Source organism: Symsagittifera roscoffensis, chromosome 6, assembly GCF_963678635.1.
Source record: "Symsagittifera roscoffensis chromosome 6, txSymRosc1.1, whole genome shotgun sequence".
Classification (NCBI taxonomy): domain Eukaryota; kingdom Metazoa; phylum Xenacoelomorpha; order Acoela; family Convolutidae; genus Symsagittifera; species Symsagittifera roscoffensis.
Genome location: NC_087067.1, coordinates 2,924,618 through 2,987,742, shown reverse-complemented (window position 1 = coordinate 2,987,742; position 63,125 = coordinate 2,924,618). Strand labels below are relative to the sequence as shown.

General features: G+C 34.6%; 3 protein-coding genes across 3 annotated transcripts in view; 2 read left to right on the top strand and 1 right to left on the bottom strand.

Moving 5' to 3' along the window:
• Positions 1–2,404: 2,404 nt before the first annotated feature.
• On the top strand, positions 2,405–31,627 carry LOC134848129 (uncharacterized). The gene is made up of 7 exons (XM_063865484.1): positions 2,405–3,275; positions 3,639–3,738; positions 7,005–7,168; positions 8,022–8,261; positions 29,669–29,879; positions 30,389–30,515; positions 31,610–31,627. Exons 1-7 carry the CDS (start codon positions 2,516–2,518, stop codon positions 31,625–31,627), a joined length of 1,620 nt encoding a protein of 539 aa, XP_063721554.1. The 5' UTR covers positions 2,405–2,515.
• Positions 31,628–46,806: 15,179 nt separating this feature from the next.
• On the top strand, positions 46,807–56,682 carry LOC134848208 (uncharacterized). The gene is made up of 5 exons (XM_063865581.1): positions 46,807–47,014; positions 47,524–47,650; positions 51,255–51,395; positions 53,264–53,498; positions 56,130–56,682. Exons 1-5 carry the CDS (start codon positions 46,812–46,814, stop codon positions 56,621–56,623), a joined length of 1,200 nt encoding a protein of 399 aa, XP_063721651.1. The 5' UTR covers positions 46,807–46,811; the 3' UTR covers positions 56,624–56,682.
• A 2,075-nt stretch (positions 56,683–58,757) lies between these two features.
• The window catches only part of LOC134848127 (copine-5-like), a 546,303-nt gene continuing 541,935 nt past the window's right edge, over positions 58,758–63,125 (bottom strand). The window contains exons 16-19 of the mRNA XM_063865482.1: positions 62,148–62,250; positions 60,822–60,953; positions 60,060–60,167; positions 58,758–59,276 (exon numbers count right to left, since the gene is read on the bottom strand). Coding sequence (XP_063721552.1) covers positions 59,175–59,276; positions 60,060–60,167; positions 60,822–60,953; positions 62,148–62,250 — 445 coding nt within the window. The 3' untranslated portion in view covers positions 58,758–59,174. The remainder of the gene's footprint in view (positions 59,277–60,059; positions 60,168–60,821; positions 60,954–62,147; positions 62,251–63,125) is intronic.

Sequence of the window (63,125 nt, the reverse complement as noted above, 5' to 3'; positions counted from 1 at the left end):
AACCATGCTGGTTTACCAAGTCTAACATGCGCTCTGCTGTTGGGGTGATTTTTGCCTAGTCATAACTATAGCCCGGGTTTGACCAAAAACTCTAGTCGTACAATTTTCATATATGGAAAAATGCTAATCATACACTTTTCATGCAATTCCATAATTACAGAAATTTGCATGAAAGGTCTATGATTAGTAATTATTTTCATATATGGAAATTGTATGATTAGCATTTTTTTGACAAAAAGTTCTTTTTTTATTTAGTACGATACACCGAACTTTATGCCAAAACAAGCGAAAAGTTGTTCGCAAGTTCAATGGACACCATTTTAGCAAAATGTATGAAATTTGTATGATTAGTATTTTTTCATAGACTTAGTTTATGGAATTGTATGATTATCATTTTTATCTATGGAGGTCAACCCGGGAGTCTTGATTGTAATTTATTTGATTTCGTGGCTAATATCTGAAGACTTGAAAACAGTATGATGAAAACTTGAAGCCAAGATTTCTTATTGGATGCCTTTTAATTCATTTAAACAATCGTGTGCGTCAAATTGTAGCATGCGTCCAATTTTTTTTGGTAAGACGATTCGTGATCTAATAATTTTTTGTTTTCTTTGGATTTTTTGGGTAAATTTAACTTTTCCTTGTGAGCTGAGATCTGCAATTTTTCAAACCATCAGTCGGTTGAGCGAATTTTTGATAGAAAACTTGATACTGCATCTGGAATTTTCTGGAATTTTTTTGGCATTTGATTCAAATTCACAATGATTTACTGTATTGCATAATTGTGTTGCATAATTGTACAATGATTTACTGTATTGCATAATTGTATTGCATAATTGTGTTGTGTTTTAGTATGTATCTTCATCACAGTCAGATTGAGTGACAAAAAAATGATGGGCCAGTTTATCGAGTGCTTCGATTTACCTTATTAGAGTTGCAGGTATGTATCATAATTGCCGGATCGCCCGAAAATTTGATTGGTTTAATATTTGATGGGAAAATGATAGTAGTTTGACAATCACCGCATCAGTGAAAAGATTGGATGACTAAACTTTGATGGGCCTCGATACACTCTGTGGGGGTGGGGGGGTTTCTGTTTTGTCTAATAAAAGCTGGCCCCGGGGAAGTCGCGATGGAATCTGATTGATTGATGGAAATTGTTGTGGCAAGAGAAAAAATTGAGAAGGATCAAAAACTCTGAAGAGTCCCGAATTGTCGATTTTTTTGTAGGCTAAAAATTTAATTGTTTCTGGAACGAATTGTGTGATTGTCGGCTTTAGCAATTACTACGTTGTGTTGGGCATTTGAAAGGAGGTTGCAAGAAAAGGGGAGTGTTGTTGTTTTAAGAGGGTGTTGTTGTTTTAAAAAATACTATTAAAATTCGAGTTTCTAATTATTGCTTGCAATTTTATCTCAGTCTCATCATAGTTTTTGGGTCAATTTTTTGTTGATCTTATAATCTCTAAATTGACTTTATAATCTCTATATTTTGCGTAGAGAAGTATTTTATGAACTAAATTGAAATTAAAAAAGAGAAAAAATATTCTCGAAAAGTTTTTCTTTTCAATCTTTCATTATTCTTGAAATAAAACAGACCGCAAATCGAGTATATTTAGAAAATCACCTGAGCATCTTACAGGACACAATCGTTAGAAATATGCTGTATAGCTGGTACACATCCTACATTTCAAGCTATTGCTTCGTTTTTGCAATAATTGAAGTGCTCTTTATTATCACTTGCTCACTAATGACCATTTTTTTATTTAAAAAATTTCTCCGGTGATTCTAATTATTTTGATATATCTCCGTAGAGCAAAAACTTGCTGGATAGAAAAAATCGATTAAAAAAGTTCATTCATTAAACGTTTGCTTTGTTTCATTGCCGAATTTTCGCCGCTATATTTCACTGCAAACTATTCAATTTTTCCTGTTGATTATATAAAACCGTTGGATTACAAAATTTATTGTTTTCTTTTATGGAAAAATGCTAAATCAACAATTCCATTTTATGATAAAAAAAATGTTATAGAAAAATATTATGTTTTATTACGGAGTTTAACATTCTCTTATATGCTAGAAAACTAGTCATACAGTTTTCTCGCAACTTTTGTATGGCTTTTGTATGGTACTTTCTATATATGGGCCATAGCGAGAAAATTGTATGCTTTTTTTGTTAACTCTGGATGATAATTGAACTAAAATTCAAAATTTTCAAATTAAATTCCAAATAATCTTCAGTAGATGGTCGGTGACATGAGGGTTGACTTTGAAACTCAAATCAACTACCCCGTTTTTTGATTTCCTTTAAAATTGACCGACCTTTATTTTGCTAAAAAGCAATGCGTGATCACGTTTTCCTACTTTTCCATTTTCGTTGTTTCTGAACGTTCTGTAATCAGCCGCACGTGCTTCTTTTGTAGCAGCGAGTCAAAATTCCATAACTGTTATGTTGTTGTGAGGAAAAAAAAAACGATTTTGTTTTGATATTAAATTTAGAATAGACCTTCACATAGGCATGGATCCAGAAACACTGGATCCAACTGCACTTGAAACTACTGAAGAACAATCATACTGTCAAGGAAACACAAAACATTCAGAAGATAATCCAAATAATCCTGAAACAACTCCAAATAACTCCGATTTCATTGCTGCAGAAACTGATGCAGCAAAAAATGATTCTGGTAATCTGCAAATCCATACTTCAAATGAAGAATTGCCAAATGAAACTACCGAAGAAAATATCACTTTTGAGGACAATGCCGAGAAAGCCACTTGCAGTCAAACGAAAAATCAGACCAACGAAAATAGTTTTGAAAACGACGAAAACCGAAGTAATGATGATTTGAAAATTACCAAAGAATACAGTTTTGCCGTGAGCGAAGACATGAAAATGAATCAAACAAACTGTAGCAATGACGAAAATGAAGTAAAAGCCTCTGATAGCATTATACAAGAAAACTTGGCCATAGCATCGTCAAACGCCGTTGAAAACAACACCACGACAAACCAAATTAATAAACGTTTGAACAAAGTTGATTTTTCACACCATAAATCAGCAAATTTTGGAGAAAAAGCTACGGACGGAGGCGAAAGTTTCAGTTTGTTTCACAAGAACGACGCAGCTGAAATGAGTTCGATTACATCATCGGAAAATTCCATTTCGTTCGAGCTTAGATTCACCGAATTGGATTTCCCGGGAGTGGAGAGAATTCAGATTGTGGATGAGATTAGAAACATTTACTCACAGAATAGAAAAACACTTCCTCACTTCAAAGGTAGGTGGGGGTGAATTTTGGGGTGAAAAACGATCTTTATAGTGATTTGAGAGAGCTCAGAAAATTAATCATCGGTCCAAAAAATTTTGAAAATCCGCTCCTACCGCCCCCACCCCTCGGGAAAATTCTAGATGCGCCCCTTGTTGGATCCTTGAAAACTTTTACGAAAAATTCACCATTTTTGAGAACTTTAAAACGCAACTAAACCAAGATGTTTTTTTTCAGAAGCGTATTTCGATATATAGTCATATTCGGCTAATTTTCCTTCTCTCCGAAGTTAAAGTTTCATTTACAAAGTAACCAAGTTGTTGGGAAACTGTTTTTTTTTTAAATTTCTAATAACTTAGCTTTCTGTTTTTGTAGAAGCGTATTGTGATCATGAGAACGTGGTATTTCGGGACTTCGTGGAAGAGTATATTTTCATACTCCGAAACACATTCACCATTCCAGAAGACTCTGAGAGGTATTCTATTTTAGCTTCAAATCCGATCCGCAAAAATGCCAATAAATGGAAAGCGCCAGCCATAAAGTGCAACTTTGGTAAACTGTTCATATAATCGGCGTAAATGTTACAGTTTTGGCACATTTTATTTATATTTGCGCTAACTTTTGAAGAAAATAAGATTTTTTTGTTAAACTTTATTTCAGAAAACTAATTTTTTCGATTGAAAAAACGTGGACAAACTTTTTAAATTTTTTTTTTAAATTAAGCTTGCCCTTGCGAAAATGGTGACAGGACAAAGTATCCCATACGAAAGTATCCCATTGCAAAACATCCCATAACAATGTATCCCAATGGATACAATAGCCCATACCAAAATAGCCCACGTCAATTGAAATATCCCATAGAGGATTAAAAATTAATTTATGATATAGATTACCAAAGATTGGTGCATTTATCTATATCGCAATTAAAAAGAGATTTAATTCAACCGCCTCAACTATTTCAAGACGCCATATAGAGATAGTGAGAATGGTAAAAGACTCTTTTCTAGGGATTAAATATTATTTTTCAAACTGTTAATGGAGTCACAATTGAGAAAAATTTGATAATAAAACACAACGCAAAGACATATCATTAAACACATAGCACCAATACAATGAACACCAATATGACAGAATTTATCTACGGTAAAACTCAACAAGGCAAAACGTTGCTTATCTTGGACGGACACGAGTTCACTAAAAAGCGAGACACTAAATCTACCACTCACTGGCGTTGTGCAAAATGGCGTTCACATAAATGCCCAATGACTCTAATAACTTGCGACAATTTCATTATTTCGTTTAATAACGAGCACAGCCATGAGTATAACCCCGGTCGCGTAGAAGCAAGGCAGCTGGTTAGTCAGCTGAAAAAAAAACAGCAAAATTGCTAATCAATCCTGTAAACAACCAGTTGATAGAAGCTAGCCTCAAGACTGTGAACAATAATCCGGCAATTCAGCTTTCACTTCTTTCACGTGCAGCTCTGACAAGAACCCTCAATAGAAACAAAATGCAAGGACCACTCGAAGTGATTTCATCCACCGACCGTCACTTAGACATTAACGACAAATATTTACCTTTTTGTCTACATGATAGCGGAAAAGAAGACAGTGAGCGATTCCTTATTCTCGGTGACATGCAAAATTTAAATGCTCTTCGCATTCATAGCAAAGTTTGGCTTTGTGATGGAACCTTCAAGATATGTCCGGCTTAGTTTTATCAATTTTACCCAGTACATATCCAGATTGGCGGCTTCTATCCCCCTGCGTTTACGCTTTGCTTAGCAACAAGAAGGATTCCACTCATAAAAGGTTTCTTGAAGCCCTGATTAGCCTTATTGGAGACATCGTACCCAAAAAAATTCACTTTGACTTCGAACAAGCTGCCTTAAACGCATGTTCGTCCCTATATAAAACTGAAATCAAAGGTTGCTACTTTCATTTATGCCAAAGCTTTTATCGCAAGCTTTCAGAGTTAGGTCTGAAAAAACCTATGAAAACAACGCTAAGCTAGCCTTAATCTTAAAAATGATCCCAGCTTTAAGTTTTGTTCTTTTCTCAGATGTCGAATCTGCGTTTACTCTTATCACAGACTAAATTTGCCAATTTGGCAATCAGGTTGACATTCCAACTGATATCCTCGAGAAAATTGACGAGCTCGCATCATATTTCCAGAAGACTTATGTTAAATGAGAAACAATTGGTCGACAGCAGCGTGACCCTTAGTTCCCCCCAGCTCTATGGAATCATTACGACAACCAATGCAGTTGAAGGCTGACATAACGGCGTTACGTCGCTTTTCCAGGGCAGCCACCCCTCAATTCATACGTTTTTAGAAAAAATTCAGCTTGATTCTTACAACGAGAAGTTCAATGTTCTGAAAGCAACCAGCGGTACCACCAATCAAACCCGTAAAAAGTACCGAGAACTCAATGAAAAAGTCCGAATGATAGCTAACTCTTATAAAAACTCGGATATTACAAGTTATATTCAAGGTCTGGCTCATTTAACACTCTCCTAGATTTCATTTTATCAAATTGTCGGCATAATTTTCTCAAATTGTCGGCATTTTGTTGCATTTTTAATTGATTTTCCAAAAATCAGAAAGATTTTTGCTTTATAGCCATCGTAGAGGTACCATTTTTTGGGAGGTGATAGAGGCCAAAATGAAAATAATTTTGCCTTTTCCCTCACCCAGGCCCCATGTATCGGTTACCCAGTACAGGGGGGATTTAGGGGTTTTGGGGACAATTTTTATGGATTTCGAACTAAAACTTTTAATCCACCGTGAATCGATCGTTTGATCTTTTGACCAAGAGTCATATTCCTTTATATTGCCAAGTGAGCTTAGAAAGTCATATCTTTATGCTTTGACAGTCAAAAGATTGGTAGAATTAAAACGTGCATTGAAATTTTCACGCTTTGAACAGAATTTGATTTCACGCGCTTTTTCAAAAGTTAGCATTGCTTTGATCGGTTTGTTCAATTTCGGCGTCGTGGTTTCAATTCCTTTGATTATTTTTTTGCGATATTTAAATTGTTTCGATTCCTCAGATGCGATATTTTAATTAGCGTGGGCTACATGGTCCTGGGTTATTTTTACTTCTGAGATATTTTTGACTGGGATAACTTCGCCTGCGATAAAAAGGCAAGGGATAAATTGTCATGAAACCTGCGAAAATATTAGATGCGTGGGTACAAGTTAGCATCCTCTCAAAGCATTTGGGGGGGGGGGGGGGGGCTGGAGGATTCACTTTGAGATCGTCAGATCGTTTAACCGATACCCTACCATGGCAATGATAGCGTGTGAGGACGAGCTCTCACTTGACCTCTAGCTTCAGGTCTACCACAGCCTGACCAGTTACGACTGCAATAGTGGTACCACGGGAAAGCTCTAGAGGCAAAAAAACGGCCTTGAGTCGCAAAAAAAAGCTTCGCTCAACAAATAACTCAGTCTGGAGTGTGGGGAAATAAGAGAAACGGACAATGCTTAGACAGGCTAGATGGCCTTTCTTAGATCATCTGCGAATCGCAGAAACCACCAATTCCTGCATCTAGTATTTTTGCGAGAAAAAGCTAAGTCTGAAAAGTTGAAATAAAAATTGCATTTACCGACGTCTTTTAAATCGAACAAATTAATTTTCTGATGCTAAGTTTTAACACGAAAATTTTTTTTTTCTTTTGCTCAAAAGCTAAGACAACTTTTGATTGTTCAGATTTGGTCAACTTTCTGTCTGTTCAGGTTTTCGCTGTTGATCAACGAAGTGCTGTCGGGTCCAGTGTTGTATCACGAGTATAAGAAGTTGCTGCTTGAGGAGGTGAGTCACCCTCGCTTCTTCTGGGGGGTTAGCAGCTATGCGGAAATAGACACCAACGGGGATGGAAAGATCACAGAGGACGAGATTGGTAAGACAAAATTAAACACAGAAGAGTTCACAGCGACAACATTAAACACAGCGATACAACAAAAACAAAAAAAACTGAAAGCGAAAAAAAGTGAAAAAAAAAGAAAAAAAATAGATCCACGAAAGTTTGAATTTCAAACCATGGGTGAATGACAAGCTAAAAGTGGGAAGGGGCTTGGAAGTTGCTATGGATCGATAAAAAAGCAACATCAATTTCTTACAAATGTGAAGAAAAGTTGTTTCTACGGAAAAAAGTCTAGTTCCTGATAACAAGACACTTGCTTTCGAAATGTAAAAGTACGAAATGCAAAATTCTTAACTGCGAGTAGCCATACTGATTTTGAAGTTTTAAGCGAGAAATGATACTACATGGTTGTTAATATTTTTTGTCTTTTTACACCCGGAAGAATATTTAGAACCATAGCAGTAGCGGATTAAGGGGATAGAAGGGGGAGCTTTTTTTCTGAAGGCAAATTTTCGCCAATGTTACTAAATGTGAGGCTAAGAAGATTTTTTTGGTTAAAGCCGTGCAAAAACTGCCAAAAAAAACATTTTCTTTAGAAAATTTGATCGGAAAATCAGTCTGATCGACCTGATAAAATAGGAAGGAAAACCTAAATCTGCTCTTAAACCATGACATGTTTTGTATTCATGACGCTTCATTGGTTGTCCGTAACAAGTTGAACATCTCTTTTTTTATATAGTGAATAAAACCTCACAAAAAAAGTTTATGAAATTTTTATTGGAGCATATTAGACGAATGCTTGGTTCTTAAATTTGAAGGACACTTTCAAAATGGACATCTAAAAACCAGCATTTCTCGACAATTAGAGTGAGGTCTGAGTTCTTTTTAGCGTCCAAATTCGGAAAAAGCAAGAAAAAGATGACGAAACTGAAGGCGAAAGAGCGGACCAAAGACGACCACATCAGTCTGACGGAGTTTCTGGACTGTTGGGACCATGCGGGCAAACAGAGCAGAGCCAAGTCCAAACAGGGCACAAAAGGGGAGGGGCAGACTGATGATCAAACGAAGGGGCAAAGAAAAAATAAAGCATTCAAACATGACAAGACTTATAACAGTAATGACTTCCCAGGTTAGAAACCAAATTTTGAAATCAGATTCAACTCTTTTTGTTTCAAATGATTAGATGTTCGAAATTGCGAATAAAATATTTTGAGATGGTGCTGAAATTTGATTGGCTAATTCTAGCCAATCAGTTTGAAACAAATTAGTTTCTGTTTAAGATCATGATGTTGAAATTTTATTTTTCGGGCGGAATTAATATGCACACTGAAGAACTTTTTCAGTTTTTTTCTTTTAATTAGTTGCGCCATTTAACAAAAAAGCATTTGAACGGAAAACTTTTTAAAATCTACCTTTTTTGAGTTTTTATAATGGATATGATATTCTTGAGTGTAAATGCTTGACCATGTACAGCTCATCAGACAACACTGTACAAGCTTAAATATCAAGTAAATGAAACTTAAATCATGTTGGAACCTGATCTAAACTACATTTTATGATTGGATAAATTAGATATTTTACCACTGTAAAGTATTTAATATTAACCAATCATGATCCATCTAACTAACAACCCACTTATTTGTAAGGGCTGAAATTACTTGTAATTTCAGCACCAGAGAGATTTGAATTTAACTTAGAAATTAGTTGCCTCTCCAAGAGAACTTCAGCAGCCGCAATAAACCAGTATACCCTAGATCTATTAAGCCTAGCAGAGACTAGTTAAACAACCTGAGACTAGATAGTATACGAGTAAGATTAGGATCGGTATTAGACTAAGAAGTTGCACGAATCTATCCGGCCGAAAATAAGATAGCGTGACGAGCAGACGGTGTACCCTATCCGAAATTACTCTATGAGTTATACACTTCGGTTATAACTCATCTGGTGCGACCATAGGTCTCGAACAAGACCTTAATAGCTTAGAATTAACCAAAAATAGATTAGAATTTAGACAAAACATTTTTAAAATGTTACACGACGATAATTTAATCGAAATGTCTCTACGACTCAATAGATCAAAGCCAATATTCCGAACGATAAGAGAACTACCCGGAATTGCAAGAAGACCTCGAACCAGAGACGACATACGACAAAGTAGAAACTTACCATATAGTTATATGATAGTTCGGCAAAAGCCAACACAAACTTTTGTATTTAGAATACTACTAGCAATGAATTTAGATTTTCATTTGCAAACATAAAATATTGAAGTCAATCTTCAAAATCATTTCAGGCGCTAAACAAAATTATTAATATACAATAACGATTGATAAAAAGATCTCAGATCGTTCTCCTAAATTCTGCAGTAATATACAAAACATGTTTGAAAAATATTTATTGAAAAATCAAAATAAAAATTAGTAGCATGACAATAAATGGTTAGTAATCATAAATCATCCTGTTGTTCCAGCTTCATCACCTAAACATAACAGCATTCATAAGCTCACTAATATTACAAAAACACTAAATGTTTTTTCTGCACAAATTTAAATCATTTTAAACTTAATTTCACTTAAATTTAAAATCAGATCATCAAGGCTCATCCTTGGATCTTAAATCATTTTCTATTTAATTAAATTTAAAACTTGATCATCAAGGCCTATCCTTGGATCAAAAAGAACAATTTTGTTCTCCCCCACCCACTTAGCTAGTGTCTAACGACCTCAAACGTCGATTCACTATCCAACCCTTTCTAAAAACCCAGGACTAACAGAAATTTTTGAATAAAACTAATCATTCAAATTAGGATAAACAGCGAAGAACTTCGGTTATTCATCCTTCACTTGATCCCCCCTCTTACCAGACCCAGGATAAATCTTAGACTTAGTAAGTTTAAAATAGTATCTAACGAACTACTCGCGTTCTAATTATACCTGAACCTTGTGGATCGATTTACTATTCTCCAACCCTGAACACAATCACTACCCTTAAGTAAGATTAAGTAAGTTAACACCTTAGCTTATACTAGCCACGAGAAAGTAAAAAATCATTCTTCGGAATCGATATACTTTTCTCCCCAACCCTGAATAAATAGACCCAGGTTAGGCTAACCAAAAAATTGTAAGGACTAACAGTCTAAGAAAATAGAAATCATTTAACAACCTTTTGCATCCGTCATCCTAAACCTTATGTCATTTAAAAACCTAGGAAATAAACAAACAATCGTTTTACACAATTGTGAAATAGATAACAAAAAATACGATCTTGTAATCACACCTCATACACAAACAGTTGGATATATCAGAACAAAACGACAAACATTAAAAAGAAAAATAATAACCAAACAAAGACAAATAACACGAAAAAGATTTTCCAAAAACCGAAACGCATTTTCAGAATCAGAAACCAGCAGTTTAGACGAACTTTATAAATTAAAAGAATCTATAGATAAAAATTGCCCCATTCACGATCAATTATATTTTTCCGACTCAGAAACAACTTCAAATTCATCAAAAAGAGGAAAAAGAAGAATAAAAAAACAATATAAACACAAACCAGTACATTTATACAATTGGAATTAACCAATTAGACACATCGATAGTTACATATTAACAGTCATCAAACGAAAAAATGAGCTCAACACACACCCCAGGTGAAGAAAGTCCAGATGATGATGATATCTTCCCCTTTATCGTAGAAGCAACCACAGATAGAGGACAGCACATATTTTGCAAAAATTTACTCTTAAATTTGTTTGAACCCGGAATCAGTCCATGTAAAACAGAGTTCCCAGATGTAAAAATCAAAAGACAAATTATCGATCACTATTTGAAAGATATATGCAACTTAACACAACAATACGGAATCTACTCCATACAATTCAGCTCACCAAACCAGCATCACAGCAAATATATAATTCAAACAGACGACCTTGATTTAGAATTCTCAAAAGTATTCTCAGAATATATAAAAAGCATACAATATCATAACTCACAAAGAGCAAACTCCATATTCACCAATGAAGTTTTTGCAATAATATAAAGTTATATCTCGATATTAGAAACCGAAATCCCAATCTCAAATGTCTCACCGACAGAAACATCTAAACATATAAGAGTACGACATGAAATCACACTACTCTCTAGTTTTCTAAATATAATTAAAGAAAATTTCACTAAAGATGATGTTTCACAAAATACAAAACATGACTTACAAAAAATCTTGGCATGGTTTATAATAGATTATTTCAAACATAATCTAGATTTAATTTCACAAGCAAGAAAAAATTTTAGACCTCAAAACTCAAACGATGATACTGCCATCACAGAACAGTCAGACTATGTTTGGGACCCCTAATGGTCTCATCCCGCATTCATAAACTTCCCACAATCAATCTCAAGTCAAGCAATAAGTACGATATCTTATGTAAGAGATTATGTAAAAGTAATACCATTAACCATTGATGCAACACCATTAAACTATAATACATTTTTACCCGATATGCAAAATAATAGTTTAAACTCCACAATCATACAAAATGAAAACCTCAATGGAACTAGAAATCTCACCCAGCAAGATATCCAGACACCATCACACTTCATAAATGAAGAAATCGTACACACAACAACTACACAACAAAGCATTTCACCGATACGTCCAAATTTAACAACACCAAGAAACACAAACCCTTCACAAACACAGGTAACCTTACAATCAACCGTTAAACCTTCGGTTGCCCCAAAATATTCAAACATGAATTATCAGACATACAGACCCATGACAATACCGCCAAAAACACGTAAAACGTTCACTAGAAACAATTTTGCAGAACATAATTATAATTACACACATCCATCAAAAACAAATTATCCCCCACGAAAAAATTTTAATAATTACACAAGATCTCGTAACTGGGATAACCCAATAGCACAAACTAATTCAGTAAATTTTCAAACAAATTTACATCCTTCACAGGATCGTAGTGAAAACTATCCATTTTTTCAACAAAATAAAAATAAAAAACAAACATCTTATCAAATGGATTACTTATTCTCAGATGATGATTTTTTACAACCAGATATATTTGCACCATATAATCAAGAATATCGTGGACAAGGAGTACAGAAACCACATACAAATCATAGAATTTTTTCCCCACAACCGATAGATACACAAAATCAACAACCAATTCAGCAACAAAACCCAATTAATACACAATATTTTCAACCAATTCAGCAACAAAACCCAATGATCACACACTCGTATCAACCGACGCAAATGCAAAATGAAATACCACTCCCATATTATCTTCAACAACACGAATTAACAAGAAATCAACTTTCAAATTTTTCTCAAATGCCAAATGCAGCAGAATCATTACAAATGACAATGAATCCATACCTTATGGGTGGATAATCAATAACATCAAATAAACCTTTAATGGTATTCACAGGAACAGACCCTGAATATTCTGTAGAAGACTATTTAAATGCAGTAACAGCAAATTTGATTTTAAATATAGGACCTGAACCAATTAATACGCCACTACATCAAAACTGGATACATCGACGCACAGCGTTGATACAAACAACTTTAGACGGCGCAGCCCAAAAATGGTTTTCAGTATTGCCTCTAGAAATAAAATCAAATTGGAAGAGATTTACACAAGAATTTTCAAAAATGTTTGACTCCGAAAGAAACAAACGACAACAAAGAGTTTTATGTAATGAAATTCGCAGATTACCAAATGAAACCATCAAACAATTAGCAGTACGCATCGAAACACTAGTTCGAAAAGCATATTCATTAAATACACACGACTATAAAAACACAAAAATGACAGAAATCTTAATGATGACCTTAACACCTCAATTAAGGAAAATAGCAATAAAAAAGAGAGCATCCCATCCCTCCTCAAGTCGAGAGCCCGATTTAGATTTCCGAAAATTAGTAGACAAACTAGAACAAGCAGAAATCACAATGAAACTCGAAGAAACAGAAAATCTGAAATTACAATACGTTAACCGAATCGAAACAAATACCACAAGTATCAACAATATACAGGAATCAGATACAGACCTCGTTGAAAAAATCACTGAAATACTCAATATTTACGAAAAACACCCAAACTTTAAAGGCAAACCATCTTTCAAAAAATGGTGTAATTATTGCCGACGATACGGACATAGTATTTCTGAATGTAGACAAAAACAGCAAGACAATCAAAATAAACCTCAAAAATATAAAGAACCAAATAAATCATTCTATCAATACATGAAGAAAGATCAAAACCTACCAAACAAAAATGTATACAGCAACAACAGTTCAGGAAAACCACTACCGATCAATACCAACTACACTAGAAATCAATCACCACATAACTCAAGTTATAGAGGAAGATCGCCAGAACGAAGAAATACACAAAATTCGTCACAAAATCACTACAATAGACAAAATAGTAGAAATAACTACTCCAGATCAAATTCAAATACAACACGATTTGTTTCTAGATCTAATTCCCAATCAAGAAATAATTACTATCCAAACAACCAATCACGAAATTCATCATACAATAGAAATAGAAACTACTCCAATAATCGGAATAGAAGTTATTCAAACAACCGAAACCAGAATTACCCGAACAATCGATCAAGGAATAACTCATATAATAGATCAAACTATAACAGACCAAACAATAATTACCAAAACAGATCAAGAAATAATTCACAAAATCGACATTCAAGTTATAATAATCGTTATAGAAATTATTCCCAATCACCACACAGGAATAATAACCATTATAATAATTCTAATAATCGCCACAGAAGTAGTACACCTAAACATCAAAGAAATATTAATCAAGTACAATCAAACCCAGAAACAACATCAGACCCTCCAGGTATTGATGACACAGGAAATAACGAACTACAACTGAATCAAATAAACTGTGAATCATCAGAATCAGAAAGTGATACAGAAAACACTATCTCCATAAATATGATAGCAGTTGAAAATGATTACGAACCTATTATATATGAACAACCTTTTTCATCACATATATATGAAAATCAATTAGAACTCCTTCACAATTATTATATTGAACCCATCCATTCTACACAAACAACACAAGAAACAAACGAAATTAACACTACAAATAAATCCAATGAAAATGAAAAGACAAAATGCTTCAATACAAATCACATCTATCAAAACATACAAAAAGAACAACCCAAAGAAAAAATTTGGACAATACCATTTATTTTAGAAAGTCCAAGAAGCAAAGAATTTCAACCACCAGATCTTGAAATTGATTTTTTAATTGATTCAGGAGCAGAATCAAATATAATAAACATTCCCACATGGAATGAAATAAAAACCTTACACCCAAAGCTAACACCTCTTGAAAACTCCAGTAAACTAGCAACAGCACAAGGATCAACATTGGTAAACTATGGAAAAATTCAATTATTTCTTCTCCCCACAAGAACAATGGAGCAAAATAAAATTTTAACTAAACCATTTAAACAAATATTCCATATCACTGATATTAAACACAATATCATTGGAATACCATTTATCTCTAAATATATACCAACAATCAACATATTAAACAGTAAAATACTAATCAAAGATAAATACACAAAAACAAAAGACACATCCCTAACATTTTTCCAAAGATTAAACAAACAACCACCATTCTTTTCAAAATTTTATCCAATATATAACCAACAAAGAAAACACCTGAAACCACTATCAGGAAACATATATAATTTTTCAATAAAACAAGTTCACCAATATGATAAAAAACAAAACAAACAACACCTCTATATGTCAGACTTTGAATTCAAACCTATCCATAAGTTTTTCAAAATCACAATCTCATCCATAAAATATTTGAAAAACTCGAATTCAGATATTATTTCTCTACATGTATACAACAATACACCCTATCAAGTAACATTACCTTTAGGACTTTTAGGCTATTGCGAAACCAACGCTACGATATCGCGTAAATAATATACTCCAATTATTAGATATTTGTCATTCCACAATTCTTAATGAAGAAATATCCATAAATAATATAATAAGTAACGAAAAAAGAAATACGGATTATTTCACAAAAACCCCATATTTCAAACCTACATTCAACATAAGTAACTACGCAGAAAATCAACAGAAATTTTTAACAATGTTTAATTTCCAACATTCACAAATAACACAAGACGAATTTGATAAATTAGCCAAACAGCTAATCAAATATTCATCAGTCTATGCAACATCCAAATTTGATGTTGGCAAAATCAGCTCATCACTACATCTCCCATTAAAACCAGATGCAGTTTTCAAAAAACAAAGAGCAAGTAAAGTACCAATTCACTTACACGATAAAGTGAACAGATTACTCGACATTTTAGAACAATACAACATTATATCACCAGTAAATAAAGAAGAACAACCAAAAGGTAACACATTTATCAACCCTGTTATAATTCTAGCCAAAGGAGAATCATTAAAAATCGTTCTCGACGCTAGATACCTCAACTCACTCATAGATGAATCAAAGTGTAATTGGCCTATTGAACCAATACAAGTTATTTTAACAAAAATAAACGGAAAATACTTTACAACCGCAGATATGAATAGTGCATACAATCAAATGCCATTAGATGAACAATCGCGACGTTTAACACAATTTGTTATTGGAAACCAACAGTATGAATTCAACCGCTTATTCTATGGAATATCCATAGGACCATCAGCATTTTCAGCTTTTATGAGCAAAATTTTTCGACCACTAATACTAAAAAAAAACGCAATCACCTATTTAGACGATGTTTTTATGCAATCACAGACTAAAGAAGAAATGTTCAATGTTTTAGAACAATATCACCAAATACTTCAGAACAAAAATCTGAAGGCCGCCCCCGATAAATCACACTTCTTTTTAACACGAGTAAAATTCTTAGGACATAATATAGAAAGAAGAACAATCACCCCATTAAAATCACGCATTGACGCTTTTCAGAAACTCCAACCACCGACAAATAAAAAGAAAATCCAAGAATTCCTTGGAATGCTAAACTTTTTAAGCAAATATGTTTATAAAATGCAATTATATCTAAGACCATTCTATAATATACTTAGACAGCAAAACAATTTTGAATGGAATACAGAACATCAAGCACGATTTGAAGAAATTAAAAAACTTCTAACTGAACAAATTTCGAATACAATTCCAGATCCAAATCAACCATTCTACGCAATGTGCGATGCTTCGAACTTTGGCATCGGCGCAGCGTTGTTACAATCACATAATGGTACAAACAAAATGAACCTTATATCAGCAAATTCTCGATTATTCACTCAAGCAGAGCTAAGACTCTCAACCCTAATGAGAGAATGTACAGCCATAATCTATACACTTACAGAATATGAATTTCTGATACTTGGATCAAAACATCCAACAGTTCTATTAACAGATCACAAACCAATCATTTTTCTCTTCACACAAAAATCCAACCCAAATCACCGAGTTTACAGATTTCAATTAATTCTAATGAAATTTCCAATTTTACATATAGTTTGGACAGCAGGAAAAAATCTTGCATTACCAGACACATTAAGTCGAAATACACCACCTGAATTACTTACACGTAAAACTACAGTTGAAATACCTAAAAATATAAAATTCTATCTTGCAAAAAACGAAACATCACCCCGACTAGAATGCAAAAATGCAGTAAAAACTGACGTTGAACAATCACAGATAAATAATCTACAACACTAGATTGTCAAAATAACGACTACGAAGTTGATCTACTTGGAACATCAACTTTTAAACCAATTCCATACTCACAATGGATAAAAAATAACACCCAACAAAAAAGAGTAAAACAACACTCGCATAAAAAAGACCTTTTTCCACTAATTGAAAAAGAAAACCTAACTGATAAAATAAATTTATTAGGACCACAAACAAACGATTCAAAATACACAATAAATCAAGTTTTTGACCTCCATAACCCACTTGATACAATACCCTTATCTAAATCAGAAATAGAAAACATTTTTCTCCCCCCAACAGAAACAATTACAATTTCAACATTGAAACAATACCAAAATCTTGACCCAGTAATTAGACAACTAAAATCATGGCACAAATATAAAACTAAACCCGTCAAGGCAGATACAACTATTTTAGGAAATAAAACACTCCTCCGATATTTTCGAAAATTTAATAGTACAACAATTAATTAAAACACAGACCTTCTAGAATACAAATTAAATGAATCTACAGTTCCTTGTCTCCCTTTAAGAATGATTCTCATAGCTTTTAATATTTCACATACACAAAATATTAAAGGACACTCTGGATCAGAGAAAACATATTCAAATTTTATACAAAACTCTTATTTCCCAAATGCACCAATTTGGATAAAAGTACTATGCAATGACTGTATAGTATGCCAACTAAATAAACCTTACCCAAATCAAAAACAAATAGGACAAAAACAAGATTTTAAAGGACAAAGTTTGTACTTTAACCACCGTATCTCCTTTGATACAAAAGGACCAATTTCACCCTCATCCGAAGGAAACTCCTACATTATGGTAATTGTTGACGCATTTACACATTATGTAGCACTTAACCCAGTACCACATTGTAACGCTTATTACGCTTACACAACGCTTTATGAACACTGGATAGCCAAATTTGGACTACCAGAAATTCTAGTTACAGATAACGGTACAGAATTCATAAATAATGAAATTATCACGCTATGTCATCTATATAACATCAAACACAAACCACGTACATCTCACGCACCTTGGACAAACGGCTTAGTCGAAGGTATGAACCGTTCACTACAAGAATATCTTAGATGTATCATCAATGGAAATGATACAAGATATACTGAATGGTCAGCAGATGTAAAATTATTTCCCCTAGCATATAATTCACAAATCACGACAACTCTAGGAATGTCACCATATGAAATGGTTTTTAACCAAAAGCCACGCAAACCAATAATGTTTACCGCAAACTCTCATAAAAACGCACAAGGTTATTGTCAACCAAATAAAGACTCAATTTGTTATAACCTACCTTTACATACACACGATGAAGATCATTTTCATCACCCACAAATTCTTAAATTAGCCTCCGGTACATACACCGAATGGATTTTAAACAGAGATAAAAAACACAATGAAATTTACCAAAAAGTAACAAAAAAGTTGTTACAAAGGCAAAACATTAATGAACAAATAAATTCACGATTTACACCAGCCTCCGATTTAAAAATTGGAACATTTGTATTAATACCCAATTTTAATACTCAAAAAAGAATTTCTAAAAAATTACAACCCCTTGGTAAAGGACCATACCAAATAATTGCAAAACCCACTGATGTCACATATAAAATCACCGACTCAGACAAAAAAGAAATCGTTCAACACCGAAATAACCTACTACCTTATTATCCAAAAGAATACGCACTCCGCGAACTAACTCAATTATATTCTTTTACAGGTTTAAAAGTTATTCAAAATAACCCACATACGGAAAATACAACAAAGGAACAAAAAGATTTTCACCTCAAAAACCAAATAACAAAATCAACCACCACAAAAAACAATACAAAAAATCTAGATCAAAATACATCTCAAAAAGAAAGAAAAAATAGAAAAATGACAGAACAAATAATACCCCAAGAACAAATCGACAAATCAGAAAATAGAGAGTCTTCACGACTTAGAAATCAACCACGTAAAAATTATAACTTATTCATCCCACAATCTAAAATATTAAAGAAAGTCGAATTTCAAAAACAACTTTAATCTTGTATTTCACAATCTTAGACCTTTGAAACATTTTGAATTTTCATTTTTCAAAATAACATGCTGACAAACACGCAGCGATTCTAGTTCATAATTAGCCAATAGGATTCATCCAATCCGTCACCTTCTCTAACTCTAACACAAACCAACTAGACGAACGATATTAAACTCCAGGCATATCTATAACTATAACTTTACGACCACCAGGTCAAAAATAAGCAAACCACTCCAACTTGACAACTAAAATAAATATCACCATAATATCATAACCCTCCCTTATCTAATAAACCAAAGATCAACAATATTTCCCCAACTCAGCCCTCAAATACCCCCCAAACAAATATGTTAATTTAGCCTAAAGTAAAAGAACGACCATTTTAATTAGCCTAAAGTATAAAAATCTCAAAAATACCCCAGATCATTTGACAAATGAAAATAAAGACAACGAAGACCTCCCGATCACCATAAAAATTGCCCCCAACAATTTTTCTCAAAACTCAACCCACTTGTCAAAAAACCAATAAATAATCCGACCACACTTGAAAATTGCCCCAAACAACAAAAAATATTCGATCAAGAAGTCATTTCGTAAATGCTCTTCTCTCAATCAGTCACTATAATTATCACAAACCTCAAACAATTTTTTACGATACTTAAAACTTTTGTAACATTTCTTTTTGATATCTTTGAATCTTTTGTAATAATCTTAATCATTTTTTGCAATTTTTTTTAAATTTTCTATTCCCTATTTGAACTATACCTCCAACTTTCAAAAGCTATTGACTATATCCACAGGTACGATTCACAAAACTTATCTAAATGATCCGAACCATTTTTAGTAGAACCGATATTTTTTTACTATTTGTAATTTTTATAACATTTCTATCATCCCTCATCTTGACAATATGCAAATGTATAAAAAAAGCAATCATCACATTCGCCCTAGCAACAATTCTCCTAATTCTTTTTTTAGAAGAATACCATAATAAACATAAACCTTTTCACTAAAAGAATAGACCAAAAAAGCTATCAAAAATTGCTACCCAACAATCACATAGTCAGTCTTCACCGACATCATCCCAAGAAAACCCGACACCACTTTCAACTACCCAAAACCCCCAAACATCTACACGAATTTCTTTTCAAGATAACCCATATACCTTTGAAGAACGACACGCTCGCTTATCAGAACCACTAGAACCAGTTCAACGACAAGCACCTCTAAGCGAACCAACATATAACTTATACCCAACACTACCACAAGAATTAAGTAGAATGAGAAATCCTAGTCAAAACCAAAATACAGTCGAAATAAATAGACAAATTATACATCCTCGACGAAACATAAATTTTCAAACTCCCCGAGTTCATTTTGATATACCTCAATCCCCATCACAAAACACTCCAGAAAACCCCATTGGTATATTACCAGAAACCCCTACGCTTCTTTCACAACGTAGCACCTCAAGCCTACCATCAGATTACTTAGGTTCAACACCAACATCTGAACAAATACGTGAAAATCCTTTTAACCCCCGAAACCAAGCATCACGACTACCATATTGGACAACACATTCATTCACACAAGGTGAACTAAATTTAGTAAATAATCCAATAGATATTTCTACGGATACAACAACATCCTCATCACTACCAGAAACATTATCACTACCATCAACACCATCAATAAGCCAGATTTCACCACCACCTTTTAACTTAAATTTCCCAGATAACCTCGACGCTAGATATCGGGAACAATCATCAACAAATATTCCTTTAAGACTAGACTGGAATACATTCACAGCACCTCCACCATTATTTGGACAACACCTAGAAAGTAACCGACTCCACAATTGGGCACTAAACAGACTACAGTATAGACAAGACATTCACGAAGACATTCATGCTCATAACATCCAAATACTCCAACAAAATAGTCTACAATTAAAATTTGAAATCACGGTTAAATTAAACAACATTACTCAACATCCCTATCCATTAAATCCACCAAATATAACAGCTCAATCCCTACCACCACCATTTATAACAACTGAAGTAATATACAAATACGACAGATATACCAAAAAGACAATTGGTTACATCACATTTTATAACCCATACTCAGGATTGTCATACACATGTATATTCTAACAATTTTAATTTTTCTCCAACTCCTTTTTCTAATAACCTCAAATGAAAACATAAACCCTTCCCCCCGCACAGGACCCCAAGATTTATTAGTAACACATTACGATTGTGAAGAAAACGAACAAAAAACACTACACAAATATGCAATAAATCAAGTATCACAATGCGAAACAGAACCACAAGCCATAGAAACTACAAATGTAATCACAACACTTTACTCAAAAGCCCGAGCAACAATAGTTATAGGATATAAATTCACAGCAACATTTTCTGAAAAGAAAGTACATTGTTCACAAGTCTCAAACGGAAATAAAAACCGACTTGACCATGAATCATTCTACCAGAGTAATATAGAACGACTTTTACATCTCAATCCCGAAGATTGTAAAAACGAGTTACTCAGACTAAATATCACAAGAAATAAAAACCCAGATAGAAAACTAGTATATTTCCAAGTTTTTGCAGATTCTGTACATCAAGCAGAACTTGAAAGATATCAAGGACATGTAAAATTAGATGAAAAATACCCATACAACGGCGCACACGGAAGATTAACTTATGATATACACGATAAACACTGGATACCACACATTGGTATAAATGACCCATCAAACTGCAAAGCAGACACAAAAAATAAAGGATATCAAGAAATCATGTTTTTTGATTGGAAAATACAACTCGAAAAAATACAACTCACACGAGATTTATCAGACAACACAATGATCTATCAAGGAATTCGATTACCTTGTAAAAACGATCAAGGCTATTGTGTTCCTACAACACGAATACAAGCAACAATTGTTTGGTTCCCCGAAGACACATGTACAACATTTCAAGTAGCAAAAATACACGCTCGTATGATAAAATTTCACGAAAAATATTTTATACAATCAATTCCATATGAACAAGTCCATCCATCACGAAAACTAAGTTCTAATTTTAGAAATATAGACAATATAGAAAATAAATTGACACGTTTTCAAATATATCAAGAAACAGAACTTGCATGTAAATACAGAAATCCACTTCACAAAACACAATACTCCGAGATATTAGTTGAATACGAAAAAGGATTCGACATGACCACTGGAAAAGTAAAAAATCGACCCATATGCAACAGGTCATCCTCTAAACGAAGGAACATCATACATACCAGTTCATTTTCAAAAAAATACAGGTCAACCTGGTGGACATTTAAAGCCCCAAGACGATCGAAGTACACGTTTACAAGAACTATCACTAATGAATAGTACATATTTCGGTAATATCCACTATGATATTCACTTAGATATGAAACTAGACTACACAATTAGCCGAATTTTTCAAGAAATGTCACTCTCCGAATTAGAAACACTACACCAACTATGCGAATTAGAAAGAACACAAATATTACAATCACTTGCACTAGCAGTATTAAAAATACCCTACGCAGCATATTTACTTTCAGGAAATAGATCAAATTTTTTAAACTACGAAGGAAACATTTTATGGTTTTATACTTGTACCAAAAAAGTATCACCACTATACGTTTTTGAAGACAAACGATGCTATAAAAGAATCCCTACCTTTTATAAGAATAAAGTACATTTCGTTGACACACTTTCAAGAAGAACCTATTTCTGGGATACCGCAGTCCCATGTGGATCAGAAAATAGCCACAATGTAGTACAACTAAACCCTGATGAAGATAAATATTACCTTCTCACCCCATATCCCACATTAATGCAATCACTCAAAAAATTTTCACCAGAAAGCATTCGCGCTATCGCTCGAAACCCAAATATAGACTTACAATCAATAGGAATATACTCAAAATCAGATATTCAACATCACATTAGAACACAACAATTCCAAGAATTATTAACACAAATGGACACAATACAAAGACAATCAATTGACCAAAACTTACGCAAACTTGCCGAAACCGCAGGATTTGCAGACATCTATACGCAAGACTATAGCGGATATTTTAAAGACATTAAAGATTATATATATCTAAACGGTGAAAAATACCGTCCCCAAGATATATCGCCTATCAATATTTTTAGCTTTGTTACACTCAAGAATGAAATTCTTGATTTTCTAGGATGGCCCTACTACATCTTAGAAAAATTGACTATTTTATACGCAATGTTTAACTTTATTGGATTTCTTTTTTCACTCTTAAAAGGAATCTATAACACATGTGCTATACACACACAAGTCAATAGACAAGCAAGTGTAGCACGCATACTATTTGCAGGATTTTTTGGAATTTTTTCTACATCAATAAACAAAATTCTTTTAGACGCACAAATAAAAGAATACAACACAAAAATAGCAACAAGACAGAACACATACGACGAAGAACATAACAATGTAGACACAACGCCAACAGCACCACAATTACCACCCCTACCACATAACCATCCATTATCCGTAGTCCCACGTAATTTTCGAAACTTAGCAATAACACATAATCCAAATTTTAGACCAACCATATCACAAAGTCCCATCCAACATATAATGACACACCACTCACAAGATGAAAATACCTATGAACAAATTATAGAACAACCCCATACCACCGCTTTTCAGTCTCAAAATAATAATTTTTTTAGCCCACGATGAGCCGACAACTTGGATCCCTACACCGTTCAAATTCTCATCCAACCAACCTCACTACTCCAATTACAATAATACCACTTTTTGCTTTCCCACCACCCGATTTCCCAACCAGTAATGTAACATCAGGCATGAATTCCGATACTAATTCACACATCTCAGTTTTATACTCCACATCACAACTCAATAACCCGAATATTGAAACCCCCGATGAATTTGCCGACTCTGAACCATCTCCATCCAATAATTTTCACACCAATCCCTTAAATTTTTCCCAACCCCCTTTTCAACCAATGATACCAAATAACCCTGTCCCCACCAATTCTACACCCTCTTATGCTTCCCAAGTCACTCCAACCTATTCTTCATATCATTCAGACCGATCATCCAATTCTCCAGATACCCCCAAATCTCCCCAGAACTAAATAATTTTATTACATTACAACAACAACCCTACCACCTTGACACCCCCACCATAAACCAAATTTCATCAACAATAGATTCATCCAACCCTCCTACCCCTACACCCTCTTCAAATTATACCGAATCATTAGCACCATCATCCACATCTACTGAATCTTCAATCAGCACTAATAGAGCTTACCGCACTTTTAAAAGAAAGTTCCCCAATCATCCTTTCCCAGCAAAACCAGGAACAGCCCGTGAATATATAAATCACCCAAATCACACTAATACAAAAGAATTTTTAGCTATCACCTTACCCTCATTTCCACAATACACCTTAAACACCCCTCACAACACTAACGAAACACGTAACTTTGACGAACACGTTTTAATGCCTACCCTTCCTTGGACCTCATATTATCATTTTACTAATCCCCTTTGCTTACCTTTATCTAACACTCACATCGATATAGAACGAAATAAGGACATGCTACATCGACTCACTACACCACTAACACCTAGACAATTTACTTACATAGGATATAAAAAATCATTAAAAACATACACTGCACCCCGAGCTAACGAATATACGCTAGAATATTACGATCATAACATCATCAGAACTAACCAAGATCAATTCTTAGACGACGACCGCTTCGCTAACCCACAAATCACAGAAAAATTTTTCATTAAAACACCATATGTATTTACACTCAATATATTTGATCGCAAATTTGACCACATCATCTCAGAAGCACTAACAGACACGCAAGCCTACGAAAGTTTTAAAGAACGCTTCCAAATATTTTCACTAACCTTTCATTTCCTTGCACCACATGAAAGAGATCTGCACTGCTCACACGATATTATTTTGCGCACTAAACAAACTCACACATATACATATTATCGTTTTATCCAAAATCACTTCGACCTACACACTCCCTCCAGACAACCACACCACCGTTTTCAATTCATCAATTCCAAATACACCTCACCATTCTTTCTTAACTTCACATATTGCATTAAAGATACTAACCTTCATGGTATTCTTCGAAATTATGATCCCATAACCCAAATGTCTATTTTTTGTCCCATCACCAAGACCTTCAACGCAGAAGAATCCCGACCCTTCCTTCTCCCACACGAATTTGTTCAACCCATAGAAATCCCCATTTTATAATTCATCCACAACACTAAATTCAATCACAAATTATATAATCTAATCCAAAACACACCTTATGAGTTTGCAGTTGGCACTGAAGAACTAACCACCATTAAAGCACTTCAATTGCTTTGGCCACTGCTTCAAACTAAAAATATCATCCGCATCTTAGCTAAATTACTAACAACTTCAGATCTCATCCACGACATCTTCCCCCACGGTTTCTTCCCCGACAACTAACAGGTAAACATGAATTATACATATTATTAACTAATTAAATTAAAATTAGAAACTAACCATTCATAATTCATGTCTTCTTTAGAATTTTAGCCTTCATCCAACGATCATCTGAAAAATTCACAAAAGAAAATAAAAATTGAAAACTTCTTCAAACTATTTAAAACTCTATTAATTTTTTGCACCAAACAAATCACTAAAAATAATACCAATGCAGTAATTTAATTAAAAATTTTTTTTCCAAATGCAGTAAAATCTAATAATGATGAAAATTTGTAACTTAATTTTCCCCAACAACTAGCAGTAAATTTGCATTTCTATGTAATAAATTGATAAAACGAAAATGCAGTACTAACCTTTTGATATTTCCTTTCATTCGCACAAAGATTCTATCCACACTCGCACAGCTCGCCCACGAAGAATTGTTTAAAATAATGAATTTCAGTTTCAAGCTTTCACACTCAACAACTCTAACACATGATAACAAGTTTCAAACTTTCCTTTAACCCGGTTGGAAAGGAATTATATACTAAACAACACTAACCAACGCAGCTTACTAAACACCACAAATCATAGAATAACAGCATGACTAAGAAAAGGAAACCAACGGTACCCAAACCGGATTAACCCAGTTTAAAACTGGATAATTTATTGTTTTGAAGACTATTATAAAGTCTAAGAAAGAAATAATAAAACACAAAAAAGTCGAAAAACAAACCCATACCAAAAACAATTTGATTTTTGAAAAAAGGACACAACCAACAAAACATAAGAAAAACCACAACAAACCCAACACAAAACGTTGTCACATAACAGGACCTCTCACAAAAACCGCATGCAATCATACTCCCACTCCTGGCCTAACCCACCAGAAGAGGACGTCCTGAGCATGCTCTATAGCCGGCCTAACCCACCGTGCTACATCCACGCTTTGTGACCACACTCCTATTTTTAATAAGAGCTACTCAAGGGTGAGTAACTCTTCAAAATAACTGAACTAAAACAAAAAGCTTTTGTGAAAACAACTAACCAAAATCATAACTAAAACATTAAACTAATAAAAATTTTATAAAATGTAAATTATATCTTGCAGTATATAGATCAGCATACAACACCAAAGACGAACATCCAAAGACAAAATGACCCCACTACACTCGAAAAAGAATGGCCAACCACAATCAATATGCCGCCCACAATCACAACTCAAAGGATTTAGAGTACGACTTGACTTCGCAGAAAAGGACTTCATTGAACTAGAACAATGACCACCTCGATGTTCAAGTATACGTACAGATCCGAGTAACCAGGCATCCCCTCCACACACAATCTCCACGCCATTCCCAGACAAGGTCAAACACAAAAGAAGTTCTCTACATGAAACGGAAAAACCTGTCATAGCCAACCATTCTGAAATCAGATTTGAGTTTGTTGCGAAAACCCAGTCATTGTCTTGAGAAGACACAACGATTGAATCTGGGACTTCTCTAATAAGAAAACCCAGAAGAAATAAGATGTTCGCCAAATACCAACGTCCATCATCCATCCTTTGAATTGCAGAAAGACTATTCTAAAAAACTCTGTAAAACCCGGATGGGTGGAACCTGATCTAAACTACATTTTATGATTGGATAAATTAGATATTTTACCACTGTAAAGTATTTAATATTAACCAATCATGATCCATCTAACTAACAACCCACTTATTTGTTAGTGCTGAAATTACTTGTAATTTCAGCACCAGAGAGATTTGAATTTAACTTAGAAATTAGTTGACTCTCCAAGAAGACTTCAGCAGCCGCAATAAACCAGTATACCCTAGATCTATTGAGCCTAGCAGAGACTAGTTAAACAACCTGAGACTAGATAGTATAAGAGTAAGATTAGGATCGGTATTAGACTAAGAAGTTGCACGAATCTATCCGGCCGAAAATAAGATAGCGTGACGAGCAGACGGTGTACCCTATCCGAAATTACTCTATGAGTTATACACTTCGGTTATAACTCAATGTGTGCCTTTTTTGAAGATTTTAAGGCCATTATTTTGTTTTCGTTGTAATTTTCCTCCTCAAATATAGCTGTTAGAGGCGGCAAAGGTATTATAATGCTTTGATTCAGGGGCAGATCTAGGATTTTCTCGAGAGGGGGGGGGGGGGGGGGGGGAGGAGGAGTCCTTTTTTAGGCCGACCAAATTTTCCGGGCACTCCAGAACAGTCCATAAAAACTTCTTTGGACATCTTTTAAGCGACGTAGGCAATATTTTGAAGAAAAAAAACAGGCAAAAATGAAGTTTATGGCAACTTGGTGGAAGGTTTTCACCAAACAATTGCGTTCAGTCCCATTCAAAAATAGTATAAAATAGCACCGAAGTCAACTCTAGAAAAACTTCAGAGTCGGTATGCCGAAAACTGATGTGGAAAAATATTTTGATTGGTGAGAGGGTCGAATTCCTGAAAGGAGGCGTCCGTCCTCCCCAACCCCCAAATCCACCCCTGCTTTGATTTTTGATTTTCGGCTGAAAGAAACTTAGGTTAATAATTTCACAGGCGACAAAGGGGTTGGACTTCTGAAAGAAACGTGGAACCAGATCAAAACAAGTATTTATTTTATCCTATTATATTCTTGATGAACTGTCTGTGTAAAATACTTAGAACTAATTAATCATGATCCATAACTAACACTTACAAAAATTTGTACGGCTGAAACTATTTATAGTTTCAGCCAGAACAGAATCAACTTAACTTAGCAAACAGTTGTTCTTCTCCAGAACAGTTCTTGATATCTAGCCGCGCATATACCAATATACACTAGATCTGCTGAGACTAGAGATATGAAAGAAAGACTACCCGCACTAAGTAAAAAGAGAAATTAATAGATTATAAGGATTTTTATTGTCAGTCTTCATAAATTTCAAGAAGAATTGATTCTGATTGATTAAAAATGGATTAGAATGCTACTATCTTTAGAAACAAAAAAAAACATTATAATTGATTACAATCGATTATAATCAATTATTTAAAGAAAAAAAATCTTAAATTTTATTGAATTTTATCCATTTTAATGGATTATAATCCATTTTAAATAAATATAATGCATTATTTTTCAACAAACGTCATCGTTTCATTTTGTTTTGAATTGATGTTGGCTATGAAATTTTAGTTGGTATCATTGTTTTTCTTTTTTTTTAAATTCGATTTATTAAAACAATTTTTCGAAAATAAAAACTTAAAATAGTACAACCTTAAAAAAACGCTTTTAAATGCAGAAACATGATAATAAACGTCTTGCCGTTATTGTTAACTAGGTTGAGTCAACGTCTGTCCAGGGTAGCGGCCATTTAGCCGATGGAATTTAGGCCGAAAATAAATATAATAAGTCAGGCCGATAATCATAATAATCAGTGGCCCCCACATATTATTATGATTATTATTTTTTATTCCTGGCGAGTCGATTATTCCTCCCAAGTCGATTAGAGTTCTTGGTCAATTACTTTTACTCTGGGATACCTTGGTCTCTTTCTTGGGCCTTTTACTGGGCCTTCTAGCTGCTCGGGAATTTTATTTCAGTTTCAATGGTCCGCAGTGGCAGTTTCAATGGTAAATGGTGTTCACGAAAAGAGAAGACTTTTTAAAATCACTGTATTTGAGTTTAACTTTCCTTGGGGGGATTGAACTATGCATTCTATAAAAATTTTAAAAAGTCTTTTTTGTTTATTGAAACCATATATTATTTTTTGCGGCCACTCCCGACCATAGTGTTTTTTGATCTATACAATAGTTTCAGCCAGAGAAGAATAAATTTAACTTAACAGTTGCTCTTCCTCGCTTCTAACCTCACAAGATTACCAGTATAGACTAGATCTATTGAGACTAGGAAATATAAGAGTAAGATTAGGATCTTTATTAGACCAAAAAGTTGCACGAATCTATCGGGCGAAAATAAGATAGCGTGACGAGCAGACGGTGTACCTTATCTGAAATTACTCAATGAGTGAGCCGACCCGGACCTAAACTCAAAAGGACTGAACTACAAACTGTTCAGCTCTTCATAGAAGAGCGCGGTTACAGAAAATCCCATAAATAGTTCTTTTTTTGATTAGCTAAGATTCCTGCGTGAAATGATTTCTCCTTTGTTGATGACAGGTGTGACCATGGATCAGATAGCGGATGAGTTGCGCCAAGCTTACAAGGCCAACAAAGAGATCCTGGATCACTTCAAAGAGGATTATGCTAAGAAGGAGAACCCTCTCTTCCAGGACTTCGTGGAGGAGCTGCTATTTGTGAAAAGAAATGTTGCCGGGGTCATTCCAGCAGACCAGGAGCAGTTCAATAGACTTCTGGATAGATTGTTTCAGTTAGTTAGAGATTCCTCAAATAATGAATTTGCTTTACAGGCAGCAGTTTGAAGATTCTTCAAAAGCCTCTACCCAGTTTTTTTCACATTTCAAAGCAAGTCCACGTTATTCATGATATACATTTTCTTAGCAAAAAAGACTTCAACCTAAAATTTTTTCAATTAGAAACTTGACCTTTTTATACAAATTTAACATTTAGAATGAAATCTACAAGATAGTAGTATAATATAGAGCCAGAATCCGTGTCTTTATTTTTGTGGAAATTATTTTAGACATTTTTTTTCGTCTTTTTAGAGTCTGAAAGATTTCAACTTAAAACTATTTCAACTAAAAATTTCACCTGCTTCTATACATATACAAAAAATTGCAGAATCAATTGTACAAATTGGTAGCATTGGTAGTTTCTAAATTGTCAATGATAATACTAGTTTCCGAGACAAAAAACCTTCAACTCTATTGGACTTCAACCAATCAAATCACTTTGATCAACTCAACTCTCACTTATTAGGTACCCTGTGACTTACTCCGAATACTGCTCTGTTCTCTCTCACCTACCCGTGAACAAGTTCGGATGGGGTCTCGACTCTTTCGCCAAACTCGACCTGGACAGCAACGGCAGCATATCGCCCAAAGAGGTCAGAAGCTCAACAGAACCCAATAAAAGATCACAGAAACCAACCAAAATTATGCTTTGCTTTTTTTGCAAAGTAATTCGACTTTTTCAGATTTAAACAGGGGTGCATCTAGGGTTTTCTCGAGGGGGGATTTTCGAGAGCTCTCCCAAATTCCATTTTGACCAAATGTTCTGCCCTGTAGGCAAACCTTGAAAAAGAACAGGCCAGAAAAAGGCGTATTTAGGCACTTTTTGGAAAAATTCGACCAAAAAATTGTGTTTTTTCGGCGCGCGCTCCCCCCTCAAAATTAGTATAGATTGGCGCCAAAAGCGCCCTTAGAAAAAATTTAGGGTCAGTCAGCCGAAAATGGGTATCTCAAAATAGTACGAATGGGGACCCTTTGGGTCGGCAGGGGGTCGAATCCCTGAGATTGTTTAAATCCGCTGGTGAATTTAAACACATTTCATTATTCGTGCAAAAAAAGCACAAGCAGCCTTTCAAATATCTTGTTTCCTTGAATATTACTCATCTGGTTCTTCAGACAAATCTCGTGAAAAATGGGAATACACCTGAAAGAAGGCTCGTGTGGCGTTTAGTGTAATATCGAAAAGTGTGATTTCATCAAAAATTGTGAACGAAATTGTGAAGGAAAAAGTGTGATTTCAAAAATTGGACTTTGCCTAAAACCTTAGTTGTTTCTCTACTAAAAAAAAGTAAGAAATTTTCAACTAACCAATTTTCCCAAAGAGATAAATTTCTCTCAAAAAGAACTAAAGAATCGCCGCTTCTGCGGAAACAATTATCGCGACCCCTTCTTTTAACGGAATTTTCATCTCAGATTTGATAGCGTTAATTATATGAAAACTCAAAAAGTTTCCAAAAAACGGTCGAAAGTCCTAAGAAACGTTCAAAAGACTTTTTAAAATCCATAGCAATTTTCTGAAAACAGCAGGTTACGGCCGCTAAAGCAGACAAGATTTCCAAAGCCGGGTTTTTAGATTGTGCACAACCTGAAAATTTGACCAGTGACTTTCGCGTAAAGTCAAAAAGCTTCCAATAAACTGTCAAATTTTCAAAACTTTGACTTGTTTGAAGGCCATAACTATTTTTTTCAGCAAAGTGGACATAGCTAATTAGAAATACCGGCTTTTAACAACCTGTTCATTTTATTCAACCCATAAAATCAGATTTGGCAGGATAGTTAGCGGAAAAAATCCAGAAAACGGTCAAAAATCAAAAATTTGACCATTCTTAGAATCGGAATTTTTTGTGTGAAGAAACTATGCAGTAACGGTATGCAGAAGGAATTCACGCAACCTGTAATTTTGATTCAACCAGAAATCTCAGTTTCGGGAGGGTAGTTTTCGAGAAAAGACAAAAACTATCAAAAAAACGGTCACAAAATCAAAATTTTTACTTTTCCGAGGGCCAACACATTTAGATAAACAATGGGCGTATTCGAATGAGCTTCCGGAAACCCTTTCTGAGAATTGAACCCAAAATCTCGGATATGGCGGGGTAGTTTTCGAGAATATTCAAAAAGATGAAAAAAAACGGTCAAAGAACCAAAATTTTGAAATTTCAGAGGGCGATAACTTCTTGAGTCAATTTTTTTGTTAGTGTCCGCTTATGCAGAAAAACTTCCCACTTCACATTATTTCGTTGAACCCAAATAATCCGATTTGAGAGTTTAGTTTTTGAGAACAGGCGAAAGCATTCACAAAACGGTCAAAAATCAAAGTTTGACTATTCCGAAGGCCATAACTTTATGTGCAAAAAAAATTGATATTTGGTCGCAGCCACTTATGCAGAGGTTTTTTCAAAACAATTCGATTCATTGAAACCTGAAACTCATATTTGAGTGGGTAATTTTTGAGAAAACAAAAAAAAAATCAAAAATGTGGGTAGTATAATCAGTCACACTTTTTCGAAGGCTGTAGACAAAAGGGTTAAGTAAAAAAAAACTATAAGGGAGGACGCATGCACACAGAGGAGTAAGTCTTATTTCAATTAAAACCACTTTTCTGTAATCAAATATTCATCAGTCTATGCAACATCCAAATTTGATGTTGGCAAAATCAGCTCATCACTACATCTCCCATTAAAACCAGATGCAGTTTTCAAAAAACAAAGAGCAAGTAAAGTACCAATTCACTTACACGATAAAGTGAACAGATTACTCGACATTTTAGAACAATACAACATTATATCACCAGTAAATAAAGAAGAACAACCAAAAGGTAACACATTTATCAACCCTGTTATAATTCTAGCCAAAGGAGAATCATTAAAAATCGTTCTCGACGCTAGATACCTCAACTCACTCATAGATGAATCAAAGTGTAATTGGCCTATTGAACCAATACAAGTTATTTTAACAAAAATAAACGGAAAATACTTTACAACCGCAGATATGAATAGTGCATACAATCAAATGCCATTAGATGAACAATCGCGACGTTTAACACAATTTGTTATTGGAAACCAACAGTATGAATTCAACCGCTTATTCTATGGAATATCCATAGGACCATCAGCATTTTCAGCTTTTATGAGCAAAATTTTTCGACCACTAATACTCAAAAAAAACGCAATCACCTATTTAGACGATGTTTTTATGCAATCACAGACTAAAGAAGAAATGTTCAATGTTTTAGAACAATATCACCAAATACTTCAGAACAAAAATCTGAAGGCCGCCCCCGATAAATCACACTTCTTTTTAACACGAGTAAAATTCTTAGGACATAATATAGAAAGAAGAACAATCACCCCATTAAAATCACGCATTGACGCTTTTCAGAAACTCCAACCACCGACAAATAAAAAGAAAATCCAAGAATTCCTTGGAATGCTAAACTTTTTAAGCAAATATGTTTATAAAATGCAATTATATCTAAGACCATTCTATAATATACTTAGACAGCAAAACAATTTTGAATGGAATACAGAACATCAAGCACGATTTGAAGAAATTAAAAAACTTCTAACTGAACAAATTTCGAATACAATTCCAGATCCAAATCAACCATTCTACGCAATGTGCGATGCTTCGAACTTTGGCATCGGCGCAGCGTTGTTACAATCACATAATGGTACAAACAAAATGAACCTTATATCAGCAAATTCTCGATTATTCACTCAAGCAGAGCTAAGACTCTCAACCCTAATGAGAGAATGTACAGCCATAATCTATACACTTACAGAATATGAATTTCTGATACTTGGATCAAAACATCCAACAGTTCTATTAACAGATCACAAACCAATCATTTTTCTCTTCACACAAAAATCCAACCCAAATCACCGAGTTTACAGATTTCAATTAATTCTAATGAAATTTCCAATTTTACATATAGTTTGGACAGCAGGAAAAAATCTTGCATTACCAGACACATTAAGTCGAAATACACCACCTGAATTACTTACACGTAAAACTACAGTTGAAATACCTAAAAATATAAAATTCTATCTTGCAAAAAACGAAACATCACCCCGACTAGAATGCAAAAATGCAGTAAAAACTGACGTTGAACAATCACAGATAAATAATCTACAACACTTCCCACTTTATTTAGATTGTCAAAATAACGACTACGAAGTTGATCTACTTGGAACATCAACTTTTAAACCAATTCCATACTCACAATGGATAAAAAATAACACCCAACAAAAAAGAGTAAAACAACACTCGCATAAAAAAGACCTTTTTCCACTAATTGAAAAAGAAAACCTAACTGATAAAATAAATTTATTAGGACCACAAACAAACGATTCAAAATACACAATAAATCAAGTTTTTGACCTCCATAACCCACTTGATACAATACCCTTATCTAAATCAGAAATAGAAAACATTTTTCTCCCCCCAACAGAAACAATTACAATTTCAACATTGAAACAATACCAAAATCTTGACCCAGTAATTAGACAACTAAAATCATGGCACAAATATAAAACTAAACCCGTCAAGGCAGATACAACTATTTTAGGAAATAAAACACTCCTCCGATATTTTCGAAAATTTAATAGTACAACAATTAATGAAAACACAGACCTTCTAGAATACAAATTAAATGAATCTACAGTTCCTTGTCTCCCTTTAAGAATGATTCTCATAGCTTTTAATATTTCACATACACAAAATATTAAAGGACACTCTGGATCAGAGAAAACATATTCAAATTTTATACAAAACTCTTATTTCCCAAATGCACCAATTTGGATAAAAGTACTATGCAATGACTGTATAGTATGCCAACTAAATAAACCTTACCCAAATCAAAAACAAATAGGACAAAAACAAGATTTTAAAGGACAAAGTTTGTACTTTAACCACCGTATCTCCTTTGATACAAAAGGACCAATTTCACCCTCATCCGAAGGAAACTCCTACATTATGGTAATTGTTGACGCATTTACACATTATGTAGCACTTAACCCAGTACCACATTGTAACGCTTATTACGCTTACACAACGCTTTATGAACACTGGATAGCCAAATTTGGACTACCAGAAATTCTAGTTACAGATAACGGTACAGAATTCATAAATAATGAAATTATCACGCTATGTCATCTATATAACATCAAACACAAACCACGTACATCTCACGCACCTTGGACAAACGGCTTAGTCGAAGGTATGAACCGTTCACTACAAGAATATCTTAGATGTATCATCAATGGAAATGATACAAGATATACTGAATGGTCAGCAGATGTAAAATTATTTCCCCTAGCATATAATTCACAAATCACGACAACTCTAGGAATGTCACCATATGAAATGGTCACCAATAATGTTTACCGCAAACTCTCATAAAAACGCACAAGGTTATTGTCAACCAAATAAAGACTCAATTTGTTATAACCTACCTTTACATACACACGATGAAGATCATTTTCATCACCCACAAATTCTTAAATTAGCCTCCGGTACATACACCGAATGGATTTTAAACAGAGATAAAAAACACAATGAAATTTACCAAAAAGTAACAAAAAAGTTGTTACAAAGGCAAAACATTAATGAACAAATAAATTCACGATTTACACCAGCCTCCGATTTAAAAATTGGAACATTTGTATTAATACCCAATTTTAATACTCAAAAAAGAATTTCTAAAAAATTACAACCCCTTGGTAAAGGACCATACCAAATAATTGCAAAACCCACTGATGTCACATATAAAATCACCGACTCAGACAAAAAAGAAATCGTTCAACACCGAAATAACCTACTACCTTATTATCCAAAAGAATACGCACTCCGCGAACTAACTCAATTATATTCTTTTACAGGTTTAAAAGTTATTCAAAATAACCCACATACGGAAAATACAACAAAGGAACAAAAAGATTTTCACCTCAAAAACCAAATAACAAAATCAACCACCACAAAAAACAATACAAAAAATCTAGATCAAAATACATCTCAAAAAGAAAGAAAAAATAGAAAAATGACAGAACAAATAATACCCCAAGAACAAATCGACAAATCAGAAAATAGAGAGTCTTCACGACTTAGAAATCAACCACGTAAAAATTATAACTTATTCATCCCACAATCTAAAATATTAAAGAAAGTCGAATTTCAAAAACAACTTTAATCTTGTATTTCACAATCTTAGACCTTTGAAACATTTTGAATTTTCATTTTTCAAAATAACATGCTGACAAACACGCAGCGATTCTAGTTCATAATTAGCCAATAGGATTCATCCAATCCGTCACCTTCTCTAACTCTAACACAAACCAACTAGACGAACGATATTAAACTCCAGGCATATCTATAACTATAACTTTACGATCACCAGGTCAAAAATAAGCAAACCACTCCAACTTGACAACTAAAATAAATATCACCATAATATCATAACCCTCCCTTATCTAATAAACCAAAGATCAACAATATTTCCCCAACTCAGCCCTCAAATACCCCCCAAACAAATATGTTAATTTAGCCTAAAGTAAAAGAACGACCATTTTAATTAGCCTAAAGTATAAAAATCTCAAAAATACCCCAGATCATTTGACAAATGAAAATAAAGACAACGAAGACCTCCCGATCACCATAAAAATTGCCCCCAACAATTTTTCTCAAAACTCAACCCACTTGTCAAAAAACCAATAAATAATCCGACCACACTTGAAAATTGCCCCAAACAACAAAAAATATTCGATCAAGAAGTCATTTCGTAAATGCTCTTCTCTCAATCAGTCACTATAATTATCACAAACCTCAAACAATTTTTTACGATACTTAAAACTTTTGTAACATTTCTTTTTGATATCTTTGAATCTTTTGTAATAATCTTAATCATTTTTTGCAATTTTTTTTAAATTTTCTATTCCCTATTTGAACTATACCTCCAACTTTCAAAAGCTATTGACTATATCCACAGGTACGATTCACAAAACTTATCTAAATGATCCGAACCATTTTTAGTAGAACCGATATTTTTTTACTATTTGTAATTTTTATAACATTTCTATCATCCCTCATCTTGACAATATGCAAATGTATAAAAAAAGCAATCATCACATTCGCCCTAGCAACAATTCTCCTAATTCTTTTTTTAGAAGAATACCATAATAAACATAAACCTTTTCACTAAAAGAATAGACCAAAAAAGCTATCAAAAATTGCTACCCAACAATCACATAGTCAGTCTTCACCGACATCATCCCAAGAAAACCCGACACCACTTTCAACTACCCAAAACCCCCAAACATCTACACGAATTTCTTTTCAAGATAACCCATATACCTTTGAAGAACGACACGCTCGCTTATCAGAACCACTAGAACCAGTTCAACGACAAGCACCTCTAAGCGAACCAACATATAACTTATACCCAACACTACCACAAGAATTAAGTAGAATGAGAAATCCTAGTCAAAACCAAAATACAGTCGAAATAAATAGACAAATTATACATCCTCGACGAAACATAAATTTTCAAACTCCCCGAGTTCATTTTGATATACCTCAATCCCCATCACAAAACACTCCAGAAAACCCCATTGGTATATTACCAGAAACCCCTACGCTTCTTTCACAACGTAGCACCTCAAGCCTACCATCAGATTACTTAGGTTCAACACCAACATCTGAACAAATACGTGAAAATCCTTTTAACCCCCGAAACCAAGCATCACGACTACCATATTGGACAACACATTCATTCACACAAGGTGAACTAAATTTAGTAAATAATCCAATAGATATTTCTACGGATACAACAACATCCTCATCACTACCAGAAACATTATCACTACCATCAACACCATCAATAAGCCAGATTTCACCACCACCTTTTAACTTAAATTTCCCAGATAACCTCGACGCTAGATATCGGGAACAATCATCAACAAATATTCCTTTAAGACTAGACTGGAATACATTCACAGCACCTCCACCATTATTTGGACAACACCTAGAAAGTAACCGACTCCACAATTGGGCACTAAACAGACTACAGTATAGACAAGACATTCACGAAGACATTCATGCTCATAACATCCAAATACTCCAACAAAATAGTCTACAATTAAAATTTGAAATCACGGTTAAATTAAACAACATTACTCAACATCCCTATCCATTAAATCCACCAAATATAACAGCTCAATCCCTACCACCACCATTTATAACAACTGAAGTAATATACAAATACGACAGATATACCAAAAAGACAATTGGTTACATCACATTTTATAACCCATACTCAGGATTGTCATACACATGTATATTCTAACAATTTTAATTTTTCTCCAACTCCTTTTTCTAATAACCTCAAATGAAAACATAAACCCTTCCCCCCGCACAGGACCCCAAGATTTATTAGTAACACATTACGATTGTGAAGAAAACGAACAAAAAACACTACACAAATATGCAATAAATCAAGTATCACAATGCGAAACAGAACCACAAGCCATAGAAACTACAAATGTAATCACAACACTTTACTCAAAAGCCCGAGCAACAATAGTTATAGGATATAAATTCACAGCAACATTTTCTGAAAAGAAAGTACATTGTTCACAAGTCTCAAACGGAAATAAAAACCGACTTGACCATGAATCATTCTACCAGAGTAATATAGAACGACTTTTACATCTCAATCCCGAAGATTGTAAAAACGAGTTACTCAGACTAAATATCACAAGAAATAAAAACCCAGATAGAAAACTAGTATATTTCCAAGTTTTTGCAGATTCTGTACATCAAGCAGAACTTGAAAGATATCAAGGACATGTAAAATTAGATGAAAAATACCCATACAACGGCGCACACGGAAGATTAACTTATGATATACACGATAAACACTGGATACCACACATTGGTATAAATGACCCATCAAACTGCAAAGCAGACACAAAAAATAAAGGATATCAAGAAATCATGTTTTTTGATTGGAAAATACAACTCGAAAAAATACAACTCACACGAGATTTATCAGACAACACAATGATCTATCAAGGAATTCGATTACCTTGTAAAAACGATCAAGGCTATTGTGACCCTACAACACGAATACAAGCAACAATTGTTTGGTTCCCCGAAGACACATGTACAACATTTCAAGTAGCAAAAATACACGCTCGTATGATAAAATTTCACGAAAAATATTTTATACAATCAATTCCATATGAACAAGTCCATCCATCACGAAAACTAAGTTCTAATTTTAGAAATATAGACAATATAGAAAATAAATTGACACGTTTTCAAATATATCAAGAAACAGAACTTGCATGTAAATACAGAAATCCACTTCACAAAACACAATACTCCGAGATATTAGTTGAATACGAAAAAGGATTCGACATGACCACTGGAAAAGTAAAAAATCGACCCATATGCAACAGGTCATCCTCTAAACGAAGGAACATCATACATACCAGTTCATTTTCAAAAAAATACAGGTCAACCTGGTGGACATTTAAAGCCCCAAGACGATCGAAGTACACGTTTACAAGAACTATCACTAATGAATAGTACATATTTCGGTAATATCCACTATGATATTCACTTAGATATGAAACTAGACTACACAATTAGCCGAATTTTTCAAGAAATGTCACTCTCCGAATTAGAAACACTACACCAACTATGCGAATTAGAAAGAACACAAATATTACAATCACTTGCACTAGCAGTATTAAAAATACCCTACGCAGCATATTTACTATCAGGAAATAGATCAAATTTTTTAAACTACGAAGGAAACATTTTATGGTTTTATACTTGTACCAAAAAAGTATCACCACTATACGTTTTTGAAGACAAACGATGTTATAAAAGAATCCCTACCTTTTATAAGAATAAAGTACATTTCGTTGACACACTTTCAAGAAGAACCTATTTCTGGGATACCGCAGTCCCATGTGGATCAGAAAATAGCCACAATGTAGTACAACTAAACCCTGATGAAGATAAATATTACCTTCTCACCCCATATCCCACATTAATGCAATCACTCAAAAAATTTTCACCAGAAAGCATTCGCGCTATCGCTCGAAACCCAAATATAGACTTACAATCAATAGGAATATACTCAAAATCAGATATTCAACATGACATTAGAACACAACAATTCCAAGAATTATTAACACAAATGGACACAATACAAAGACAATCAATTGACCAAAACTTACGCAAACTTGCCGAAACCGCAGGATTTGCAGACATCTATACGCAAGACTATAGCGGATATTTTAAAGACATTAAAGATTATATATATCTAAACGGTGAAAAATACCGTCCCCAAGATATATCGCCTATCAATATTTTTAGCTTTGTTACACTCAAGAATGAAATTCTTGATTTTCTAGGATGGCCCTACTACATCTTAGAAAAATTGACTATTTTATACGCAATGTTTAACTTTATTGGATTTCTTTTTTCACTCTTAAAAGGAATCTATAACACATGTGCTATACACACACAAGTCAATAGACAAGCAAGTGTAGCACGCATACTATTTGCAGGATTTTTTGGAATTTTTTCTACATCAATAAACAAAATTCTTTTAGACGCACAAATAAAAGAATACAACACAAAAATAGCAACAAGACAGAACACATACGACGAAGAACATAACAATGTAGACACAACGCCAACAGCACCACAATTACCACCCCTACCACATAACCATCCATTATCCGTAGTCCCACGTAATTTTCGAAACTTAGCAATAACACATAATCCAAATTTTAGACCAACCATATCACAAAGTCCCATCCAACATATAATGACACACCACTCACAAGATGAAAATACCTATGAACAAATTATAGAACAACCCCATACCACCGCTTTTCAGTCTCAAAATAATAATTTTTTTAGCCCACGATGAGCCGACAACTTGGATCCCTACACCGTTCAAATTCTCATCCAACCAACCTCACTACTCCAATTACAATAATACCACTTTTTGCTTTCCCACCACCCGATTTCCCAACCAGTAATGTAACATCAGGCATGAATTCCGATACTAATTCACACATCTCAGTTTTATACTCCACATCACAACTCAATAACCCGAATATTGAAACCCCCGATGAATTTGCCGACTCTGAACCATCTCCATCCAATAATTTTCACACCAATCCCTTAAATTTTTCCCAACCCCCTTTTCAACCAATGATACCAAATAACCCTGTCCCCACCAATTCTACACCCTCTTATGCTTCCCAAGTCACTCCAACCTATTCTTCATATCATTCAGACCGATCATCCAATTCTCCAGATACCCCCAAATCTCCCCAGAACTAGATAATTTTATTACATTACAACAACAACCCTACCACCTTGACACCCCCACCATAAACCAAATTTCATCAACAATAGATTCATCCAACCCTCCTACCCCTACACCCTCTTCAAATTATACCGAATCATTAGCACCATCATCCACATCTACTGAATCTTCAATCAGCACTAATAGAGCTTACCGCACTTTTAAAAGAAAGTTCCCCAATCATCCTTTCCCAGCAAAACCAGGAACAGCCCGTGAATATATAAATCACCCAAATCACACTAATACAAAAGAATTTTTAGCTATCACCTTACCCTCATTTCCACAATACACCTTAAACACCCCTCACAACACTAACGAAACACGTAACTTTGACGAACACGTTTTAATGCCTACCCTTCCTTGGACCTCATATTATCATTTTACTAATCCCCTTTGCTTACCTTTATCTAACACTCACATCGATATAGAACGAAATAAGGACATGCTACATCGACTCACTACACCACTAACACCTAGACAATTTACTTACATAGGATATAAAAAATCATTAAAAACATACACTGCACCCCGAGCTAACGAATATACGCTAGAATATTACGATCATAACATCATCAGAACTAACCAAGATCAATTCTTAGACGACGACCGCTTCGCTAACCCACAAATCACAGAAAAATTTTTCATTAAAACACCATATGTATTTACACTCAATATATTTGATCGCAAATTTGACCACATCATCTCAGAAGCACTAACAGACACGCAAGCCTACGAAAGTTTTAAAGAACGCTTCCAAATATTTTCACTAACCTTTCATTTCCTTGCACCACATGAAAGAGATCTGCACTGCTCACACGATATTATTTTGCGCACTAAACAAACTCACACATATACATATTATCGTTTTATCCAAAATCACTTCGACCTACACACTCCCTCCAGACAACCACACCACCGTTTTCAATTCATCAATTCCAAATACACCTCACCATTCTTTCTTAACTTCACATATTGCATTAAAGATACTAACCTTCATGGTATTCTTCGAAATTATGATCCCATAACCCAAATGTCTATTTTTTGTCCCATCACCAAGACCTTCAACGCAGAAGAATCCCGACCCTTCCTTCTCCCACACGAATTTGTTCAACCCATAGAAATCCCCATTTTATAATTCATCCACAACACTAAATTCAATCACAAATTATATAATCTAATCCAAAACACACCTTATGAGTTTGCAGTTGGCACTGAAGAACTAACCACCATTAAAGCACTTCAATTGCTTTGGCCACTGCTTCAAACTAAAAATATCATCCGCATCTTAGCTAAATTACTAACAACTTCAGATCTCATCCACGACATCTTCCCCCACGGTTTCTTCCCCGACAACTAACAGGTAAATATGAATTATACATATTATTAACTAATTAAATTAAAATTAGAAACTAACCATTCATAATTCATGTCTTCTTTAGAATTTTAGCCTTCATCCAACGATCATCTGAAAAATTCACAAAAGAAAATAAAAATTGAAAACTTCTTCAAACTATTTAAAACTCTATTAATTTTTTGCACCAAACAAATCACTAAAAATAATACCAATGCAGTAATTTAATTAAAAATTTTTTTTCCAAATGCAGTAAAATCTAATAATGATGAAAATTTGTAACTTAATTTTCCCCAACAACTAGCAGTAAATTTGCATTTCTATGTAATAAATTGATAAAACGAAAATGCAGTACTAACCTTTTGATATTTCCTTTCATTCGCACAAAGATTCTATCCACACTCGCACAGCTCGCCCACGAAGAATTGTTTAAAATAATGAATTTCAGTTTCAAGCTTTCACACTCAACAACTCTAACACATGATAACAAGTTTCAAACTTTCCTTTAACCCGGTTGGAAAGGAATTATATACTAAGCAACACTAACCAACGCAGCTTACTAAACACCACAAATCATAGAATAACAGCATGACTAAGAAAAGGAAACCAACGGTACCCAAACCGGATTAACCCAGTTTAAAACTGGATAATTTATTGTTTTGAAGACTATTATAAAGTCTAAGAAAGAAATAATAAAACACAAAAAAGTCGAAAAACAAACCCATACCAAAAACAATTTGATTTTTGAAAAAAGGACACAACCAACAAAACATAAGAAAAACCACAACAAACCCAACACAAAACGTTGTCACATAACAGGACCTCTCACAAAAACCGCATGCAATCATACTCCCACTCCTGGCCTAACCCACCAGAAGAGGACGTCCTGAGCATGCTCTATAGCCGGCCTAACCCACCGTGCTACATCCACGCTTTGTGACCACACTCCTATTTTTAATAAGAGCTACTCAAGGGTGAGTAACTCTTCAAAATAACTGAACTAAAACAAAAAGCTTTTGTGAAAACAACTAACCAAAATCATAACTAAAACATTAAACTAATAAAAATTTTATAAAATGTAAATTATATCTTGCAGTATATAGATCAGCATACAACACCAAAGACGAACATCCAAAGACAAAATGACCCCACTACACTCGAAAAAGAATGGCCAACCACAATCAATATGCCGCCCACAATCACAACTCAAAGGATTTAGAGTACGACTTGACTTCGCAGAAAAGGACTTCATTGAACTAGAACAATGACCACCTCGATGTTCAAGTATACGTACAGATCCGAGTAACCAGGCATCCCCTCCACACACAATCTCCACGCCATTCCCAGACAAGGTCAAACACAAAAGAAGTTCTCTACATGAAACGGAAAAACCTGTCATAGCCAACCATTCTGAAATCAGATTTGAGTTTGTTGCGAAAACCCAGTCATTGTCTTGAGAAGACACAACGATTGAATCTGGGACTTCTCTAATAAGAAAACCCAGAAGAAATAAGATGTTCGCCAAATACCAACGTCCATCATCCATCCTTTGAATTGCAGAAAGACTATTCTAAAAAACTCTGTAAAACCCGGATGGGTGGAACCTGATCTAAACTACATTTTATGATTGGATAAATTAGATATTTTACCACTGTAAAGTATTTAATATTAACCAATCATGATCCATCTAACTAACAACCCACTTATTTGTTAGTGCTGAAATTACTTGTAATTTCAGCACCAGAGAGATTTGAATTTAACTTAGAAATTAGTTGACTCTCCAAGAAGACTTCAGCAGCCGCAATAAACCAGTATACCCTAGATCTATTGAGCCTAGCAGAGACTAGTTAAACAACCTGAGACTAGATAGTATAAGAGTAAGATTAGGATCGGTATTAGACTAAGAAGTTGCACGAATCTATCCGGCCGAAAATAAGATAGCGTGACGAGCAGACGGTGTACCCTATCCGAAATTACTCTATGAGTTATACACTTCGGTTATAACTCAATGTGTGCCTTTTTTGAAGATTTTAAGGCCATTATTTTGTTTTCGTTGTAATTTTCCTCCTCAAATATAGCTGTTAGAGGCGGCAAAGGTATTATAATGCTTTGATTCAGGGGCAGATCTAGGATTTTCTCGAGAGGGGGGGGGGGGGGGGGGGGGGAGGAGGAGTCCTTTTTTAGGCCGACCAAATTTTCCGGGCACTCCAGAACAGTCCATAAAAACTTCTTTGGACATCTTTTAAGCGACGTAGGCAATATTTTGAAGAAAAAAAACAGGCAAAAATGAAGTTTATGGCAACTTGGTGGAAGGTTTTCACCAAACAATTGCGTTCAGTCCCATTCAAAAATAGTATAAAATAGCACCGAAGTCAACTCTAGAAAAACTTCAGAGTCGGTATGCCGAAAACTGATGTGGAAAAATATTTTGATTGGTGAGAGGGTCGAATTCCTGAAAGGAGGCGTCCGTCCTCCCCAACCCCCAAATCCACCCCTGCTTTGATTTTTGATTTTCGGCTGAAAGAAACTTAGGTTAATAATTTCACAGGCGACAAAGGGGTTGGACTTCTGAAAGAAACGTGGAACCAGATCAAAACAAGTATTTATTTTATCCTATTATATTCTTGATGAACTGTCTGTGTAAAATACTTAGAACTAATTAATCATGATCCATAACTAACACTTACAAAAATTTGTACGGCTGAAACTATTTATAGTTTCAGCCAGAACAGAATCAACTTAACTTAGCAAACAGTTGTTCTTCTCCAGAACAGTTCTTGATATCTAGCCGCGCATATACCAATATACACTAGATCTGCTGAGACTAGAGATATGAAAGAAAGACTACCCGCACTAAGTAAAAAGAGAAATTAATAGATTATAAGGATTTTTATTGTCAGTCTTCATAAATTTCAAGAAGAATTGATTCTGATTGATTAAAAATGGATTAGAATGCTACTATCTTTAGAAACAAAAAAAAACATTATAATTGATTACAATCGATTATAATCAATTATTTAAAGAAAAAAAATCTTAAATTTTATTGAATTTTATCCATTTTAATGGATTATAATCCATTTTAAATAAATATAATGCATTATTTTTCAACAAACGTCATCGTTTCATTTTGTTTTGAATTGATGTTGGCTATGAAATTTTAGTTGGTATCATTGTTTTTCTTTTTTTTTAAATTCGATTTATTAAAACAATTTTTCGAAAATAAAAACTTAAAATAGTGCAACCTTAAAAAAACGCTTTTAAATGCAGAAACATGATAATAAACGTCTTGCCGTTATTGTTAACTAGGTTGAGTCAACGTCTGTCCAGGGTAGCGGCCATTTAGCCGATGGAATTTAGGCCGAAAATAAATATAATAAGTCAGGCCGATAATCATAATAATCAGTGGCCCCCACATATTATTATGATTATTATTTTTTATTCCTGGCGAGTCGATTATTCCTCCCAAGTCGATTAGAGTTCTTGGTCAATTACTTTTACTCTGGGATACCTTGGTCTCTTTCTTGGGCCTTTTACTGGGCCTTCTAGCTGCTCGGGAATTTTATTTCAGTTTCAATGGTCCGCAGTGGCAGTTTCAATGGTAAATGGTGTTCACGAAAAGAGAAGACTTTTTAAAATCACTGTATTTGAGTTTAACTTTCCTTGGGGGGATTGAACTATGCATTCTATAAAAATTTTAAAAAGTCTTTTTTGTTTATTGAAACCATATATTATTTTTTGCGGCCACTCCCGACCATAGTGTTTTTTGATCTATACAATAGTTTCAGCCAGAGAAGAATAAATTTAACTTAACAGTTGCTCTTCCTCGCTTCTAACCTCACAAGATTACCAGTATAGACTAGATCTATTGAGACTAGGAAATATAAGAGTAAGATTAGGATCTTTATTAGACCAAAAAGTTGCACGAATCTATCGGGCGAAAATAAGATAGCGTGACGAGCAGACGGTGTACCTTATCTGAAATTACTCAATGAGTGAGCCGACCCGGACCTAAACTCAAAAGGACTGAACTACAAACTGTTCAGCTCTTCATAGAAGAGCGCGGTTACAGAAAATCCCATAAATAGTTCTTTTTTTGATTAGCTAAGATTCCTGCGTGAAATGATTTCTCCTTTGTTGATGACAGGTGTGACCATGGATCAGATAGCGGATGAGTTGCGCCAAGCTTACAAGGCCAACAAAGAGATCCTGGATCACTTCAAAGAGGATTATGCTAAGAAGGAGAACCCTCTCTTCCAGGACTTCGTGGAGGAGCTGCTATTTGTGAAAAGAAATGTTGCCGGGGTCATTCCAGCAGACCAGGAGCAGTTCAATAGACTTCTGGATAGATTGTTTCAGTTAGTTAGAGATTCCTCAAATAATGAATTTGCTTTACAGGCAGCAGTTTGAAGATTCTTCAAAAGCCTCTACCCAGTTTTTTTCACATTTCAAAGCAAGTCCACGTTATTCATGATATACATTTTCTTAGCAAAAAAGACTTCAACCTAAAATTTTTTCAATTAGAAACTTGACCTTTTTATACAAATTTAACATTTAGAATGAAATCTACAAGATAGTAGTATAATATAGAGCCAGAATCCGTGTCTTTATTTTTGTGGAAATTATTTTAGACATTTTTTTTCGTCTTTTTAGAGTCTGAAAGATTTCAACTTAAAACTATTTCAACTAAAAATTTCACCTGCTTCTATACATATACAAAAAATTGCAGAATCAATTGTACAAATTGGTAGCATTGGTAGTTTCTAAATTGTCAATGATAATACTAGTTTCCGAGACAAAAAACCTTCAACTCTATTGGACTTCAACCAATCAAATCACTTTGATCAACTCAACTCTCACTTATTAGGTACCCTGTGACTTACTCCGAATACTGCTCTGTTCTCTCTCACCTACCCGTGAACAAGTTCGGATGGGGTCTCGACTCTTTCGCCAAACTCGACCTGGACAGCAACGGCAGCATATCGCCCAAAGAGGTCAGAAGCTCAACAGAACCCAATAAAAGATCACAGAAACCAACCAAAATTATGCTTTGCTTTTTTTGCAAAGTAATTCGACTTTTTCAGATTTAAACAGGGGTGCATCTAGGGTTTTCTCGAGGGGGGATTTTCGAGAGCTCTCCCAAATTCCATTTTGACCAAATGTTCTGCCCTGTAGGCAAACCTTGAAAAAGAACAGGCCAGAAAAAGGCGTATTTAGGCACTTTTTGGAAAAATTCGACCAAAAAATTGTGTTTTTTCGGCGCGCGCTCCCCCCTCAAAATTAGTATAGATTGGCGCCAAAAGCGCCCTTAGAAAAAATTTAGGGTCAGTCAGCCGAAAATGGGTATCTCAAAATAGTACGAATGGGGACCCTTTGGGTCGGCAGGGGGTCGAATCCCTGAGATTGTTTAAATCCGCTGGTTCATTATTCGTGCAAAAAAAGCACAAGCAGCCTTTCAAATATCTTGTTTCCTTGAATATTACTCATCTGGTTCTTCAGACAAATCTCGTGAAAAATGGGAATACACATGAAAGAAGGCTCGTGTGGCGTTTAGTGTAATATCGAAAAGTGTGATTTCATCAAAAATTGTGAACGAAATTGTGAAGGAAAAAGTGTGATTTCAAAAATTGGACTTTGCCTAAAACCTTAGTTGTTTCTCTACTAAAAAAAAGTAAGAAATTTTCAACTAACCAATTTTCCCAAAGAGATAAATTTCTCTCAAAAAGAACTAAAGAATCGCCGCTTCTGCGGAAACAATTATCGCGACCCCTTCTTTTAACGGAATTTTCATCTCAGATTTGATAGCGTTAATTATATGAAAACTCAAAAAGTTTCCAAAAAACGGTCGAAAGTCCTAAGAAACGTTCAAAAGACTTTTTAAAATCCATAGCAATTTTCTGAAAACAGCAGGTTACGGCCGCTAAAGCAGACAAGATTTCCAAAGCCGGGTTTTTAGATTGTGCACAACCTGAAAATTTGACCAGTGACTTTCGCGTAAAGTCAAAAAGCTTCCAATAAACTGTCAAATTTTCAAAACTTTGACTTGTTTGAAGGCCATAACTATTTTTTTCAGCAAAGTGGACATAGCTAATTAGAAATACCGGCTTTTAACAACCTGTTCATTTTATTCAACCCATAAAATCAGATTTGGCAGGATAGTTAGCGGAAAAAATCCAGAAAACGGTCAAAAATCAAAAATTTGACCATTCTTAGAATCGGAATTTTTTGTGTGAAGAAACTATGCAGTAACGGTATGCAGAAGGAATTCACGCAACCTGTAATTTTGATTCAACCAGAAATCTCAGTTTCGGGAGGGTAGTTTTCGAGAAAAGACAAAAACTATCAAAAAAACGGTCACAAAATCAAAATTTTTACTTTTCCGAGGGCCAACACATTTAGATAAACAATGGGCGTATTCGAATGAGCTTCCGGAAACCCTTTCTGAGAATTGAACCCAAAATCTCGGATATGGCGGGGTAGTTTTCGAGAATATTCAAAAAGATGAAAAAAAACGGTCAAAGAACCAAAATTTAGTGTCCGCTTATGCAGAAAAACTTCCCACTTCACATTATTTCGTTGAACCCAAATAATCCGATTTGAGAGTTTAGTTTTTGAGAACAGGCGAAAGCATTCACAAAACGGTCAAAAATCAAAGTTTGACTATTCCGAAGGCCATAACTTTATGTGCAAAAAAAATTGATATTTGGTCGCAGCCACTTATGCAGAGGTTTTTTCAAAACAATTCGATTCATTGAAACCTGAAACTCATATTTGAGTGGGTAATTTTTGAGAAAACAAAAAAAAAATCAAAAATGTGGGTAGTATAATCAGTCACACTTTTTCGAAGGCTGTAGACAAAAGGGTTAAGTAAAAAAAAACTATAAGGGAGGACGCATGCACACAGAGGAGTAAGTCTTATTTCAATTAAAACCACTTTTCTGAAAATCAGGAGAAGTTTCTGAGAAAAATTAAAACTTTGGCGAAAAGTGAAAAAAAGTTCTAAAACGAAATAAATGACATTTCAACAAACCGATTGGTAAACATACGACCACATCGAAAAGAGCGAAGAAGAGTGCTAAAATTCTGTTTATCTTAAAACGGCCAAAAATTAAGTCCTAAGTCAGATAAAAAATAGGCCGAAAAAGTTTTGGCCGAGGATTTTTTTTAGCGAAATAAAAAAAAAACAAATAAGGAAGAACGAAGTCAAGGCAAGTAAAATTACAAAATAGGCGTAAATCAAACTCTAAAAACAGCATTATTTAAAAGTACGCACAAAAAAACAACTCAATGATGTGACATCTAAGCCGACAAAAAATAAGCAGACAAATAATTGGCCGACAACTTTATTAAAAACAGAATGTTTACCTTTTTGAAAAAAAAAACAGCTCCTGGTCAGATTCGAACACAGGACCTTTGCGGTCCTGGGCATATTCGATACCTCCATGCTAAATTGGCCTAGAATCTACGAAATTTGAATACAACATGAAACAAGGTAGAGATGCAAGTATTGTGGACAAAGTTATTTACGAGAAAAAAAGCTTGTACCCGGTTGCAGTACCATTGCTTATCGCAAGGGTAGTGACTTAGCGTCGTGCGAAATTGAGGTTCAAAAATTTTGGCTCTTCAATTTGAACTTGAATCAGTTTTCAAAGTATTCTTCTATTGATTTTTACTCCCTCTCTCCGAACCTACTTTTGAAACATCTTTTTCAAATTTACAAAACCTTGTTTCATATTGTATTCAAATTTTGTCAGCCAAAAATTAGTCAACTTTATTTCCTAATAAAAGTGTGATAATTTGGTTTAGCGAATTTTTTGGCGAAATATTTTTTGTTTTGGGATGAAGAAATCTAGCATATTTGGTTGAGGACAGCCATGTTGTAGTGGTCACGCATGATATTCGAAAACGTATCGATTTTCCAATATTTGTTAAAAGGGCATTTAGTTGCTGTGCAAGTAGCACAGAATGTTACGGTCATGATAAATCGCGCAAAAACTTTTATATGAAATATCTTTTTCAAATTTACAAAAAAAAACTATTTCATTTAAAAGTTTTTGCGCGATTTATTATGACCAAAACATTCTGTGATACTTGCACAGCAATTAAATGCTCTTTTTAACAAATATTGGAAAATCGAAGCACTTTCGAATATCATGCGTGACCACTACAACATGGCTGTCCTCAACCAAATATGCTAGATTTCTTCATCCCAAAACAAAAAACGTTTCGCTAAACAATTCACTAAACCAAGTTATCACACTTTTGTTAGGAAACAAACTTGACTCATTTTCGGCTGGCGAAAACTCTCGCCTAGGTATTTCAGCATGTGTGAATTTTGGATACCATATCTCGGCGATTTAAGACCCGTAAAAATTTATTCTTATCGGAAGTGAGGGCTTTTACTTTAAGTAGGTTGGGCTAATAGTCTAATTGGACTTGAGGCGCTTGAAAACAGCTTCATGCCTAAAAGCGTCTTTCCAATCATTTTTCAGCCAATATTTTAGCTTGTTTTTGTTTTATATAAAATGCCATTATATTAGATTGGAAACAATTTATTAAAATAGTATAAAAAAGGTCAATTTCCTGTTCCTATTTCAGGTTGAAGCCGCAGTAGGACAAAGCAAGAGGAAAAAAGAGAAGTTTGAAGCACTGGAGAAAAACAACGATGGAAAAATCTCACTGGCCGAATTCCTTCACTGCTGGGAACACGAAGTCAAGGCCAAAACACTTCCATACAAGGTCAACTATTTTATAACAATTCGTCTCCCACTGCATAAATTTATACAACTTAACAATAAATCATTTTCAATTTCTGCCAAAAAAATAGATTATATTTAGCCTATCGTTGCATCTCTCGGGTTTAACAAATACACACGCGGCATAAATATGTCAAAAAGAAGCAATCAGCGGAAATCTGCGCTTATTGCAAGAAGGAAAAAAATTAAAATGCCGCAGCATTTATTATGCAGCAACTCCGCATACTGGAGTTTAAACTTGATCATGGATATATCACAAACTTTTTGTTCCGACTTTCGATACGAAAGTAACGGAATATTTGTGCTCGGGGTGGGTTTTTTTCTTCAGACAAATTTCGACTTTTTGACTAGCCATTTTTGACGGAATTTTTATATCATTTGAAAGGCATTGTTGTCCTGAGCTCAAATTTGAAAAGATATTTTACCTGTGATCGTTTTTCATAAAGTTATGGGAGTTTAAAGATAGCCATTTTGGCCAATTTGGGACAATTAACGCGCGATATATTTTATGCTTTTAATGCATAAGCGGAGATTTACTCCGTCTTAGAAATCGCTTCAAATTAGTTGAAAGAAGCTGATTTACCATAAATGATTTGTTACAAAGAGCGAATTCTATTATTTTGTGTTTATATGGCGTGTGGGATGATTTCATTTAAAAAACGTTCAATTTTTAGAAATCTTTTTTTTTTCAATTTATTTTTTTACATTTAATTTTTCATCTTATGACTGCTCCATAAACCTTAAAAGGCAGTCAGAACATTCAGGGTTTCTCCCTGATATGAGCAGTCTTGTTTAAATTTCTACTCTATACTCTATCCCGCAATTTTCTTTATTGTTTTGACCATTATTTTAGTTTTTTTGTTTTTTGTTTTCCACACCAAGTAAGGAGCCACAAATAATCATCGTAACGTGTCATTTGATATATCATAAAAAAAACCCTTAAAGTCGAAATTCGAACGAATAACATTTCTCAGTGTCGAGAAACCTGCTTGAAAATTTAGATTTTTGGTCTGATTTTGAGCCAAAAAGGTGATTGCGCAGGCTTAAAATAGCTTATTTATGATTAATTTAAACCGTGAAAACTTAGTTTTACTCAATACAGTTTGTTTTTGGAGTTTGTTTGCGCCATTTTGGGAACAACACTTTTTTTCATTTTTCTAATTAATAATCTACAAAACCTGTTTTCCTTTTCCATCTCTTTTCCACCCTCCCAATTCTTATTCATGATGCAACGAAGATTTTACAAGGTTACGTACAAAAACCAAAAATATTTGTCATGGTCTAATCAGCCCGCATGCCAATTTTTATAAAAATCTGACAATGTGAGCAGAGAAAAGATTTATAAAAATTAGCAGGTAGGGGAAACAATTATTCTTATGTATTTTAAAATGTAATTTTTTTGTGAGAAAAAATACAAATATACTAGGCAACTCACAAGGATCTCGCACGAGCCCTGAGGTTCATCGAGGCGAGACCCTGAAAACCAAAAACACGAGGATCGAGATACTAACATTCATGAAAAAATGATTTCATGTAAATCGGAATCATCTATGAAACAGATCTTAATATCATATCTGTCTTTATAACATTATGAGGCCACACTGTGCATTCTGTGAATTGTATGCGGTTTCCGCAATGAGCCAAAATCAGATTTGTCGCGGAAACCGCAACATTGCTACTTTTCTTTGATCTTTTTTGCTGTTCTGGATTCCACAAACATAAAGCTAAAACAATGTATGCTCGAAATCGCTCCAAAAATAGCGAATTAGGGAATGCGCAGCAGCATTTCCGGAATCTTGAACAGTTTGTGGAATCCACAAACAAATAATAAAATATTTAGTTTAATTTTAGGTAATGATGGTGGTGACGAACAACGCAGACCTTGGCACCACAGGGCGAAAGACAGGCTACTACCTACCCGAAGTGGCCCACCCATACCACGTGTTCACAGAGGCAGGACTAGACGTTGTCTTCGTATCCCCCCGAGGAGGCTATGCCCCTATGGACCCGAGCAGCTACGAGGCATACATGGATGACTTGATCTGCGCTAACTTCATCGAGGATCCAGAGATACTACACAAGCTAGGTACAAACGGAAAAAAAACTCACATAACTTTGTGAAGTTTGCACGAACTTTTTTGGTTCCGAAAAAATTGTTAACAAAGTTTGCAGCTTTCAGACTTATTTTCATCAATAGAGGTAACAAACACGATGTCAGTTTGGCTCTCAATTTTTAGTCATATGGAATGAAAAGCAGACAGAAACTGAACAGAAAAACAATTTCTCGGTTTTAATATTTCCAAATAAGATTGAGTTTCCATTAAATAAGAGAAGAAAAACCGGCGAATGACAAGCAGACGTGTATGATCTAGACAATAAACTTCCCGGGTTGACCAAAACTTCTTATCATACAATTTCCATATATGAGAAACTTTTTGTCATTCAAGTTCATACAATTCCATACGTACAGAAAAATGTATGAAAATTCTATGATAAGCATTTTTTCATATATGGAAATTGTGTGATAGGTGTTTTTCCATAAACCAAAAAGTTGATTTCAGTTTCTATAGTTATTTTCTGAAAAATTTTGGGTTGTGTTTGTAACCGAACAAAAGTGGCAAAGACTTTGGTTTACTCAAAGCACCAAAGATGAACGGTCGTATATTTACAATGCCTAGAAAACGGCCTGAAATGTCTTAAAGCTGTCTTTCACAAATCATATAACAAAAGTAACAAACTTTTAATTTTTGGCAAAATTTTTCAACGATAATTTTTTTTAAATTTTGAACTTCTAAATTATCAGACATTGATCTAGGCATGCATACAAAAAACATGCGTAAAATTTACATGCGTACAAATTTCAATTTGCGGTTGAAAAAAAAAAATTTTGGGGCAATTATTCAAAATTACTGGGAAAAATTTTGTGTCGCCATCAAAAAAATACCAGTCATACAATTTCCATATATAGGAACTGTATGATAAGCATTTTTTTCAAAAAACGAAAACATCGGTTTTTTTCTATCACCAGCCTGTTTTATTAGAATCAAACAGCCGCAGAAAATTATTTCGAAATTGTATGAAAATTGAAAAATGTATGAAGGCTTTTTTCCACACACTTGATGTATGGAACTGCATGATAAGCATTATTGTTGCATGGAGGTCAGCCCGGGTTCATAACGAGCAAAACAAACAAAGTGAAGGTATTTTGCCGGAAAACGAATAATGGTTTCGCAACTTGCTTGCCCACAAATCGATCGAAAACAAGACTAACTGCTGTAACAAAAAGTGATTCAATATTAAACTAATAATTTTCTTGTAATTGGGTGCCTTCAACTTAATTTGTTTGCTTTACTGTCTTTCATAAATATCTCCTTGTCATTCGTCGAAAAAAACTGAACTTCAAAATTTTATTCGCCTTTCAGAGAAAAAAATATACTAATATAAATTAGAAAGCCAAGTTTGTGGTACTTGCGAGTTAACACAAACACTACAGGCCAAACTCGCTGACAGAAAATGAGACGAAAGCCGCTAGTTTAAAATCTTCAAAAAATGTCGAAATATCTACCAAAGTTTTAGAATGTTTGTCTCGATGTCTTGCGCAAAAATTTCTTAAACAGAATTTGAGAATTAATACAGACAAATTAATGCTCAATTGGGATCGGAACGAAAGTAACAATGCGGCAACAACGCCGACAATTATTGAGCAGACACCCGTTGAATAATACTCAACAAAAATTATTCAAGTCCCGTCCAAAAAACACACAGGCCTAGGAAATTTTTTTCGCTTATCACATGACACAGTATGAGATCACTTAGCCCATATAACATCAGACAAAACCTTTTAGGACGAATCAATAGAGAAAAAAGGATTGATTTTAAAACAAATCGGAGTTAATAAGCTTACAACCAACCAAAGTATGAACTTCAAAAAAATTTAAGAGCAGACATGCTTAAAATTCGCATGTTACTTTACAATTAAAAGACTCGGAAGTTCCGATTAAAAAACTCTAAAGAATTGATTGGGCAAATTGTTCACCTGGAAAAAGCTCGTTCCGATTTGAAAATGCTTGCTGACCACAATCGTGAAATTTTACTTAATTGTTTAATTTGTTAGCTATTCAGTCTACATTTAGCAAAGACTGAATGAAATTTAAAAGATCAATTTTTTTGTTCCTTTTGCAATTTAAAAGTTGATCTTTCTTTTTATTTCTTATTGTTTTTAGAAGCGTGTAATTATCTGCGGGTCAATTTGTTTTGTTTATTTTTCAATTTGTTTTGTTTATTTTTCTTCGCTGTGATAGCTGCGGCGTGCGTGCGCGGGGAGGTTTAAGCCCACGTAATTTGAAATATCCACACAAGTACGTGATCTTGACTCTATCCCTGAAACGGTACAACTGTGATCGGAACATCCTGCGCTAATTTGCAGAGCATCCATTTTGTTCAGATTCCCTGTTTTTGAGTTTGGGTAATTTGAATTATTCTGGCTTATATATTTCGTAGATTAATTCGGATCTCTTTGACTATATCCCCCCTCCAGTACGTAGTAACAAATATCACCCCTATTAAGAAAAAATCAACGGTTAACCATATGAGAAATTTATACCTGGTAACGAATCTCCCTCTTTTGCAAAAGGAAGTCTATATTTAAAGAGATCCGATTAATTCCTGAGCTACTTGTTTCTGGGTCGTTTAATTCAGATCAATTGTCTTATTTCAGACAACACCCTCAATCCGGCGAATATCGACCCCAGTAGCATCAGCGTTGTCTTCTACGCGGGAGGTCATGGTCCAATGTGGGATGTTGCTTTCAATCGCGAGATTGCCACAATCGCTCGCCAGGTGTACAAGCACAACGCCGGAATCATAGGAGCCGTCTGCCACGGAACCTGCGGGCTCCTCCCAATCACACTCAAAGCGGCAACTAAGCCGACACTCCTGGAGAACCGAAAAGTAACATCGTTTACAAACGACGAAGAAGAAATGGTCTTTAATGAGGACACGTGGAATATCATGAATTTTAAGCTGGAGACAAAATTAACCGAGGCAGGAGCAGAGTTTGTAAAGGGGGAACCTTTTGCATGCAACGTTGTCAATCATAAAGGAATAGTTACGGGACAGAATCCTCAATCGTCAACAAAATGCGCTCAGGTCATTGTGGAAGAACTAGCCGCGAAAATCGCCAACAAGGATGCATTCAATAAACTTCTTTGAATTTTATATCAAAATATAAATCTATGCGTGTAAAACTCAAATTGAATGTTTGATCACAAGTTATGGGCGGCGTAGCGACAAGCAGGAGTGCCGCTTAGTATGCGCAATTAAAATAATTACGTAGTTTGATGCCGTATGCATCAGTTTGAAATTTAGTTGCACATATGTTGCGAGCTTGCCAACAGATTGTAGGACTGTATGCGAAATTTAGAGCCAATTATTGCCGCAAAGGGGTGAATCGCGCCTAGCGCGCCCATCGGCGACCTAAAACAGGACTTCTTGTATCGGAGTTTTTTTTGTTCATTACATGATTTTTCGCACTGTTTTGTATATGCATCATGAGAACAAACTGAGTTCTGATTGGCTAATAACCGCACGCCTGAAAGTAATACAAGTACATTACGAGGCCAAACTGTGCATTTTGTGCATTATAAGCGGATTCCGCAACAAGGACGCTCCCTTTGTTCTTTCCTTCTCTTTAATCGTTCCGACAAAATTTTAACATGTTTAAAGACTTGTCTCTGGAATCCAGGAACATACAGACACAAAATTGTGCTCCTATCCAGTGCAGTTTGGCCTCGTGATGTAATACAAAGGATCAGAGGTTAAGGGTGGTGGTGGTATGATGCAATTATGATGTAAGTTGGATCCGTTCATTTTCCTCAAATTGTTTTAGAGCAGGTCCAGGCGAATGTGGTATCATATTTCAGATTTTTTTTAAGAATTTTTATTTTTTTTGTGCATACAAGAGTATGAAAAGTTTTTTTAAAAATTAAAAAAAAAAACAGCTAGCGATACTGACAATTATCATTTCCAACAACAGGTTGAAATTGCACTTTGATCACGTGTTGGACGAAAAAGATAACCTTACGATTATAATTTTGAACGAATAAATGCCACATGCTTTGCGGTCATAAAGAGAAGAGTGGTCTTCGATCGGTTATTCATAAATATCAGTTTTCTGACGCATACTCCTGGCTTTAATTGTTCTAATTTTCAAAGAAAGTGCGGAACATTTATGCTTGGGGTAGTTCTCTTTTCTCCAGACAATTTTCTTATCATTTTTTGACGTTTTTTTATCAAGCGCGACGTATTTTTGTCCTGAACTCAAATTCGAAAGATTTTTTGCCTGTGATCATTTATGATCAGACTTTCAAGGAAATTCAGGAATAGATATGCTCGAGGTGGTTTCTTTATTCATACTAATTTCCAAAAAAAATCTGCTCACTCGGGATCAATCCCAGGATCATCGTGGGCCCCGCACAACACAATTAAAACCAGACACGAGTCCATCCAAACTGCTCGTTTTTTGTGTTTGATGCTAAAAATGTAACTCGCATTATTTATGCGAGGCAATTTCTTCCGCATTACAAAGTCATTTCAAATTGAATTGAGGCAAGCTAATTGATCTTAAATAATCAGCACACGACTCAAACTTAACTCTTAAAATGTGATATTATCAGCCTAAAATTCATAGCTTGTCAAAATTTCAGTTACCAAAAACTATTCGAGACAAGTTGTTTGTAAATCTATGGTGGTTCGAAGATTGACAATTAACAGATATATTGCGTTGAGAACACGCGTAAACGGAAGCTTAAATCGTCGCAAACTGAATTGAGGCAAATGATTTGTTCACATTTTTAGACCAGAGAAGTAACGATGAGCTTCGCACTACTTGCTTGCGATACACAAATTAATGACGTTGAGTAAATGAAAGATAAATCAAATTGAAAAAAAAAAATCATTTTGTCAAAAAATGTATAAAAATAGCACACAGCTATAAATCAACGTACAAAACGATCTGCACCGATAGAGGATTTAGAAAGAGCATTGAAAAAAAGAAGCCGACAGTCAAAAAATCCTGTGCGGGAACAAAGGCGACAAATCTGAGCAGAGACAATAGTCTTGAATAGCCTCAAGTTTTTCTTGCGCAAAAAACAGGTCCCGTGTGGATTCGTACCAGAAGCTAGCGTCGTGTCATTTTTAAATGGCCTTAAGTACAGTTGCATCGCTCAGAGCTTCGATTTGATAGAGAAGCATTCTTTTTTGTATATATTGACATTGAAAAAGGATCCTATTATAAGTTTGACACCCTTTAGTCGAAAATAGTTTCTATAAACTTCTACCTATGGAGGATTTTCTGCTTATCTGCTCTTAGCCTTAAACTAGTGCTTTTTTCCATTTAATTAAATTTGAATATAAATTTCGCGTCAGTGTGCAATACTTAATAAATTATTTATTTCAATTTTTGTCAGATCTGCATTCATTTAAACAATTTACGATAGCTTCACAATTAAACTTTGTATTGATTAAATACACACTTGCTCGGTAAGAAAATAATTTCACTAGATACAGAACAACGATAGAAAAATAGAAAGCAGCGCTGGAAAGAATTATTCGAATTAATTTACACAAAGCTTCGCAAGCAAACAAAGACATTGAAACAAAATTCGCTTCAAGAATGCCACACTAAGCATGCAAAAATTTGGTCAGTTGTTTTCTGTTTTTCGCTAATTGATGATCAAACATGATTTGAGCAGATTTGTTTGAGCTACTGCGTCTGAGAATTCGGATTGAGACGAGCCTGGTCCTGTTGTGCTAATTTTTGAACTGTCGACGGATAAACACCCTTTGGTTTGAGGTAGTCTTTCACCTGAAAAATAAAATAACTCAAAACACTTTTAGTTATTTTTAAATTAAAAACAAATCTCTACGCATGCAGCAAAGAATGTAATGACCACATCTGCTGCAAAATATTGCAAAAAAAATAAACGAGAAAATAAGATTTTTCGATATGGTTGTTAACGACTTCAAAAATCTTCTTTAAATCACGACTCTGTTTGTTGCCATACCTACTATTGCATAGAAAATGCAAGCCTTTAACAAAGTACTTCACACCTCAAAAAGCCGTCAAATACAAAAATATCGTATTATTAAACATTTCATTATTTCAACATTTCTTGCGACAGTTTAAAGTGACTTTAGGAGGGAATGAGTTTACTTTCTTAGTTACCGGAACTACTTAACAATCTCCCCCTTTAAAGAAAGCGGGGGGATTGTTAGGTACAGGCGCAGATCTAGGAAATTCTCGAGGGGGGCGGATTTTCAAAAACAAATTGAAAAAAAATTGTTGATCAAAAAATCGCGTTTTTTCGCCCACCCCCTCAAAATTAGTATTTATTGGCGCCGAAGGCACCTTTAGAAAAATTTAGGGATCGGCCAGCCAAAATGGATATCTCAAAGTAGTTTAAAGAGGGGACTTTTTGGGTCGGCAGGGGGTCCCTAATTTCGCTACTGGTTAGGTAGATTAAAACAGTCGAATTTTCGACCAATCAGAATGCAGCAAAATTAGAACTCGCAACAAAAAGTTCTGTACTAATTTATGTACTGTATTTATTCATAGAGAGGGGGAGATTGTTAAGTAGATCCTAGTTACCTGGCGGGGCACTTCAGCTAGAACATGCATGGCTAGCTGCTGCTGGTGCTGCACCGACAGTCTCGAAGGGTCCATGTCAGGTCTGATGATGTCACGCAGAGCCACAAACTAAACTCAAATACAGCAAACATAGCCAACAGACAGTTAGAAAAGCATAAAGAATAAGGAAACCAAAAATATGTATATTAAAACCTATTTCGAAGAAAGAAAATATATCACGTTGAAGCTCTTTTGAATTTCAACATGATTGGCACGTAAAGTTAGCATATATAGAGAAAACTGGATCAATAGGTAAGTTTTTATTCAGCTGGGAAATCTTTAAATTGAAAACCACTTTCGAAATTAAAAGTTGATCGCGTTTTTCATGAGCTTTACACTTTTGCTTTTCATAAGCCAGACCGCAAAAAACTGAGCTTAATCAAATTTTAATTTTTTTTTCTGAAAAAAAAAATTTAAAAAAAATAACAAAGACCAAGTAAAAATCAGTTCGTTCTTTAGATACTTCAAAAAAAATAAAGCAATTATATATATATTTGAAGTTTTAAAAAGGGGAGATGGTCACCCAACTGCAATGCCCTCAATATAAATGAGCCGTAGAACAAAAATCCATTAAAACGCTGAAAAGTTAACAAATTCGAAGCAACACACAATCAAATGCATATTACATGAAACGCAAATGCAGTTCTAGCCTCTTAGACAGAGAAAAAAGATGATTCGTTATGTGCTCCTAATTTGTTAACATTTAGGCATGATTTATAAAACCTGGACGATGTCTCTTGCGGCAACTCTGTTTCCAGAGCTCAGCATAGCCTTGTCAGAGTCCAGTGCCTCCATGGAGTCGAAGTCTGCATCTCCCACTCCTATGATGATTATGGACAGAGGGTAGTGAGACGCCTAAACAATTGATGACGTTGCCAAGATAGTTGGAAAAAGTATAATCAAAAGAAGGAAGCTGAAAAAAAGAAACAAAGAAAAAAGGCTTAATTAAGCCCAGGAAATTTTTTACGAACACTTAAGCGAACAGTAGACCTTAAGATTAGGAGTATGGCGTCCTCGCATCTGTACCATGATAGCTGGACAAGAGGTAAACACTAGCCATCACTAATGCAGATAGACCAGATAATATTAAATTGCCAATGCGAAGAAGCAAAACTGTCATCAAACCTGCACTTTATTGAGAGTTGGGTTAGAAAATCAGGATTCGTAACAACATAGCCAACATACAGTTGGAAAAGAGTCATGAACGCAATTAAATAGAAAAAAAAGGACAGTTTTTTTTTTTAAAAACTGCAACTTTCGAATTTCAAAGAACAAAATACATGGCCATGAAACTCTTTGAATTTCATGAACAATTTATCATTTCACATTTAAAAAAAACTCAAGAGAATTGGATCAATAGGTAAATTTTTTATTCCGCTGGGAAATCTGAAATATCTAATCCACTTTCCAAATTAGACTTTGTATTCCCCTAACAAAGGAAATGAACTGTACTGAAAAACACAGCCAGCAGACAGTTGGAAAAGAGTCCACTCAAAACGAACATCCACTTTCGAAATAAGAAGTCGATCACGTTTTTGTAACCGCTACACTCCTGCTGTTGGATAACCGAGATTGCCTTCCGTTGAACTATGGAAATGATTTGAATTTAAAAAGAAAACAAAAGTCAAACCGAAAGAAATCCATATTTTAGTCTGAAAAATCTTTAAGACTTCCTGAAAAAGAAAAATTACAATCATGACGACCTATATAAGAGCCTGATCTACGTTCATCGACTCCGAATTAACACGTCGCGTAGGTGGTGAACTAGTCCGGCTCAGAAATCAATTAACATTGAACTGAGCAAGATAGTTGGCCCCAATACCACGTATCTAGTTACGAAAATCTTTACTCTGTACTTGAGATTGCGTGTTAGGGGATGCTTTTGATAAATATCCTTAAAAATCAAAAACCTAATTATTATTTTTTAATCATTTATAAAATAAACCTACTTCAGGTATGTAAAAGGACTGAGAACAACCAGTGCTGTTTTGTGCTGATACAAGCATACTTATCTGGCTTGAAATTGAAGTGTGTGTAAGGGGTTCTCACCTCGATTACTGCCTCAATGGTGGCGTCCAAATCAACGATGGCCCCATCTGTGATTATGAGCAGCATAAAGTAGTGCAAACCAGTTTGGAACTGAGAAGCAGTCCTAAACACGAAGCAATAGCCTCACTTTCCTCTTTAACATGGAATAAACAATGACAGTATAATAGGTCTAGGTAGTCGATTGTAGGGGAATTTCTTACTTTTCGGGCAAAACCATTTATCTGAACTTATATCGTGAAGATCCCGTTTAATTCTCAGCTGTGCTTTATATACTAACTCATTAAATCATTCAAACATAAGCTGTATTTATTCTCTTCAATATGGTTATTTGAATCATTCGTTAATCTTTTTCTTAGCCGCCCCCCGAAATTGTTCAACATCAGAATCGTTTCACAATCGCAAATACTTGAAAAAATGTATGCCCTTTCCATAAAACTTTTTATTGTTCCAGGAAAAAAACCGGAACAATCAAGTAATACAAAAACCTCAGAAGATCAATTATTAACTTCATGCACGCGCAAGCCAAAAAACAGAAAACGATGGATAAATTGATACATTCTACTTACTTCAGTTAAGCTGAAACCCTCTGTCATTAGTTTTTCAAAAATTGCGTTACCATATACAAATTATTTTAAGCTAGCGGAAAGAAAATAACAAAAAAACATTACGTCGGTAAAAAAACAACAAAAAAGCCAAAAACAAGTTCATATAAATTTGTCTCAAAAGATTTTCGATTTAAGGAAAACGCAAATGTCGTAGAACAAATGACCTCTATTCAAAAGTCATTCCTTAATTTTCAACGTAGTTTTTAGCGCATAGTTTCTCTCCGCTATTGATTATTTGTTCTTTTCTTTTGTGAACAGAGCATCAAATCTACGCTTGAAATATATTTCATTGTATTATTCTTTTGACTACATTTTTGCGTATCTCCTTGACTATAGCCCCCTCCCCTCATTACATTATCTCCCGACCCGCATA

What these genes read in the sequence shown, in the direction of transcription:
- LOC134848129 (XM_063865484.1), top strand. Translation starts at nt 2,516, where the DNA reads ATGGATCCAGAAACACTGGATCCAACTGCACTTGAAACTACTGAAGAA. An exon ending in ATTCCAGAAGACTCTGAGAG is followed by an intron (nt 3,739 to 7,004) that starts GTATTCTATTTT and finishes CTGTCTGTTCAG; the next exon opens with GTTTTCGCTGTTGATCAACG. An exon ending in TAACAGTAATGACTTCCCAG is followed by an intron (nt 8,262 to 29,668) that starts GTTAGAAACCAA and finishes TGTTGATGACAG; the next exon opens with GTGTGACCATGGATCAGATA.
- LOC134848208 (XM_063865581.1), top strand. Translation starts at nt 46,812, where the DNA reads ATGGATCAGATAGCGGATGAGTTGCGCCAAGCTTACAAGGCCAACAAA. An exon ending in CTTCTGGATAGATTGTTTCA is followed by an intron (nt 47,015 to 47,523) that starts GTTAGTTAGAGA and finishes CTCACTTATTAG; the next exon opens with GTACCCTGTGACTTACTCCG. An exon ending in AGAGATACTACACAAGCTAG is followed by an intron (nt 53,499 to 56,129) that starts GTACAAACGGAA and finishes GTCTTATTTCAG; the next exon opens with ACAACACCCTCAATCCGGCG.